This window comes from Hypanus sabinus, unplaced genomic scaffold (genome assembly GCF_030144855.1).
Source record: "Hypanus sabinus isolate sHypSab1 unplaced genomic scaffold, sHypSab1.hap1 scaffold_1722, whole genome shotgun sequence".
NCBI classification, from domain to species: domain Eukaryota; kingdom Metazoa; phylum Chordata; class Chondrichthyes; order Myliobatiformes; family Dasyatidae; genus Hypanus; species Hypanus sabinus.
In genome coordinates this window covers 1-71,119 of record NW_026779807.1, presented here as the reverse complement: position 1 = coordinate 71,119, position 71,119 = coordinate 1, and the positions used below count along the sequence as shown (strand labels likewise).

Genomic DNA, 71,119 nt, shown 5'->3' with positions numbered 1-71,119 from the left:
GAGACCCCACATGAGAAAGGGGGACGGGGACGAAAGACCCCACAGGAGGAAGGGGGGCGGAGAGGGGAGATCCCACAGGAGGAAGGGGGACGGAGAGGAGAGACCCCACAGGAGGAAGGGGGACGGGGAGGAGAGATCCCACAGGAGGAACGGGGACCGGGAGAGAGGATACCACAGGAGGAATTGGGACGGGGAGCAGAGATCCCACAGCAGGAAGGGGATGGGGAGGAGAGACCCCACAGGAGGAAGGGGGACGGGGAGGAGAGAACCACAGGAGGAAGTCGGACGGGGAGGAGAGAACCCACAGGAGGAAAGGGGACGCGGACGAGAGACTCCACAGGAGGAAGGGGGACGGGGAGAAGAGATCCCACAGGAGGAAGGGGGACGGGGTGGAGATCCCACTGGAGGAAGGGGGACGGGGAGGGAGATCCCACAGGAGGAAGGGGGACGGGCAGGGGAGGTCCCACAGGATGAAGGGGGATAGGCAGGGGAGATCCCACAGGGGAAGGGGGACGGGGAGGGAAGATCCCACAGGAGGAAGGGGGACGTGGAGGGGAGATCCCACAGGAGGAAGGGGAACGGGGAGGGGAGATCCCACAGGAGGAAGGGGGACGAAGACGAGAGATCCCACCGGAGGAAGGGGGACGGGCAGGAGAGATCCCACAGGTGGAAGGTGGACGGGGCCGAGAGATCCCACAGGGGGAGGGGGACGGGGAGGGAAGATCCCACAGGAGGAAGGGGGACGGGGAGGGGAGATCCCACAGGTGGAAGGGGGACGGGGAGGGAGATCCCACAGGAGGAAGGGGGACGGAGAGGAGAGATCCCACAGGAGGAAGGGGGACGGGGAGGAGAGAACCCACAGGAGGAAGTCGGACGGGGAGGAGAGAACCCACAGGAGGAAGGGGGACGGGGACGAGAGACTCCACAGGAGGAAGGGGGACGGGGAGAAGAGATCCCACAGGAGGAAGGGGGACGGGGAGGGAGATCCCACAGGAGGAAGGGGGACGGGCAGGGGAGATCCCACAGGAGGAAGGGGGACGGGCAGGGGAGATCCCACAGGAGGAAGGGGGACGGGGAGGGAAGATCCCACAGGAGGAAGGGGGACGTGGAGGGGAGATCCCACAGGAGGAAGGGGAACGGGGAGGGGAGATCCCACAGGAGGAAGGGGGACGAAGACGAGAGATCCCACCGGAGGAAGGGGGACGGGCAGGAGAGATCCCACAGGTGGAAGGTGGACGGGGCCGAGAGATCCCACAGGGGGAGGGGGACGGGGAGGGGAGATCCCACAGGAGGAAGGGGGACGGGGAGGGAAGATCCCACAGGTGGAAGGGGGACGGGGAGGAGAGAACCCACAGGAGGAAGGGGGACGGAGAGGAGAGATCCCACAGGAGGAATGGGGACCGGGAGGAGAGATCCCACAGGAGGAATTGGGACGGGGAGCAGAGATCCCACAGCAGGAAGGGTGACGGGGAGGAGAGAACCCACAGGAGGAAGTCGGACGGGGAGGAGAGAACCCACAGGATGAAGGGGGACGGGGAGGAGAGATCTTACAGGAGGAAGGGGTATGGGGAGGAGAGACCCCACAGGTGGAAAGGGGACGGGGTGGAGATCCCACAGGAGGAAGGGGGACGGGGAGTGAGTTCCCACAGGAGGAAGGGGGACGGGCAGGGGAGATCCCCACAGGAGGAAGGGGGACGGGCAGGGAGATCCCACAGGATGAAGGAGGACGGGGAGGAGAGATCCCACAGCAGGAAGGGGACTGGGAGCAGAGATCCCACAGCAGGAAGGGGGACGGGGAGGAGAGACCCAACAGGAGGAAGGGGGACGGGGTGGAGATCCCACAGGAGAAAGGGGTACGAGGAGGGAGATCCCACAGGAGGAAGGGGGACGGGAGGGAAGATCCCACAGGAGGAAGGGGGACGGGCAGGGGAGATCCCACAGGAGGAAAGGGGACGGGGAGGGGAGATCCCACAGGAGGAAGGGGGACGGGGAGGGGAGATCCCACAGGAGGAAGGGGGACGTGGAGGGGAAATCCCACAGGAGGAAGGGGGACGGGGAGGGGAGATCCCACAGGAGGAAGGGGGACGAAGAGCAGAGATCCCACAGCAGGAAGGGGAACGGGAGGAGAGACCCCACAGGAGGAAGGGGGACGGGGAAGAGAGACCCCACAGGAGGAAGGGGGACGGGGTGGAGATCCCCCTGGAGGAAGGGGGATGGGGAGGGAGATCCCACAGGAGGAAGGGGGACGGGCAGGGGAGATCCACAGGAGGAAGGGGGACGGGCAGGGGAGATCCCACAGGATGAAGGCGGACGGGGAGGAGAGATCCCACAGGAGGAAGGGGGACGGGCAGGGGAGATCCCACAGGATGAAGGAGGACTGGGAGGAGAGATCCCACAGCAGGAAGGGGGACTGGGAGCAGAGATCCCACTGCTGGAAGGGGGACAGGGAGGAGAGACCCCACAGGAGGAAGGGGACGGGTTGGAGATCCCACAGGAGAAAGGGGGACGGGGAGGGAGATCCCACAGGAGGAAGGGGGACTGGCAGGGAAGATCCCACAGGGGGAAGGGGGACGGGCAGGGAGATCCCACAGGAGGAAAGGGGACGGGGAGGGGAGACCCCACAGCTGGAAGGGGGACGGAGAGGAGAGATCCCACAGGAGGAACGGGGACCGGGAGGAGAGATCCCACAGGAGGAATTGGGACGGGGAGCAGAGATCCCACAGCAGGAAGGGGGACGGTGAGGAGAGAACCCACAGGAGGAAGTCGGACCGGGAGGAGAGAACCCACAGGATGAAGGGGGACGGGGAGGAGAGATCCTACAGGAGGAAGGGGGATGGGGAGGAGAGACCCCACAGGAGGAAGGGGGACGGGGAAGAGAGACCCCACAGGAGGAAGGGGGACGGGGTGGAGATCCCTCTGGAGGGAGGGGGACGGGGAGGGAGATCCCACAGGGAGGAAGGGGGACGGGCAGGGGAGATCCCACAGGAGGAAGGGGGACGGGCAGGGAAGATCCCACAGGGGGAAGGGGGACGGGCAGGGGAGATCCCACAGGAGGAAAGGGGACGGGGAGGGAAGATCCCACAGCTGGAAGGGGGACGGGGAGGAGAGATCCCACAGCAGGAACGGGGACCGGGAGGAGAGATACCACAGGAGGAATTGGGACGAAGAGCAGAGATCCCACAGCAGGAAGGGGGACGGGGAGGAGAGTCCCCACAGGAGGAAGGGGGACGTGGAGGAGAGAACCCACAGGAGGAAGTCGGACGGGGAGGAGAGAACCCACAGGAGGAAGGGGGACGGGGAGAAGAGATCCCACAGGAGGAAGGGGTACGGGTGGAGATCCCACTGGAGGAAGGGGGACGGGGAGGGAGATGCCACAGGAGGAAGGGGGACGGGCAGGGGAGATCCCACAGGAGGAAGGGGGACGGGCAGGGAGATCCCACGTGAGGAAGGGGGACGGGGAGGGAAGATTCCACAGGAGGAAGGGAACGGGGAGGGAGATCCCACAGGAGGAAGGGGGACGAAGACGAGAGATCCCACCGGAGGAAGGGGGACGGGCATGAGAGATCCCACAGGTGGAAGGTGGACGGGGCCGAGAGATCCCACAAGGGGAGGGGGACGGGGAGGGGAGATCCCACAGGAGGAAGGGGGACGGGGAGGGGAGATCCCACAGGTGGAAGGGGGACGGGGAGGAGAGACCCCACAGGAGGAAGGGGGACGGAGAGGAGAGATCCCACAGGAGGAACGGGGACCGGGAGGAGAGATCCCACAGGAGGAATTGGGACGGGGAGCAGAGATCCCACAGCAGGAAGGGGGACGGGGAGGAGAGAACCCACAAGAGGAAGGGGGACGGGGAGGAGAGATCCCACAGGAGAAAGGGGGACGGGGAGGGAGATCCCACAGGAGGAAGGGGGACGGGCAGGAAGATCCCACAGGGAGAAGGGGGACGGGCAGGGGAGATCCCACAGGAGGAAAGGGGACGGGGAGGGAAGTTCCCACAGCTGGAAGGGGATGGGAGGAGAGATCCCACAGGAGGAACGGGGACCGGGAGGAGAGATCCCACAGGAGGAATTGGGACGAAGAGCAGAGATCCCACAGGAGGAATTGGGACGAAGAGCAGAGATCCCACAGCAGGAAGGGTTACGGGGAGGAGAGTCCCCACAGGAGGAAGGGGGACGGGGAGGAGAGAACCCACAGGAGGAAGGGGGACGGGCAGGGGAGATCCCACAGGAGGAAGGGGGGACGGGCAGGGGAGATCCCACAGGATGAAGGAGGACGGGGAGGAGAGATCCCACAGCAGGAAGGGGGACTGGGAGCAGAGATCCCACAGCAGGAAGGGGGACGGGGAGGAGAGACCCAACAGGAGGAAGGGGGACGGGGTGGAGATCCCACAGGAGAAAGGGGTACGAGGAGGGAGATCCACAGGAGGAAGGGGACGGGGAGGGAAGATCCCACAGGAGGAAGGGGGACGGGCAGGGGAGATCCCACAGGAGGAAAGGGGACGGGGAGGGGAGATCCCACAGGAGGAAGGGGGACGGGGAGGGGAGATCCCACAGGAGGAAGGGGGACGTGGAGGGGAAATCCCACAGGAGGAAGGGGACGGGGAGGGGAGATCCCACAGGAGGAAGGGGGACGAAGAGCAGAGATCCCACAGCAGGAAGGGGAACGGGAGGAGAGACCCCACAGGAGGAAGGGGGACGGGGAAGAGAGACCCCACAGGAGGAAGGGGGACGGGGTGGAGATCCCCTGGAGGAAGGGGGATGGGGAGGGAGATCCCACAGGAGGAAGGGGGACGGGCAGGGGAGATCCCACAGGAGGAAGGGGGACGGGCAGGGGAGATCCCACAGGATGAAGGCGGACGGGGAGGAGAGATCCCACAGGAGGAAGGGGGACGGGCAGGGGAGATCCCACAGGATGAAGGAGGACTGGGAGGAGAGATCCCACAGCAGGAAGGGGGACTGGGAGCAGAGATCCCACTGCTGGAAGGGGGACAGGGAGGAGAGACCCCACAGGAGGAAGGGGGACGGGTTGGAGATCCCACAGGAGAAAGGGGGACGGGGAGGGAGATCCCACAGGAGGAAGGGGGACTGGCAGGGAAGATCCCACAGGGGAAGGGGGACGGGCAGGGGAGATCCCACAGGAGGAAAGGGACGGGGAGGGGAGACCCCACAGCTGGAAGGGGGACGGAGAGGAGAGATCCCACAGGAGGAACGGGGACCGGGAGGAGAGATCCCACAGGAGGAATTGGGACGGGGAGCAGAGATCCCACAGCAGGAAGGGGGACGGTGAGGAGAGAACCCACAGGAGGAAGTCGGACCGGGAGGAGAGAACCCACAGGATGAAGGGGGACGGGGAGGAGAGATCCTACAGGAGGAAGGGGGATGGGGAGGAGAGACCCCACAGGAGGAAGGGGGACGGGGAAGAGAGACCCCACAGGAGGAAGGGGGACGGGGTGGAGATCCTCTGGAGGGAGGGGGACGGGGAGGGAGATCCCACAGGAGGAAGGGGGACGGGCAGGGGAGATCCCACAGGAGGAAGGGGGACGGGCAGGGAAGATCCCACAGGGGGAAGGGGGACGGGCAGGGGAGATCCCACAGGAGGAAAGGGGACGGGGAGGGAAGATCCCACAGCTGGAAGGGGGACGGGGAGGAGAGATCCCACAGCAGGAACGGGGACCGGGAGGAGAGATACCACAGGAGGAATTGGGACGAAGAGCAGAGATCCCACAGCAGGAAGGGGGACGGGGAGGAGAGTCCCCACAGGAGGAAGGGGGACGTGGAGGAGAGAACCCACAGGAGGAAGTCGGACGGGGAGGAGAGAACCCACAGGAGGAAGGGGGACGGGGAGAAGAGATCCACAGGAGGAAGGGGTACGGGGTGGAGATCCCACTGGAGGAAGGGGGACGGGGAGGGAGATGCCACAGGAGGAAGGGGGACGGGCAGGGGAGATCCCACAGGAGGAAGGGGGACGGGCAGGGGAGATCCCACGTGAGGAAGGGGGACGGGGAGGGAAGATTCCACAGGAGGAAGGGGAACGGGGAGGGGAGATCCCACAGGAGGAAGGGGGACGAAGACGAGAGATCCCACCGGAGGAAGGGGGACGGGCATGAGAGATCCCACAGGTGGAAGGTGGACGGGGCCGAGAGATCCCACAAGGGGAGGGGGACGGGGAGGGGAGATCCCACAGGAGGAAGGGGGACGGGGAGGGGAGATCCCACAGGTGGAAGGGGGACGGGGAGGAGAGACCCCACAGGAGGAAGGGGGACGGAGAGGAGAGATCCCACAGGAGGAACGGGGACCGGGAGGAGAGATCCCACAGGAGGAATTGGGACGGGGAGCAGAGATCCCACAGCAGGAAGGGGGACGGGGAGGAGAGAACCCACAAGAGGAAGGGGGACGGGGAGGAGAGATCCCACAGGAGAAAGGGGGACGGGGAGGGAGATCCCACAGGAGGAAGGGGGACGGGCAGGGAAGATCCCACAGGGAGAAGGGGGACGGGCAGGGGAGATCCCACAGGAGGAAAGGGGACGGGGAGGGAAGTTCCCACAGCTGGAAGGGGGATGGGGAGGAGAGATCCCACAGGAGGAACGGGGACCGGGAGGAGAGATCCCACAGGAGGAATTGGGACGAAGAGCAGAGATCCCACAGGAGGAATTGGGACGAAGAGCAGAGATCCCACAGCAGGAAGGGTTACGGGGAGGAGAGTCCCCACAGGAGGAAGGGGGACGGGAGGAGAGAACCCACAGGAGGAAGTCGGACGGGGAGGAGAGAACCCACAGGAGGAAGGGGGACGGGGACGAGAGACTCCACAGGAGGAAGGGGGACGGGGAGAAGAGATCCCACAGGAGGAAGGGGGACGGGGTGGAGATCCCACTGGAGGAAGGGGGACGGGGAGGGAGATCCCACAGGAGGAAGGGGGACGGGCAGGGTAGATCCCACAGGAGGAAGGGGGACGGGCAGGGGTGATCCCACAGGAGGAAGGGGGACGGGGAGGGAAGATCCCACAGGAGGAATGGGAACGGGGAGGGTAGATCCCACAGGAGGAAGGGGGACGAAGACGAGAGATCCCACCGGAGGAAGGGGGACGGGCAGGGTAGATCCCAGAGGAGGAAGGGGGACGGGCAGGGGTGATCCCACAGGAGGAAGGGGGACGGGGAGGGAAGATCCCACAGGAGGAAGGGAAACGGGGAGGGAGATCCCACAGGAGGAAGGGGGACGAAGACGAGAGATCCCACCGGAGGAAGGGGGACGGGCAGGAGAGATCCCACAGGTGGAAGGTGGACGGGGCCGAGAGATCCCACAAGGGGAGGGGGACGGGGAGGGGAGATCCCACAGGAGGAAGGGGGACGGGGAGGGGAGATCCCACAGGTGGAAGGGGGACGGGGAGGAGAGACCCCACAGGAGGAAGGGGGACGGAGAGGAGAGATCCCACAGGAGGAACGGGGACCGGGAGGAGAGATCCCACAGAGGAATTTGGACGGGGAGCAGAGATCCCACAGCAGGAAGGGGGACGGGGAGGAGAGAACCCACAGGAGGAAGTCGGACGGGGACGAGAGAACCCACAGGATGAAGGGGGACGGGGTGGAGAGATCCTACAGGAGGAAGGGGGATGGGGAGGAGAGACCCCACAGGAGGAAGGGGGACGGGGTGGAGATCCCACTGGAGGAAGGGGGACGGGGAGGGAGATCCCACAGGAGGAAGGGGGACGGGCAGGGTAGATCCCACAGGAGGAAGGGGGACGGGCAGGGGTGATCCCACAGGAGGAACGGGGACCGGGAGGGAAGTTCCCACAGCTGGAAGGGGGGATGGGGAGGAGAGATCCCACAGGAGGAACGGGGACCGGGAGGAGAGATCCCACAGGAGGAATTGGACGAAGAGCAGAGATCCCACAGGAGGAATTGGGACGAAGAGCAGAGATCCCACAGCAGGAAGGGGGACGGGGAGGAGAGTCCCCACAGGAGGAAGGGGGACGGGGAGGAGAGAACCCACAGGAGGAAGTCGGACGGGGAGGAGAGAACCCACAGGAGGAAGGGGGACGGGGACGAGAGACTCCACAGGAGGAAGGGGGACGGGGAGAAGAGATCCCACAGGAGGAAGGGGGACGGGGTGGAGATCCCACTGGAGGAAGGGGGACGGGGAGGGAGATCCCACAGGAGGAAGGGGGACGGGCAGGGTAGATCCCACAGGAGGAAGGGGGACGGGCAGGGGTGATCCCACAGGAGGAAGGGGGACGGGGAGGGAAGATCCCACAGTAGGAAGGGGAACGGGGAGGGTAGATCCCACAGGAGGAAGGGGGACGAAGACGAGAGATCCCACCGGAGGAAGGGTGACGGGCAGGGTAGATCCCACAGGAGGAAGGGGGACGGGCAGGGGTGATCCCACAGGAGGAAGGGGGACGGGGAGGGAAGATCCCACAGGAGGAAGGGGAACGGGGAGGGGAGATCCCACAGGAGGAAGGGGGACGAAGACGAGAGATCCCACCGGAGGAAGGGGGACGGGCAGGAGAGATCCCACAGGTGGAAGGTGGACGGGGCCGAGAGATCCCACAGGGGGAGGGGGACGGGGAGGGGAGATCCCACAGGAGGAAGGGGGACGGGGAGGGGAGATCCCACAGGTGGAAGGGGGACGGGGAGGAGAGACCCCACAGGAGGAAGGGGGACGGAGAGGAGAGATCCCACAGGAGGAACGGGGACCGGGAGGAGAGATCCCACAGGAGGAATTGGGACGGGGAGCAGAGATCCCACAGCAGGAAGGGGGACGGGGAGGAGAGAACCCACAGGAGGAAGTCGGACGGGGACGAGAGAACCCACAGGATGAAGGGGGACGGGGTGGAGAGATCCTACAGGAGGAAGGGGGATGGGGAGGAGAGACCCCACAGGAGGAAGGGGGACGGGGTGGAGATCCCACTGGAGGAAGGGGGACGGGGAGGGAGATCCCACAGGAGGAAGGGGGACGGGCAGGGTAGATCCCACAGGAGGAAGGGGGACGGGCAGGGGTGATCCCACAGGAGGAAGGGGGACGGGGAGGGAAGATCCCACAGGAGGAAGGGGAACGGGGAGGGTAGATCCCACAGGAGGAAGGGGGACGAAGACGAGAGATCCCACCGGAGGAAGGGGGACGGGCAGGGTAGATCCCACAGGAGGAAGGGGGATGGGCAGGGGTGATCCCACAGGAGGAAGGGGGACGGGGAGGGAAGATCCCACAGGAGGAAGGGGAACGGGGAGGGGAGATCCCACAGGAGGAAGGGGGACAAAGACGAGAGATCCCACCGGAGGAAGGGGGACGGGCAGGAGAGATCCCACAGGTGGAAGGTGGACGGGGCCAAGAGATCCCACAGGGGGAGGGGGACGGGGAGGGGAGATCCCACAGGAGGAAGGGGGACGGGGCCAAGAGATCCCACAGGGGGAGGGGGACGGGGAGGGGAGATCCCACAGGAGGAAGGGGGACGGGGAGGGGAGATCCCACAGGTGGAAGGGGGACGGGGAGGAGAGACCCCACAAGAGGAAGGGGGACGGAGAGGAGAGATCCCACAGGAGGAACGGGGACCGGGAGGAGAGATCCCACAGGAGGAATTGGGACGGGGAGCAGAGATCCCACAGCAGGAAGGGGGACGGGGAGGAGAGTCCCCACAGGAGGAAGGGGGACGGGGAGGAGAGAACCCACAGGAGGAAGGGGGACGGGGAGGAGAGATCCTACAGGAGGAAAGGGGACTGGGAGGAGAGACCCCACAGGAGGAAGGGGAACGGGAGGAGAGACCCCACAGGAGGAAGGGGGACGGAGAGGAGAGATCCCACAGGAGGAACGGGGACCGGGAGGAGAGATCCCACAGGAGGAATTGGGACGGGGAGCAGAGATCCCACAGCAGGAAGGGGGACGGGGAGGAGAGAACCCACAGGAGGAAGTCGGACGGGGACGAGAGAACCCACAGGATGAAGGGGGACGGGGTGGAGAGATCCTACAGGAGGAAGGGGGATGGGGAGGAGAGACCCCACAGGAGGAAGGGGGACGGGGTGGAGATCCCACTGGAGGAAGGGGGACGGGGAGGGAGATCCCACAGGAGGAAGGGGGACGGGCAGGGTAGATCCCACAGGAGGAAGGGGGACGGGCAGGGGTGATCCCACAGGAGGAAGGGGGACGGGGAGGGAAGATCCCACAGGAGGAAGGGGAACGGGGAGGGTAGATCCCACAGGAGGAAGGGGGACGAAGACGAGAGATCCCACCGGAGGAAGGGGGACGGGCAGGGTAGATCCCACAGGAGGAAGGGGGATGGGCAGGGGTGATCCCACAGGAGGAAGGGGGACGGGGAGGGAAGATCACACAGGAGGAAGGGGAACGGGGAGGGGAGATCCCACAGGAGGAAGGGGGACAAAGACGAGAGATCCCACCGGAGGAAGGGGGACGGGCAGGAGAGATCCCACAGGTGGAAGGTGGACGGGGCCAAGAGATCCCACAGGGGGAGGGGGACGGGGAGGGGAGATCCCACAGGAGGAAGGGGGACGGGGCCAAGAGATCCCACAGGGGGAGGGGGACGGGGAGGGGAGATCCCACAGGAGGAAGGGGGACGGGGAGGGGAGATCCCACAGGTGGAAGGGGGACGGGGAGGAGAGACCCCACAAGAGGAAGGGGGACGGAGAGGAGAGATCCCACAGGAGGAACGGGGACCGGGAGGAGAGATCCCACAGGAGGAATTGGGACGGGGAGCAGAGATCCCACAGCAGGAAGGGGGACGGGGAGGAGAGTCCCCACAGGAGGAAGGGGGACGGGGAGGAGAGAACCCACAGGAGGAAGGGGGACGGGGAGGAGAGATCCTACAGGAGGAAAGGGGACTGGGAGGAGAGACCCCACAGGAGGAAGGGGAACGGGAGGAGAGACCCCACAGGAGGAAGGGGGACGGCGAAGAGAGACCCCACAGGAGGAAGGGGGATGGGGAGAAGAGATCCCACAGGAGGAAGGGGGACGGGGTGGAGATCCCACTGGAGGAAGGGGGACGGGGAGGGAGATCCCACAGGAGGAAGGGGGACGGGCAGGGGAGATCCCACGAGGAAGGGGGACGGGCAGGGGAGATCAGACAGGAGGAAGGGGGACGGGGAGGGAGATCCCACAGGAGGAAGGGGGACGGGCAGGGGAGAGCCCACAGGAGGAAGGGGGACGGGCAGGGGAGATCCCACGGGAGGAAGGGGGACGGGGAGGGAAGATCCCACAGGAGGAAGGGGAACGGGGAGGGGAGATCCCACAGGAGGAAGGGGGACGAAGACGAGAGATCCCACCGGAGGAAGGGGGACGGGCAGGAGAGATCCCACAGGTGGAAGGTGGACGGGGCCGAGAGATCCCACAAGGGGAGGGGGACGGGGAGGGGAGATCCCACAGGAGGAAGGGGGACGGGGAGGGGAGATCCCACAGGTGGAAGGGGGACGGAGAGGAGAGATCCCACAGGAGGAACGGGGACCGGGAGGAGAGATCCCACAGGAGGAATTGGGACGGGGAGCAGAGATCCCACAGCAGGAAGGGGGACGGGGAGGAGAGAACCCACAGGAGGAAGTCGGACGGGGAGGAGAGAACCCACAGGATGAAGGGGGACGGGGAGGAGAGATCCCACAGGAGAAAGGGGGACGGGGAGGGAGATCCCACAGGAGGAAGGGGGACGGGCAGGGAAGATCCCACAGGGGGAAGGGGGACGGGCAGGGGAGATCCCACAGGAGGAAAGGGGACGGGGAGGGAAGATCCCACAGCTGGAAGGGGGATGGGGAGGAGAGATCCCACAGGAGGAACGGGGACCGGGAGGAGAGATACCACAGGAGGAATTGGGACGAAGAGCAGAGATCCCACAGCAGGAAGGGGGACGGGGAGGAGAGTCCCCACAGGAGGAAGGGGTCGGGGAGGAGAGAACCCACAGGAGGAAGTCGGACGGGGAGGAGAGAACCCACAGGAGGATGGGGGACGGGGACGAGAGACTCCACAGGAGGAAGGGGGACGGGGAGAAGAGATCCCACAGGAGGAAGGGGGACGGGGTGGAGATCCCACTGGAGGAAGGGGGACGGGGAGGGAGATCCCACAGGAGGAAGGGGGACTGGCAGGGGAGATCCCACAGGAGGAAGGGGGACGGGCAGGGGTGATCCCACAGGAGGAAGGGGGACGGGGAGGGAAGATCCCATAGGAGGAAGGGGAACGGGGAGGGGAGATCCCACAGGAGGAAGGGGGACGAAGACGAGAGATCCCACCGGAGGAAGGGGGACGGGCAGGAGAGATCCCACAGGTGGAAGGTGGACGGGGCCGAGAGATCCCACAGGGGGAGGGGGACGGGGAGGGGAGATCCCACAGGAGGAAGGGGGACGGGGAGGGGAGATCCCACAGGTGGAAGGGGGACGGGGAGGAGAGACCCCACAGGAGGAAGGGGGACGGAGAGGAGAGATCCCACAGGAGGAACGGGGACCGGGAGGAGAGATCCCACAGGAGGAATTGGGACGGGGAGCAGAGATCCCACAGCAGGAAGGGGGACGGGGAGGAGAGAACCCACAGGAGGAAGTTGGACGGGGAGGAGAGAACCCACAGGATGAAGGGGGACGGGGAGGAGAGATCCTACAGGAGGAAGGGGGATGGGGAGGAGAGACCCCACAGGTGGAAAGGGGACGGGGTGGAGATCCCACAGGAGGAAGGGGGACGGGGAGTGAGTTCCCACAGGAGGAAGGGGGACGGGCAGGGGAGGTCCCACAGGAGGAAGGGGGACGGGCAGGGGAGATCTCACAGGATGAAGGAGGACGGGGAGGAGAGATCCCACAGCAGGAAGGGGGACTGGGAGCAGAGATCCCACAGCAGGAAGGGGGACGGGGAGGAGAGACCCCACAGGAGGAAGGGGGACGGGGTGTAGATCCCACAGGAGAAAGGGGGACGGGGAGGGAGATCCCACAGGAGGAACGGGGACCGGGAGGAGAGATACCACAGGAGGAATTGGGACGAAGAGCAGAGATCCCACAGCAGGAAGGGGGATGGGGAGGAGAGTCCCCACAGGAGGAAGGGGGACGGGGAGGAGAGAACCCACAGGAGGAAGGGGGACGGGGAGGAGAGATCCTACAGGAGGAAGGGGGACTGGGAGGAGAGACCCCACAGGAGGAAGGGGAACGGGAGGAGAGACCCCACAGGAGGAAGGGGGACGGGGAAGAGAGACCCCACAGGAGGAAGGGGGATGGGGAGAAGAGATCCCACAGGAGGAAGGGGGACGGGGTGGAGATGCCACTGGAGGAAGGGGGACGGGGAGGGAGATCCCACAGGAGGAAGGGGGACGGGCAGGGGAGATCCCACAGGAGGAAGGGGGACGGGCAGGGGAGATCCCACAGGATGAAGGCGGACGGGGAGGAGAGATCCCACAGGAGGAAGGGGGACGGGCAGGGGAGATCCCACAGGATGAAGGAGGACGGGGAGGAGAGATCCCACAGCAGGAAGGGGGACTCGGAGCAGAGATCCCACTGCTGGAAGGGGGACGGGGAGGAGAGACCCCACAGGAGGAAGGGGGACGGGTTGGAGATCCCACAGGAGAAAGGGGGACGGGGTGGGAGATCCCACAGGAGGAAGGGGGACGGGCAGGCAAGATCCCACAGGGGTAACGGGGACGGGCAGGGGAGATCCCACAGGGGACGGGGAGGGAAGATCCCACAGCTGGAAGGGGGACGGGGAGGAGAGATCCCACAGGAGGAACGGGGACCGGGAGGAGAGATACCACAGGAGGAATTGGGACGAAGAGCAGAGATCCCACAGCAGGAAGGGGGACGGGGAGGAGAGTCCCCACAGGAGGAAGGGGGACGGGGAGGAGAGACTCCACAGGAGGAAGGGGGACGGGGAGAAGAGATCCCACAGGAGGAAGGGACGGGGTGGAGATCCCACTGGAGGAAGGGGGACGGGGAGGGAGATCCCACAGGAGGAAGGGGGACGGGCAGGGGAGATCCCACAGGAGGAAGGGGGACGGGCAGGGGAGATCCCACAGGAGGAAGGGGGACGGGGAGGGAAGATCCCACAGGAGGAAGGGGAACGGGGAGGGGAGATCCCACAGGAGGAAGGGGGACGAAGACGAGAGATCCCACCGGATGAAGGGGGACGGGCAGGAGAGATCCCACAGGTGGAAGGTGGACGGGGCCGAGAGATCCCACAGGGGGAGGGGGACGGGGAGGGGAGATCCCACAGGTGGAAGGGGGAAGGGGAGGAGAGACCCCACAGGAGGAAGGGGGACGGAGAGGAGAGATCCCACAGGAGGAACGGGGAACGGGAGGAGAGATCCCACAGGAGGAATTGGGACGGGGAGCAGAGATCCCACAGCAGGAAGGGGGACGGGGAGCAGAGAACCCACAGGAGGAAGTCGGACGGGGAGGAGAGAACCCACAGGATGAAGGGGGACGGGGAGGAGATATCCCACAGGAGAAAGGGGGACGGGGAGGGAGATCCCACAGGAGGAAGGGGGACGGGCAGGGAAGATCCCACAGGGGGAAGGGGGACGGGCAGGGGAGATCCCACAGGAGGAAAGGGGACGGGGAGGGAAGATCCCACAGCTGGAAGGGGGATGGGGAGGAGAGATCCCACAGGACGAACGGGGACCGGGAGGAGAGATACCACAGGAGGAATTGGGACGAAGAGCAGAGATCCCACAGCAGGAAGGGGGACGGGGAGGAGAGTCCCCACAGGAGGAAGGGGGACGGGGAGGAGAGAACCCACAGGAGGAAGTCGGACGGGGAGGAGAGAACCCACAGGAGGAAGGGGGACGGGGACGAGAGACTCCACAGGAGGAAGGGGGACGGGGAGAAGAGATCCCACAGGAGGAAGGGGGACGGGGTGGAGATCCCACTGGACGAAGGGGGACGGGGAGGGAGATCCCACAGGAGGAAGGGGGACGGGCAGGGGAGATTCCACAGGAGGAAGGGGGACGGGCAGGGGTGATCCCACAGGAGGAAGGGGGACGGGGAGGGAAGATCCCACAGGAGGAAGGGGAACGGGGAGGGGAGATCCCACAGGAGGAAGAGGGACGAAGACGAGAGATCCCACCGGAGGAAGGGGGACGGGCAGGAGAGATCACACAGGTGGAAGGTGGACGGGGCCGAGAGATCCCACAGGGGGAGGGGGACGGGGAGGGGAGATCCCACAGGAGGAAGGGGGACGGGGAGGGGAGATCCCACAGGTGGAAGGGGGACGGGGAGGAGAGACCCCACAGGAGGAAGGGGGACGGAGAGGAGAGATCCCACAGGAGGAACGGGGACCGGGAGGAGAGATCCCACAGGAAGAATTGGGACGGGGAGCAGAGATCCCACAGCAGGAAGGGGGACGGGGAGGAGAGAACCCACAGGAGGAAGTCGGACGGGGAGGAGAGAACCCACAGGATGAAGGGGGATGGGGAGGAGAGACCCCACAGGTGGAAAGGGGACGGGGTGGAGATCCCACAGGAGGAAGGGGGACGGGGAGTGAGTTCCCACAGGAGGAAGGGGGACGGGGACGAGAGACCCCACAGGATGAATGGGGACGGGGACGAGAGACCCCACATGAGGAAGGGGGACGGGGCCGAAAGACCCCACAGGAGAAAGGGGGACGGGGACGAAAGACCCCACAGGAGGAAGGGGGACGGAAAGGGGAGATCCCACAGGAGGAAGGGGGACGGGGAGGAGAGATCCCACAGGAGGAAGGGGGACGGGGAGGGGAGATCCCACAGGAGGAAGGGGGACGGGGAGGGGAGATCCCACAGGAGGAAGGGGGACGGAGAGGAGAAATCCCACAGGTGGAAGGGGGACGGGGCGAGAGATCCCACAGTGAGAAGGGGGACGGGGCCGAGCGATCCCACGGGGGAGGGGGGAAGGGGAGGGGAGATCCCACAGGAGGAAGGGGGACGGGGAGGGGAGATCCCACAGGAGGAAGGGGGACGGGGAGGGGAGACCCCACAGGATGAATGGGGACGGGGACGACAGACCCCACAGGAGGAAGGGGGACGGGGACGAAAGACCCCACAGGAGGAAGGGGGACGGGGACGAAAGACCCCACAGGAGGAAGGGGGACGGAGAGGGGAGATCCCACAGGAGGAAGGGGGACGGGGAGGAGAGACCCCACAGGAGGAAGGGGGACGGAGAGGAGAGACCCCACAGGAGGAAGGGGGACAGAGAGGGGAGATCCCACAGGAGGAAGGGGGACGGGGAGGAGAGACCCCACAGCTGGAAGGGGGATGGAGAGAAGAGATCCCACAGGAGGAACGGGGACCGGGAGGAGAGATACCACAGGAGGAATTGGGACGAAGACCATAGATCCCACAGCAGGAAGGGGGACGGGGAGGAGAGTCTCCACAGGAGGAAGGGGGACGGGGAGGAGAGAACCCACAGGAGGAAGGGGGACGGGGAGGAGAGATCCTACAGGAGGAAGGGGGACTGGGAGGAGAGACCCCACAGGAGGAAGGGGAACGGGAGGAGAGACCCCATAGGAGGAAGGGGGACGGGGAAGAGAGACCCCACAGGAGGAAGGGGGATGGGGAGAAGAGATCCCACAGGAGGAAGGGGGACGGGGTGGAGATCCCACTGGAGGAAGGGGGACGGGGAGGGAGATCCCACAGGAGGAAGGGGGACGGGCAGGGGAGATCCCACAGGAGGAAGGGGGACGGGCAGGGGAGATCCCACAGGGTGAAGGCGGACGGGGAGGAGAGATCCCACAGGAGGAAGGGGGACGGGCAGGGGAGATCCCACAGGATGAAGGAGGACGGGGAGGAGAGATCCCACAGCAGGAAGGGGGACTGGGAGCAGAGATCCCACAGCAGGAAGGGGGACGGGGAGGAGAGACCCCACAGGAGGAAGGGGGACGGGGTGGAGATCCCACAGGAGAACGAGGGACGGGGAGGGAGATCCCACAGGAGGAAGGGGGACGGGCCGGTAAGATCCCACAGGAGGAAAGGGGACGGGGAGGGAAGATCCCACAGGAGGAAGGGGGATGTGGAGGGGAGATCCCACAGGAGGAAGGGGGACGGGGAGGGGAGATCCCACAGGAGGAAGGGGGACGGAGAGGAGAGATCCCACAGGAGGAAGGGGGACATGCAGGAGAGATCCCACAGGTGGAAGGGGGACGGGGCCGAGAGATCCCACAGGGGGAGGGCGGAGGGGGAGGGGAGATCCCACAGGAGGAAGGGGGACGGGGAGGGGAGATCCCACAGGAGGAAGGGGGACGGGGACGAGAGACCCCACAGGGGGAGGGGGGAGGGGGAGGGGAGATCCCACAGGAGGAAGGGGGACGGGGAGGGGAGATCCCACAGGAGGAAGGGGGACGGGGACGAGAGACCCCACAGGATGAATGGGGACGGGGACGAGAGACCCCACATGAGGAAGGGGGACGGGGACGAAAGACCCCACAGGAGAAAGGGGGACGGGGACGAAAGACCCCACAGGAGGAAGGGGGACGGAGAGGGGAGATCCCACAGGAGGAAGGGGGACGGGGAGGAGAGACCCCACAGCTGGAAGAGGGATGGAGAGGAGAGACCCCACAGAAGGGGGACGGAGAGGGGAGATCCCACAGGAGGAAGGGGGACGGGCAGGGGAGATCCCACAGGAGGAAGGGGGACGGGCAGGGGAGATCCCACAGGATGAAGGCGGACGGGGAGGAGAGATCCCACAGGAGGAAGGGGGACGGGCAGGGGAGATCCCACAGGATGAAGGAGGACGGGGAGGAGAGATCCCACAGCAGGAAGGGGGACTGGGAGCAGAGATCCCACAGCAGGAAGGGGGACGGGGAGGAGAGACCCCACAGGAGGAAGGGGGACGGGGTGGAGATCCCACAGGAGAAAGAGGGACGGGGAGGGAGATCCCACAGGAGGAAGGGGGACGGGCCGGTAAGATCCCACAGGAGGAAAGGGGACGGGGAAGGAAGATCCCACAGGAGGAAGGGGGACGTGGAGGGGAGATCCCACAGGAGGAAGGGGGACGGGGAGGGGAGATCCCACAGGAGGAAGGGGGACGGAGAGGAGAGATCCCACAGGAGGAAGGGGGACATGCAGGAGAGATCCCACAGGTGGAAGGGGGACGGGGCCGAGAGATCCCACAGGGGGAGGGGGGAGGGGGAGGGGAGATCCCACAGGAGGAAGGGGGACGGGGAGGGGAGATCCCACAGGAGGAAGTGGGACGGGGACGAGAGACCCCACAGGGGGAGGGGGGAGGGGGAGGGGAGATCCCACAGGAGGAAGGGGGACGGGGAGGGGAGATCCCACAGGAGGAAGGGGGACGGGGACGAGAGACCCCACAGGATGAATGGGGACGGGGACGAGAGACCCCACATGAGGAAGGGGGACGGGGACGAAAGACCCCACAGGAGAAAGGGGGACGGGGACGAAAGACCCCACAGGAGGAAGGGGGACGGAGAGGGGAGATCCCACAGGAGGAAGGGGGACGGGGAGGAGAGACCCCTCAGCTGGAAGGGGGATGGAGAGGAGAGACCCCACAGAAGGGGGACGGAGAGGGGAGATCCCACAGGAGGAAGGGGGACGGGGAGGAGAGACCCCACAGCTGGAAGCGGGATGGGGAGGAGAGATCCCACAGGAGGAACGGGGACCGGGAGGAGAGATACCACAGGAGGAATTGGGACGAAGAGCAGAGATCCCACAGCAGGAAGGGGGACGGGGAGGAGAGTCCCCACAGGAGGAAGGGGGACGGGGAGGAGAGTACCCACAGGAGGAAGTCGGACGGGGTGGAGAGAACCCACAGGAGGAAGGGGGACGGGGAGGAGAGATCCTACAGGAGGAAGGGGGACTGGGAGGAGAGACCCCACAGGAGGAAGGGGAACGGGAGGAGAGACCCCACAGGAGGAAGGGGGATGGTGACGAGAGACCCCACAGGAGGAAGGGGGACGGTGACGAGAGACTCCACAGGAGGAAGGGGGACGGGGAGAAGAGATCCCACAGGAGGAAGGGGGACGGGGTGGAGATCCCACAGGAGGAAGGGGGACGGGCAGGGGAGATCCCACAGGAGGAGGGGGGACGGGCAGGGGAGATCCCACAGGAGGAAGGGGGACGGGCAGTGGAGATCCCACAGGAGGAAGGGGGACGGGGAGTGAAGATCCCACAGGAGGAAGGGGGACGTGGAGGGGAGATCCCACAGGAGGAAGGGTAACGAAGACGAGAGATCCCACCGGAGGAAGCGGGACGGGCAGGAGAGATCCCACAGGAGGAAGGGGGACGGTGACGAGAGACCCCACAGGAGGAAGGGGGACGGGGAGGAGAGATCCCACAGGAGGAAGGGTGACGGGGTGGAGATCCCACTGGAGGAAGGGGGACGGGGAGGGAGATCCCACAGGAGGAGGGGGGACGGGCAGGGGAGATCCCACAGGAGGAAGGGGGACGGGCAGTGGAGATCCCACAGGAGGAAGGGGGACGGGGAGTGAAGATCCCACAGGAGGAAGGGGGACGGGGAGTGAAGATCCCACAGGAGGAAGGGGGACGTGGAGGGGAGATCCCACAGGAGGAAGGGTAACGAAGACGAGAGATCCCGCCGGAGGAAGCGGGACGGGGAGGAGAGATCCCACAGGTGGAAGGTGGACGGGGCCGAGAGATCCCACAGGGGGAGGGGGACGGGGAGGGGAGATCCCACAGGAGGAAGGGGGACGGGGAGGAGAAACCCCACAGGGGGAGGGGGACGGAGATGAGAGATCCCACAGCAGGAAGGGGGACGGGGAGGAGAGAACCCACTGGAGGAAGTCGGACGGGGAGGAGAGAACCCACAGGAGGAAGGGGGACGGGGAGGAGAGATCCTACAGGAGGAAGGGGGACGGGGAGGGGAGACCCCACAGGTGGAAAGGGGACGGGGTGGAGATCCCACAGGAGGAAGGGGGACGGGGAGGGAGTTCCCGCAGGAGGAAGGGGGACGGGCAGGGGAGATCCCACAGGAGGAAGGGGGACGGGCAGGGGAGATCCCACAGGATGAAGGAGGACGGGGAGGAGAGATCCCACAGCAGGAAGGGGGACTGGGAGCAGAGATCCCACAGCAGGAACGGGGCCGGGGAGGAGAGACCCCACAGGAGGAAGGGGGACGGGGTGGAGATCCCACAGGAGAAAGGGGGACGGGGAGGGAGATCGCACAGGAGGAAGGGGGACGTGCAGGGAAGATCCCACAGGAGGAAGGGGGACGGGCAGGGGAGATCCCACAGGAGGAAAGGGGACGGGGAGGGAAGATCCCACAGGAGGAAGGGGGACGTGGAGGTGAGATCCCACAGAAGGGGGACGGGGAGGGGAGATCTCACAGCAGGAAGGGGGAAGGGCAGGAGAGATCCCACAGGTGGGGGACGGGGCCGAGTGATCCCACAGTGAGAAGGGGGACGGGGCCGAGCGATCCCACAGGGGGAGGGGGGAGGGGGAGGGTAGATCCCACAGGAGGAAGGGGGACGGGGACGAGAGACCCCACAGGATGAATGGGGACGGGGAGGAGAGATCCTACAGGAGGAAGGGGGATGGGGAGGAGAGACCCCACAGGTGGAAAGGGGACGGGGAGGAGAGACTCCACAGGAGGAAGGTGGACGGGGAAGAGAGACCCCACAGGAGGACAGTGGACGGGGAGGAGAGACCCCACAGGAGGAAGCGGGACGGGGAGGAGAGATCCCACAGGAGGAAGGGGGACGGGGTGGAGATCCCACAGGAGGAAGGGGGACGGGGAGGGGAGATCCCACAGGAGGAAGGGGAACGGGAGGAGAGACCCCACAGGATGAATGGGGACGGGGACGAGAGACCCCACAGGAGGAAGGGGGACGGGGACGAGAGACCCCACAGGAGGAAGGGGGACGGGGACGAAAGACCCCACAGGAGGAAGGGGTACGGAGAGGGGAGATCCCACAGGAGGAAGGGGGACGGGGAGGAGAGACACCACAGCTGGAAGGGGGACGGAGAGGAGAGACCCCACAGGAGGAAGGGGGACGGAGAGGGGAGATCCCACAGGAGGAAGGGGGATGGGGAGGAGAGACCCCACAGGAGGAAGGGGGACGGGGAGGAGAGAACCCACAGGAGGAAGGTGGACGGGGAGGAGAGACCCCACAGGAGGAAGGGGGACAGGGACGAGAGACCTCACAGGTGGAAGGTGGACTGGGACGAGAGATCGTACAGGAGGAAGGGGGACGGGGACGAGAGATCGTACAGGAGGAAGGGGGACGGGGACGAGAGACCCCACAGGAGGAAGGGGGAATGGGAGGAGAGATCCCACAGGATGAGGGGTGACGGGGAGGAGAGATCCACAGGTGGAAGGGGACGGGGAGGAGAGTCCCCACAGGAGGAAGGTGGACGGGGAGGAGAGATCGAACAAGAGGAAGAGGGACGGGGAGGAGAGATCGTACAAAAGGAAGGGGGACGGGGAGGAGAGATCCCACAGGAGGAATTGGGTCGGGGAGGAGAGATCCCACAGGAGAAAGGGGGATGTGGAAGAAACATCCCACAGGAGGAAGGGGGATGTGGAAGAAAGATCCCACAGGAGAAAGGGGGATGTGGAAGAAACATCCCACAGGAGGAAGGGGGATGTGGAAGAAAGATCCCACAGGAGGAAGGGGGATGTGGAAGAAAGATCCCACAGGAGGAAGGGGGATGGGGAAGAGAGATCCCACAGGTGGAAGGGGGACTGGGAGGAGAGATCCCACAGGAGGAAGGGGGATGTGGAAGAAAGATCCCACAGGAGGAAGGGGGATGTGGAAAAGAGATCCCACAGGTAGAAGAGGAATGGGTAGCAATCTCCGAGGAGGAGGATGTGAAATGTGGAATCCATAGACAGGGTGCAGAGGAGATTTACAAGGATGTTGCCTGGATTGGGGAGCATGCCTTATGGGAACAGGTTGAGTGAACGGCCTGTTCTCTTGGTGTGACGGAGGATGAGAGGTGATTTGATAGAGGTGTACAAGATAATGAGAGGCATTGATCGTGTGGTTCGTCAGAGTCTTCTCCCCAGGGTTGAAATGGCTAGCACGAGAGGGCATAGTTTTAAGAATGGGCTGCTGGAGGCGAAAACTTTAAACTCCAGGATGGCTACATGGAGCTTAGAAATATAGAGGGCTATGGGTAAAATCGAGGTAATTCTAAGGTAGAAACATGTTCAGCACAGCTTTGTGGGCCGAAGGGCCTGTATTGTCCTGTATGTTTTCTATGTTTCTGCTGATCACATTAATGTTCAGTGTCAGACTCCCAGTGACTGTAAACACAATCTCCCACAGTCTGGTACTTACCACAGTTTCTGTATTTTACACTCCGGGTTCCTCAGAGCCGCAGACACCAGTTTCACTCCTGAATCTCCCAGGTCATTCTGCCCAAGTCTAAACGCAAACAGACAGATTGATAAACAAAGTGATTCAAACCGTGGGTCTGGGGGAATTTCTCTCACTCGGATATTTCAGGAAACATTAACCTGTCCAGTAAATCACTGATCGGAGTTCCCATCACTGTCAATGTCCCTCACTGCCCAGCTCCAGTGTATTTACCGAATGTCGGTAATTTCGTCTGTCCCTCTAAACCCTCTAAACCCCACATATTCTGTCCCATTCCCCGATGGAGAGAAAAGTGTTTCTGACTGAAATGCATAAATGTCAATGGGACACAGCGAAATAGACCCACCTAAGCTAAAGCGATGCGGAAGAGAGATCCCACAGGAGGTAGGGGGTTGGGGAAGAGATCCCAGAGGAGGAAGGGGGATGGGGAAGAGAGATCCCACAGGAGGAAGGGGGACGGGGGGAAGAGATCCCACAGGAGGAAGGGGGACGGGGGGAAGAGATCCCACAGGAGGAAGGGGGATGGGGAGGAGAGATCCCACAGGAGGAAGGGGGATTGGGAAGAGAGATCCCACAGGAGGAAGTGGGATAGGGAAGAGAGATCCCACAGGAGGAAGTGAGATGGGGAAGAGAGATCCCACAGGAGGAAGGGAGATGGGGAAGAGAGATCCCACAGGAGGAAGGGGGATGGGGAAGAGAGATCCCACAGGAGGAAGTGAGATGGGGAAGAGAGATCCCACAGGAGGAAGGGTAATGGGGAAGAGATCCCACAGGAGGAAGGGGGATAGGGAAGAGAGATCCCACAGGAGGAAGTGAGATGGGGAAGAGAGATCCCACAGGAGGAAGGGAGATGGGGAAGAGAGATCCCACAGGAGGAAGGGTAATGGGGAAGAGATCCCACAGGAGGAAGGGGGATGGGAGAGAGGGATACCACCAGAGGAAGTGGGATGGGGATGAGAGATCCCACAGGATGAAAGTGGATGGGGGAGAGAAATCCCACAGAAGGAAGGGGAATGGAGAAGAGAGATCCCATAGGATGATGGGGCATGGGGAAGAGAGATGAGACAGGAGGAAGTGGGTGGGGAAGTGAGATCAAACAGGAGGTTGGGGGATGAGTCGGGGAGGTCCCATAGGAGGAAAGGGGATGCTGAGGAGAGATCCAACAGTTGGAAGGATGGGGGAGTGGGAACAGAGAGCCCAGAGGATGAAAGGGGGATGGGAAAGCGAGATCTCACAGGAGGATTGCTACCCATGCCACGTGCTAGTGAGGCTAGAAACAGGAAGATAATGCAGCTAAATACGTGGCTGAGGGGATGGTGCATGAGGGAGGGGTTCATGTTTCTGGACAATTGGGCTTTCTTCCAGGGGAGGTGGGACCAGTTCGAATTGGACAGTTTGCACCTGAACTGGAGGGGACTAACATCCTTGCCAGTAGGTTAGCAAGTTCTGCTCCGGGGGTTTTAAACTAGATTGCAGGGGGAGGGAGCAGAGCGTTAGAGAAGATAGTGAGGTGGAGGAGGATAAGGGTCATGCGAGGACTGCTTGTATAGACAGATATCAATCGTTTGTACGTGATAGAAATGTTCTCAGTTGCATCTATTTCAATGCAAGGAGTATTGCAGGTAAGGCAGATGAGTTTAGATCGTGGATTGGCACGATGATATCGACATTATTGCTATTAGTAAGACTTGGTTTGCAGGAGGGTCAGGACTGGCAGCTTCATGTTCCGGGTTTCCATTGTTTCAGATGTGATAGAGGGGAGGGATGAAAGGGGGCGGAGTGGCATTACCAGTCAGGGGAATATCACAGCTGTGCGTAGACGGGACAGCCCGGAGGGTTCATCTACAGAGGCCATATGGGTGGAGCTGAGGAACGGGGAAGATGTGACCACACTAATAGGGTTGTATTATAGACCGCCCAGTAGTCAGAGAGAATTCGAGGAGCAAATCTGTAGAGAGGTAGCAGACCGATGTAAGAAACAGAAAGTCGTAATTGTAGGGGATTTTAACTTTCCACATATTGACGGGGACTCCCATTCTGAGAAAGGGTTAGATGGCGTGGAGTTTGTCAAATGTGTTCAGGAAAGTTTTCTAAATCAATATATTGAGGTATCAACGAGAGAGGGTGCAGTACCTGATCTCCTATTAAGTAACCAGACAGGTCAGGTGACAGAAGTATGTGTAGGTGAACATTTTGGGTCCAGTGACCATAATGTCATTAGTTTCAAGATAATTATGGATAAGGATAGGACTGGTCCGCCAGTTCTGAATTGGAGAAGGGCCAATTTTGTGGAAATGAGAGAGGATCTGGGAAGAGTGGATTGGGATAAGTTGTTTTCTGGCAAGGATGTGTTCAGTAAGTGGAACGCCTTCAAGGGTGAAATTTTGAGAGTGCAGAGTTTGCATGTTCCTGCCAGGATTAAAGGCAAAGTTAACAGGCAGAGGGAACCTTGGTTTTCAAGGGATATTGGCGATCTGCTTAAGTAGGTGTTTAGCAGCTATAGGAAACAAGGGACAAATGAGGTACTTGAAGAGTATAGAAAATGTAAGCAAATACTAAAGAAGGAAATCAGGAAGGCAAAAAGAAGACATGAGGTTGCTTTGGCAGATAATGAGAAGGTAAACCCGAAGGGTTTCTACAAGTATATTAAGAGTAAAAGGATAGTAAAGGACAAAATTGGTCCCCTAGAAGATCAGAGTGGTCGTCTCTGTGTGGAGCCTCACGAGATGGGGGAGATCTTAAACAGTTTTTTTGCGTCAGTGTTTACTCAGGAAACTGGCATAGCGGATATGGAATTAAGGGAAACAACCAGTAGTGTCATGGAACATATAGAGATTAAAGAGGAGAAGCTGCTTGCTGCCTTACAGTGAATAAAGGTAGATTAATCCCCCGGAACTGCCATGATATTCCCTCGGACCTTGAGAGAGACTGGTGTAGAAATTGCAGGGGCCCTGGCAGAAATATTTAAAATGTCCTCAGCCAGGGGTGCGGTGCCGGAGGACTGGAGGGTAGCTCATGTTGTTCCGTTGTTTGAAAAAGGCTCCAAAAGTACACCAGGTCATTACAGGCCAGTGAACCTGACATCCATAACAGGTAATTTATCAGAAGGTGTTCTGAGAGTTCAGATATGCAAGGATTTGGACAGCCAAGGGCTGATAAAAGATAGTCAACATGGCTTTCATGTTAGATCATGTTTAATGAATCTTGTAGTGTTTGTCGAGGTTGTTACCAAGAATACATATGAAGGAAAGGCTGTGGATGTTGTCTACATGGACTTTAGTAAGGCCTTTGACAAGGTCCCACATAAAAGGTTAGTTCAGAAGGTTCAGACACGAGGTATCCATGGAGAGATTGTAAACTGGATTCAAATTGGCTGTGTGGGAGAAGACAGAGAATGGTAGTGGATGATTGCTTCTCAGACTGGAGGCCTGTGACTAGTGGTGTGTCTCAGGGATCTGTGCTGGGACCATTGTTGTTTGTTGTCGAAATCAATGATCTGGATGATAATGTGATAAATTGGATCAGCAGGTTTGCTGATGACACTAAGATAGAGGCGTTGTGGACAGCGAGGAAGGCTTTCAAAGCTTGCAGAGGAATCTGGACCAACTGGAAAAATGGGCCAGAAAATGGCAGATGGAATTTATAACATATGACATATAACCAGATAACGATTACAGCAGGGAAGCAGGCCATCTCGGCCTTTCTGGTCTGTGCCGAATGCTTATTCTCACCTAGTCCCACCTACCTGCACTCAGCCCATAACCCCCCATTTCATTCCTTTTCTGTCCATATACCTATCCAATTTTTTTTAAATGACAAAATCAAACCCGCCTTTACCACTTCTACTGGAAGCTCGTTCCACACAGCTACCACTCTCTGAGTAAAGAAGTTCTCCTTTGAGTTACCCCTAAACTTTTGCCCTTTCACTCTCAACTCATTCCCTCTTCTTCGAATCTCCCCTATTCTCAATGGAAAAAGACTATCCATGTCAACTCTATCTATCCCCCTCATAATTGTAAATACCTCTATCAAGTCCCCCCTCAACCTTCTATGCTCCAAAGAATAAAGACCTAACTTGTTCATTAGGTGCTGAAACCCAGGTAACATTCTAGTAAATTTACTCTGTACTCTCTCTATTTTGTTGACATCTTTCCTATAATTCAGTGACCAGAACAGTACACAATACTCCAAATTTGGGCTCACCAATGCCTTGTACAATTTTAACATTACATCCCAACTCCTATACTCAATGCTCTGATTTATAAAGGCCAGTATACCAAAAGCTTTCTTCACCACCCTGTCCACATGAGATTCCACCTTCAGGGAACTCTGCACCATTATCCCTTGATCACTCTGTTCTGCTGCATTCCTCAGTGCCCTACCATTTACCATATATGTCATTTTTGGATTACTCCTACCAAAATGTATCACCTCACACATATCAGCATTAAACTCCATCTGCCATCTTTCAGCCCACTCTTCTAACTGGCCTAAATCTCTGAACAACAAGCTTTGAAAACCTTCATTATCCACAATGTCACCTATCTTAGTATTATCTGCATACTTATTAATCCAATTTACCACCCTATCATCCAGATCATTAATGTATATGACAAACAAGATTGGACCCAGTACAGATCCCTGAGGCAGACCACTATTCACCACTTTAATGCAGACAAGTGTGAGGTGTTGCATTTTGGAAGGACAAATCAAGGTACGACATACACAGTAAATGGTAGGGCACTGAGGAGTGTGGAGGAACAAAGGGACCTGGGAGTTCAGATACATAATTCCCAGAAAGTGGCGTCACAGGTAGACAGGGTTGTAAAGAAGGCTTTTGGCATCCTGGCATTCATAAATCAAAGTTGAGTATAGGAGTTGGGATGTTATGGTGAGGTTGTACAGGACATTGGTAAGGCCAAATATGGAGTATTGTGTGCAGTTCTGGTCACTGAACTATAGGAAGCATATCAGTAAGGTTGAACAAGTGCAGAGAAGATTTACTAGGATGTTGCCCGGTCTTCAGGAGTTGAGTTACAAGGAAAGATTGAACAGGTTAGGACTTTATTCCTTGGAGCATAGAAGAATGCGGGGAGATTTCAAAGAGGTTTACAAAACTCTGAGGGGTATAGTCAGGGTAAATGCAAATAGTCTCTTTCACATAGATTAGGAGAGATAAATTACAGGAGGACTTGGTTCGGTGTGAAAGGGGAAAGGTTTAGGGGGAAATTCTTCACAGAGAGTAGTGAGAGTGTGGAACAAGCTGCCATCTGATGTAGAAAATGCGGAATCACTCTTAAGTGTTAAAAATAAATTGGATAGATGTATGGATGGGAGAGGACTGCAAGGTTATGGACGGGGTATAGGTCAATGGGACAAGCGGAATAGAGATTCGGCACAAAGCAGAAGGGCCGAATGGCTTGTTTTCTGTGCGCTGGTGTTTTATGATTTTATGATTCTATGAAGGAGTGTGGGGAGGAGAGTTCACTCAGGCAGAAGGACGAATGGGAAGAGAGCTCCCACAGGAGGAAGGAAGATGGGGAAGGGATATCCCACAGGAGGAAAGGGGATGGGGAAGAGAGATCCCACAGGAGGAAAGGGGATGGGGAAGAGAGCTCCCACAGGAGGAAGGGAGATGGGGAAGGGATATCCCACAGGAGGAAAGGGGATGGGGAAGAGAGATCCCACAGGAGGAAAGGGGATGGGGAAGAGAGATCCCACAGGAGGAAAGGGGATGGGGAAGAGAGATCCCACAGGAGGAAAGGGGATGGGGAAGAGAGACCTCACAGGAGGAAGGGTGATGGGGAAGAGAGCTCCCACAGGAGGAAGGGAGATGGGGAAGGGATATCCCACAGGAGGAAAGGGGATGGGGAAGAGAGATCCCACAGGAGGAAGGGGGATGGGGAAGAGAGACCTCACAGCAGGAAGGGGGATGGGGAGCAGAGATCACACAGGAGGGAGATGGGGAAGTGATATCCCACAGGGGGATGTGGGAACGGGTAGAGAGAACTCGCAGGGGGAAGGGGGATGGGGAAGAGACATCCCATAGGAGGAAAGGGGAAGGGGAAAAGTGATCCCACCGGAGGAAGGGGGATGGGAAGGGATACCACTGGAGGAGAGGGGATGGGGAGGGGATCCCACAGGAAGAAGGGGATGGGGAAGGGATATCCCAAGGGAGGAAGGGGAGTGGAGAGAGAGGCATTAAACAGGATGAAGGGGGAAGGGCTTGAGAGATCGGCCAGGAGGAAGGAGGATGTGGAAGAGAGATCCCACAGGGGGAATGGGGACGGGGAGGAGAGATCCCACTGGAGGAATGGGGACGGGGAAGAGATCCCACAGGAGGAAGGGGGACGGGGAGGAGAGATCCCACAGGAGGAAGGGGGATGGGAAAGAGAGATCCCACAATAGGAAATGGGATGGGGATGAGAGATCACACTGGAATAAAAGGGTGGAGAGTATAAATCCCACAGGAGGAATGGGGATGTGGAAGAGATATCCTACAGCAGGATGAGGGATGTGGAAGAGAGATCCCACAGGAGGAAGGGGGATGGGGATGAGGGATCCACAGGAGGAAGGTGGATTCTGAGGGGAGATCCAACAGTTGGAAGGATGGGGGAGTGGGAACAGAGAGCCCAGAGGATGAAAGGGGGATGGGAAAGCGAGATCTCACAGGAGGATTGCTACCCATGCCACGTGCTAGTGAGGCTAGAAATAGGAAGGTAATGCAGCTAAATACGTGGCTGAGGGGATGGTGCATGAGGGAGGGGTTCATGTTTCTGGACAATTGGGCTTTCTTCCAGGGGAGGTGGGACCAGTTCGAATTGGACAGTTTGCACCTGAACTGGAGGGGACTAACATCCTTGCCGGTAGGTTAGCAAGTTCTGCTCCGGGGGTTTTAAACTAGATTGCAGGGGGAGGGAGCAGAGAGTTAGAGAAGATAGTGAGGTGGAGGAGGATAAGGGTCATGCGAGGACTTCTTGTATAGACAGATAACAATGGTTTGTACGTGATAGAAATGTTCTCAGTTGCATCTATTTCAATGCAAGGAGTATTGTGTGGAAGGCAGATGAGTTTAGGTTGTGGATTGGCTCATGATGATATCGACATTATTGCTGTTAGTAAGACTTGCTTTGCAGGAGGGTCAGGACTGGCAGCTTCATGCTCCAGGTTTCCATTGTTTCAGACGTGATAGGGGGGAGGGATGAAAGGATGAGAAGTGACATTACCTGTCAGGGGAATATCACAGCTGTGCGTAGACGGGACAGCCCAGTGAGCCTGACGTCAGTAATAGGTATATTATCAGAAGTTGTTCTGAGAGATCGGATATACAAGGATTCGGACAGCCAAGGGCTGATTAAAGATAGTCAGCATGGCTTTGTGTGTGGTAGATCATTTTTAATGAATCCTGTAGTGTTTTTCGAGGAGGTTACCAAGAATGCATGTGAAGGAAAGGCTGTGGATGATGTCTACATTGACTTTTGTAAGGCCTTTGACAAGGTCCCACATAAGAGGTTAGTTCAGAAGGTTCAGACACGAGGTATCCATTGAGAGGTTGTAAACTGGATTCGAATTGGCTGTGTGGGAGAAGACAGAGAGTGGTAGTGGATGATTGCTTCTCAGACTGGAGGCCTGTGACTATTGGTGTGTCTCAGGGATCTGGGCTGGGACCATCGTTGTTTGTTGTCTGTATCAATGATCTAGGTGATAATGTGATAAATTGTATCAACAGGTTTGCGGATGACACTAAGATAGAGGCGTTGTGGACAGCGAGGAAGGCTTTCAAAGCTTCCAGAGGGATCTGGACCAACTGGAAGAATTGGCCAGAAAATGGCAGATGGAATTTAATGCAGACAAGTGTGAGGTGTTCCATTTTGGAAGGACAAATCAAGGTACGACATACACGATAAACAGTAGGGCACTGAAGAGTGCGGAGGAACAGAGGGATCCGGGGGTTCAGATACATAATTCCCTGAAAGTGGCTTCACAGGTGGACAGTGTTGTAAAAAAGGCTTTTGCCACCCTGGCATTCATAAATAAAAGTAATGAGTATAGAAGTTGGAATATTATGGTGAGGTTGTCTAAGACATTGGTGAGGCCAAATATGGAGTATTGTGTGCAGTTCTGGTCACTGAACTATAGGAAGGATATCAGTAAGGTTGAACAAGTGCAGAGAAGATGTTGCTGGGTCTTCAGGAGTTGAGTTACAAGGAAAGATTGAACAGGTTAGGACTTTATTCCTTGGAGCATAGAAGAATGCGGGGAGATTTCAAAGAGGTTTACAAAACTCTGAGGGGTATAGTCAGGGTAAATGCAAATAGTCTCTTTCACATAGATTAGGAGAGATAAATTACAAGAGGACTTGGTTCAGAGTGAAAGGGGAAAGGTTTAGGGGGAGAAATAGGAGGAACTTCTTCACTCAGAGGGTGGTGAGAGTGTGGAACGAGCTGCCATCTGATGTGCAAAATGTGGACTCACTCTTAAGCTTTAAGAACAAATTGTATTGATCCATGGATGGGAGAGGACTGGAGGGTTATGGACTGGGTGCAGGTCAATGGGACTAGCGGAATAAGGTTTTGGTACAGGCTAGAAGGACCGAATGGCTTGTTTTCTGTGCTGTAGTGTTCTATGATTTTATGATTCTATGGGGAGGAGAGTTCCCACAGGCGAAAGGGGAATGGGGATGGGGAAGAGAGATCCCACAGGAGGAAGAGGATGGGGAAGAGAGATCCCACAGGAGGAAGAGGATGGGGAAGCGAGATCCCACAGGAGGAAGAGGATGGGGAAGAGCGATCTCACAGGAAGGGGGTGAGTGTGTGGAAAAGACATCCCACAGGAGGATGAGGAAAGAGTAATAGAGAGCCCACAGGAGGAATGGGGATGGGTGTGAGATTGGGATGAGGGGTCCCACAGGAGGATTCCAAGGGTAAACGATAATCCTACAAGACGAGAGGACGCAGAAATTTTTTGTATGTGTGTGTTGGGTCTGAACAGAGTCCCAGAGGAAATGCTGCCTCGCTCTTTGCGTATCTGGAAGTGAGCTAAGTCACACACGGGGAAGGGCAGGTGAGGACAATCTCACAATGGTATTTCTCTCCCTCTCACTGGGACAGTCTGCTGACGGTCTCTTGTCCCTCACCCGGAAGGGGGTGTGAATCTCTGACCCACCTGCTGCAGTCAGTGTCGGTCTGGGTGTCAGTCACAGTGAGAAGGAACATTGTTAATGGACGTGTCACAGGCAGCGAGAAACACGGCCATTCATGTGATTTACTACCATTAAACCAATGGCCGTTGTTCACTGATCTGATGAAGTCTCCAACATCCCTTCACAAGGAACCGAACCCTCCCGTCCTTGGGGAATTACTGACTGATCCCCTGGGCATTTGTCACAACTCTTCACTATCTAGTTTACTACAGATTTACCAGAATTCCTTTACATTGAAACAACACAATGGAACAGTTTCACAGTTCAGAGTGAGAGATAATTCAAGTTACCTCAACTCCTGGCACTTGTGCAGCCCGGGTCCCAGCCGCTGGATTCCTTCACACTGAATGTGGCAGTTCTCCAGGTCGAGGTTTTTTACTGTGTCGCAGAGTCCGATGACATGAGACAGGACCGCGCAGTCAATCGGGGTCACAGTCATTCCACTGAATGAAAGTGTTTCCACAGATCCCAGTGCGGCCTGAGCCAGTCCACGATTCTGAGACTCAAACAGGTAGTGCAATGTGTTCAGGAAGCTCCTTTTACCAGCTTCACTCCATGTGTTTCCACTCTGGCGTTTAAACTCCTCCTTCACCCAGTCAATCACCCGGCAGGTTGTTTCATTGGGAAATGGACCCAGAAACTCCTCCAGGCCCCGAGCTGTCACTGGGTTGGAGAGACCAGCAACAAAACGGAGAAATACCTCAAATCGCCCATCTGTCGTGCTGTGGACTTCTGAAAGGAATTTCAGGATATCCCCGGAATGTGGATTCAGGAATTGTGCGACTGCAGCTACAAACTCTTGGATGGTGAGGTGCGGGAATGAGTACACCACGCTCCGGGCAGAATCCTCTCTCTCCAAAAGCTCCATCAGGAACCCGGACAGGAACTGGGAAGGCTGCAGATCGTACTTGATCAAATCTCCATCCGTAAACACAATCTTCCTCTCGGACACTCCTCTGAAGGCCAACTGACCAACCCTGAGTAACACATCACGGGGGTTCTCAATCTCACGGCCGTGGTTTTTCAGGACGTTGTAAATATAGTAGGAGTACAGTTGGGTGATGGTCTTGGGAACTCGCTGCGGGTCCCTGACTCTTTGTGTGAAGAAGGGGCCCAGTGCCAGAGCGAGGATCCAGCAGTAGGAGGGGTTGTAGCTCATGGTGTACAGGATCTCATTCTCCTTCACGTGTTTGAAAACAGCTGCCGCCACCGTCTGATCTTCAAAATGTCTGAGGAAATATTCCTTCCGCTCCTCACCTGAAAATCCCAGGATTTCAGCTTCGGTACCGATCTCAGCCTTTTCCAATAAATGTAACGCAGTGGGACGGGTGGTCACCAGCACTGAACACCCTGGGAGCAGCTTGTGCTGGATTAAACTGTACACAATGTCAGACACCTTGCACTTGAATTCAGGATCTGTGCATGTGCACCGAGTTTCCGTGTCTCTCCGACTGTCAGAAAAATTAATTTGGTCATTGAATTCATCCAAACCATCAAATATAAACAGCGATCCCTCTGGGTTCTTCCAGACCTCTCTCAGGATATTCCCAAAGTAAGGATACTGATCCAGAATCAGTTCCTTCAGGTTTATTCTACAGTTAATGGTGTTTAAATCACGGAATTTGAAACTGAAGACAAACTGGAACTGTTGGTATATTTTCCCCGTGGCCCAGTCGTAAACAATCTTTTGTACCATTGTTGTTTTCCCAATCCCTGGGACTCCGGCCACTGCTGCTGAACTCCCAGATTTGGAGTTAGTTTGGGAAAAGCTGCTCTGGAACAACTGATCCATCTGGAGTTTCTCCAGCTCTCCGCAGAGATGTTTTTCTCTCCACTCCTCGTGGTCTCTGCCTCTTGCCAGCAGCTCATGCTCCACCAGTCTCCGATCTCGAACAGTAGAAATGACCGTGAGCTCAGCGTATTGATCAACCAGCTGGAAAACCTTCACCTTCTCCCTCATCAGGATCGTGTTCACTCTCAGTGTTTCAGTTTGTGCCCGCAGAGTCTCCTTGTGTTTCTGTTGAACATCTTCCATGGGGACAGACAGTGGACAAACTGTTAGATGCCTCAGCTCAGAACTCAGTATTTAAGCACACAAGAGTTAGCTCAGAGCTGTTGCATTGATGGATTCATCAATGGTTGTTCGTACAGTAAAGTAAATTTGATTAACAGACCTCTGACTGGACAGAGAGGCCTGTTCCAGATAAACACCAGGTCATCACATTTCCACATTAACTGTGCTGTGAAGGTGAGTATTTCCCTGGCAGTTTACTGACCCCCAACTGTCCCGTACTGGACAACATCTCACTACTGCCACAGATATCATTGCTCCTAAGGAAGTATCTTTTAATCCCTTGTGTTGATGTGGCGTATGGAGATAGAGAAGAAGGTGGTGGGCATTCTGTCAAAGGAACAGGTCGGGGAATCACAGCTCACCCTCCCCTCCCACCAACACTGAATCAAAATACAAAGCAGCAGATTTGCTGATCAGAACATGAACTGTGGGTGGGTGGGTGGGGTGCGTGGGATCTCAAACTGTGTTCGAAACCTGTCAGGTGTGTGGGGTCTCACAGTGTCAGTATCCTGTCAGGGGCATATGGGGTCCCACAGTGTATCAGGACACTGTCAAGGGTGTGTGGAGTCTCACAGTCTGTCAGGACCCTGTCAGGGGTGTGTGGGGTCTCACAGTGTGTCAGGACCCTGTCAGGTGTGTGGAGTCTCACAGTCTGTCAGGACCCTGTCAGGGGTGTGTGGGGTCTCACAGTGTGTCAGGACCCTCTCAGGTGTGTGGGGTCCCACAGTGTATCAGGACACTGCCAAGGGCGGGTGGGGCCGTAAAGGCTGTCAGCGCCCTATCCGGCATGTGTGGTGTTTCACAGTGTGTCAGCACCCTGTCAGAAATATGCGGAGTCTCGTAGTGTGTCAACCTGTTTAGGGTTGTGAGGGGTCTCAGCATGTGTCAGTATCCGGTTAGGAGTGTGTGGTCTCACATCCTGTCAGGACAGTACCAGCGGTGTGTGGGGTCTCAGTGTTTCAGGACCCTGTCAGGCATGTGTGGTGTCTCACAGTGTGTCAGGATCCTGCCAGGAGTGTGGGGTCTCAGGGTTTGTCAATTGATAATAGACAATAGGTGCAGGTTCAGGCAATTCAGCCTTTTGAGCCAGCACCGCCATTCAATGTGATCGTGGCTGATCATCCACAATCAGTACCCCGTTCCTGCCTTCTCCCCATATCCCTTGACTGTGCAATCTTTAAGAGCTCTATCTAACTCTTTCTTGAAAGCATCCAGAGAATTGGTCTCCACTGCCTTCTGAAGCAGAGCATTCCATAGATCCACAACTCTCTGGGTGAAAAGTTTTTCCTGAATTCCGTTCTAAATGACCTACCCCTTATTGTTAGCTGTGACCTCTTGTTCTGGACTCCCGCAACATCAGGACCATCTTTCCTGCCTCTAGTGTGTACAATCGCTTAAAAATCTTATATATTTCAATCAGATCCCCTCGCATCCTTCTAAATTCCAGAGTATCAGGACCCTATCTGGCATGTGTGGCATCACATGGTGTATCACGAACCTGTCAGGGGAGTGTCGCGTCTGACAGTGTGTCAGGACCCTGTCAGGGGTGTGTGGGGTCTCACAGTGTGTCAGGACCCTGTCAGGGTTGTGTGGAGTCTCACAGTGTGTCAGGATCCTGTCAGGGGTGTGTGGGGTCTCACAGTATGTCAGGACACTGTCAGGGGTGTGTGGGGTCTCACAGTGTGTCAGGTCCCTGTCACGGATGTGTGGGTTCTCACAGTGTGTCAGGATCCTGTCAGGGGTGTGTGGGGTCTCACAGTTTGTCAGGACCCTGTCAGGGGTGTGTGGAGTCTCACAGTGTGTCAGGACCCTGTCAGGGGTGTGTGGAGTCTCACAGTGTGTCAGGACCCTGTCAGGGGTGTGTGGAGTCTCACAGTGTGTCAGGACCCTGTCAGGGGTGTGTGGGGTCTCACAGTGTGTCAGGACCCTGTCGGGTTGTGTGGTGTCCCACAGTATCTCATAACCCTGTCAGGGGTGTGTGGAGTCTCACAGTGTGTCAGGACCCTGTCAGGGGTGTGTGGAGTCTCACAGTGTGTCAGGACCCTGTCAGGGGTGTGTGGGGTCTCACAGTGTGTCAGGACCCTGTCGGGTTGTGTGGTGTCCCACAGTATCTCATAACCCTGTCAGGGGTGTGTGGAGTCTCACAGTGTGTCAGGACCCTGTCGGGTTGTGTGGTGTCCCACAGTATCTCATAACCCTGTCAGGGGAGTGTGGAGTCTCACAGTGTGTCAGGACCCTGTCAGGGGTGTGTGGGATCTCACAGTGTGTCAGGACCCTGTCAGGGGTGTGTGGTGTCTCACAGTCGGTCGGGTCCCTGTCAGGAATGTGTGGGGTCTCACAGTGTGTCAGGACCCTGTCAGGGGTGTGTGGGGTCTCACAGTCGGTCGGGTCCCTGTCAGGAATGTGTGTGGTCTCATGGTGTGTCAGGACACTGCCAGGCGTGTCTGGGGTCTCACAGTGTGTCAGGACCCTGTCAGGGGTGTGTGGGGTCTCACAGTGTGTCAGGACCCTGTCGGGTTGTGTGGTGTCCCACAGTATCTCATAACCCTGTCAGGGGTGTGTGGAGTCTCACAGTGTGTCAGGACCCTGTCGGGTTGTGTGGTGTCCCACAGTATCTCATAACCCTGTCAGGGGAGTGTGGAGTCTCACAGTGTGTCAGGACCCTGTCAGGGGTGTGTGGGATCTCACAGTGTGTCAGGACCCTGTCAGGGGTGTGTGGTGTCTCACAGTCGGTCGGGTCCCTGTCAGGAATGTGTGGGGTCTCACAGTGTGTCAGGACCCTGTCAGGGGTGTGTGGGGTCTCACAGTCGGTCGGGTCCCTGTCAGGAATGTGTGTGGTCTCATGGTGTGTCAGGACACTGCCAGGCGTGTCTGGGGTCTCACAGTGTGTCAGGACCCTGTCAGGGGTGTGTGGGGTCTCACAGTGTGTCAGGACCCTGTCAGGGGTGTGTGGTGTCTCACAGTGTGACAGGACCCTGTCAGGAGTGTGTGGTGTGACTATTCAAAGTGTTGGGCTGTGATAGGGAGCGTAGGAAAACACTGATCCTGGATATATTCACTTTCGAGAATGTGACAGTGGCAGAAATGATATTCTTCAATAATCAGGGAGTGTATCAGTTTCATATTCAGAAATGGGTTTGGGAATTTCTCTGTCTTGTCTGTTCCCTCTGCAAACAGGATGAAGGACAATGATGATCAAGCTTGTCGCGATTTACTAAACCCGTGTTCAGGGACACTGAGGGGTTTCATTGACCGGGTCTGGACTGGAGCAATATTTACAGAGGTCCCTGAAACGTGAGAAGTTTGTAAACTTCCTGATTCGTCTATCTCTGCTCCCATATTTAAATTATCATCTTTGGGATTTGTTATTGTAAATGAGAGAGACTGAACCAGGGTTCTGGCCAAGATTCCTTGTATTTCTGGTAAGAGCTGCTCTGTGGTTGAACAGACCAGTTGGGATGTTCCCTGCTTTTCTAATTAAAGTGATGCTATTATTACTATTCTGTGACTGGAACTTCAGTGGACGCCCAGCTCTGAGAAAAGATAATCTGCGGGAACTGGGGGAGTTTAGAAAATGGTTCAGGATGAGTCTGTTCAGGAGGGGGCAGTGCCTGGCAAGGGAAGGTTTTGACTTATTGGTGTGAAGAAATATAAGATTATTTTTCCATTCTCCAGATCGCCCCTTCTCCACTCAGACTCCGGTGGGGATCTGTAGTTGCAGGCCCCAGAGCGGTGTGACCACTTTCCTCAAACTCGCCAGCTCTCTGCCTCTTTCCTCAAAATGTCCTTTGAAAACTCTCCCTCTAGCAAACACGTTTCCCTGTGTCTCACTGTGTTCTCTGTCACAGTGTCAACATTTACCTGGTCAGATCCTGTTGGCTCAACAACTGAACCGCCCGACGCAAATTACAACCGTTGGTGGAAACAGAGGTCAAGTTTCAACTTAATGAAATTTGCTTCAGCCTCATCTGGGTCGTTGCGTACCGTTCCGATCACCCCACTACCGGAGGGATGTTGAGGCTTTAGAGAGGGAGCAGAAGAGATTTACCGGGATCCTGCCTGGTTTAGAGGGCTAATGCTATCATGAGAGGCTGGATGAAATTAGCTTGTTTGCTCTGGTTCATCGGAGGCTGGGAGGAGCTCTGACACAGGTTCACAAGATTACGAGAGGCTTGGATAGAGTGGACAGAGAGAATCCGTTTCCCGCGGTTGAAATGTCCATTACCAGAGGGAATATATTGAAGGTGAGAGGGTGTAGAATGAAGGGGGATGTGAAGGACAGCTTATTTTTTAAATTAGACAATCGTGGCTGCCTGGAACACACTGCCTGGTAAGGTGGTCGAGGCAAATTATTAGAAGCTTTTAAAGGACTTTTGGACAGTCACATGGGTGTAAGGAAGATGGAAGCATGTGGACACAGTGAAGGAAGGAGAGATTAGTCTTCAGGTTTGTTTGATTTATTTCTTGGCTGTTTCGGCACAATATTATTTGCCTAATGGCCTGTTCCTGCGTTATACTCTTCAATGTTCAATGCACGTTCACTTACCTTTCAGCTCACTGAGAAACTTTAGTAAAAGTTGAGCGGAAATTGGTCGATGGGAAGGATCACAACCTGTTTAAATATCAACAAATTGAGGGAAATCATTTTTGTAACATTTTAAAGTGTGCTGTATTCAATACAAATTTAAATTAATCTCTGATATTATCTCACCATATATCTGTATTTCCTTCAGTATTTTGTCCAACTTTGGGACACCAATCCGCATTTTCACAAAGGTTTCCCACATCACCCTCCGGGCGCGGGAGCCTTTCTCCATCACCAGGCTCAGGAGGAGTTTAGAACTGTCCGCCCGCTCTCCCTTATCAGCGAGATCAGAGATTTTCTGTGAAGAGTAACGGTGAACATATTGGGGACTGACAGATTCACACAGAGAATGAGAAGTAAATGATGCGCTCTGTAATGGGATCACACTGAGCAGTCACCCGGACGGGTGCTGATCCTGTCTGGACATGGACTGTACATTCTGAGTGCAGAGCACACGGAGGGAAATTCACCGTGAACCTGGTCCACCAGTCAATGAGATCCTGGCTGGTCTGTACCCGCTTCATTGACGTGGCTCCAAATCCATAAATATTTCCTCACCGGATTTGACCGTGTAAAACAAAATCAGAAAATACCGATCACAGATGAAGAAAGAAGTCAGGAGGGTTTTTGTATCAGCGTGAACAGTCCCTGGGAAGTTGCAGAAAAGATGATGTGATTCATCTCCTCATTCCGCCAGTGTCCAACATGACAGCGGATTACCAGCTGACACCTGATGCCTTTCCTTTGCCTTTTCCAGTGGAGGTTTGTTCGGTGATTACACATTACAACATGGCAGTATTCCCCGATTCACACTGTTTGCAATTACAGATTGTAACAGAATGATCTCCACCCAGAACAGAACACACTCGAGCTCCTGTGGCATCCAGTCGTAATGCCCCGGTTCTCACTGAATCCTGCCGTCACATGGTACAGTCTCCCCGAAATAAAGATTCCTGCAGTATTTCCATTTAAGCTCGTTAATTGTAACATCATAGAACTGTTGCCTACTCCCCTCGCTCTGAACATTGAGCCACCAGCAGGGGTATTTACAAACTTTTTCAATCATCGCTTGAGATTCACATTTTTAAGAATTTCTTTATTTCTGATTTGTTTTATGCTTTATGATCCGATGAGTGAGAGTTATGACACCCATCAGTCAGTCCTGTGAATTGTGAAAATTCAAACCCATTCTCCCTCCCACTCACCCGATGTTCCTCTCCGCTGAACTGATTCTCGGCCGTTAACGCCAGGCTCACTCCATGCACCCCTCCTTCCATCGCCTGCTCCAGCCTGTCCCGGTAGAAGTCCATCAACCGCAGCAGCTGGGAATCGTCCCAGCTTGCCAGGAGCTCGGTGATCACTCTCAGATCTGTGAAGGAAAATGGGGAAAATTAAAGACATTATCGAACACCTAATGGACCACAAATTTATCTCTGGAGCCTAAAGACGGGGATTCTATGCAGCACATCGCCAAACAGAATCAGAAATAGACACACAGAAGTGTTACAATTTGGAAGGACAGATCAGAGAAGGAATTTCACAGCGAAAGACAGGGCAGTGAGTAGTGAACTGAGGAACATGGATATGACCCCATGGATTTTAAGTGATTGAAAGTGGTGTCACGTGGAGTTAGGGGTGTAAATAAATATTTGATACATTGGATGTTATAAATCCAAACGTGAGTAGAGACATACACAAGCTGCTGTAAGAATTCAACAGTTCACGCAGCAACCATGGAAATGTGTATACAGTCGATGTTACGGGCCGAGATCCTTCGCAAAACGTCGACTCTTTACTCTTTCCCATAGCTGATGTCTGGTCGCTGAGTTCCTCAAGCATTTTGTGTGTGGTGTTTAGAATTCCCGATTCTACAGATTTTCTCATCTCACAGTGTGTCAGGACCCTGTCAGGTGTGTGGGGGGTTACACAGTGTGTCAGGGCACTGTCAGGGGTGTGTGGGGTCTCACAGTGTGTCAGGACCCTGTCAGGGGTGTGCGGGGTCTCACAATGTGTCAGGACCCTGTCAGGGGTGTGTGGGGTCTCACAGGGTGTCAGGACCCTGTCAGGTGAGTGTGGGGTCTCAAAGTGAGTCAGGACCCTGTCAGGGGTGTGCGGGGTCTCACAGTGTGTCAGGACCCTGTCAGGGGTGTGTGGAGTCTCACAGTGTGTCAGGACACTGTCAGGTGTGTGCGGGGTCTCACAGTGTGTCTGGACCCTGTCAGGGGTGTGTGGGGTCTCACAGGGTGTCAGGACCCTGTGAGGTGAGTGTGGGGTCTCCATTCAATGTACTCGGTTGTGATAGGGAGCGTAGGAAAACATTGATTGTGGACATATTTACTTTAGAGATTGTGATAGTGGTAGAAATGATGTTCTTCAATAATCGGGGAGTGTTTCTGCTTCATATTCAGAAAAGGGTGTGAGAATTTCACTGCTGTGTCTGTTCCCTTGGCAAACAACATGAGGAATAGTGATGAACAAGTTTGTAGTGATTTACCAAATCCATGTTGCTGGGAAAGTGTGGGGTTTCATTGAGCAGATGTGGACTGGAACAGCATTGACAGAAGTGACAGAGGCATGAGTAGTCTGTAAATTTCCTGATTGGATTACCAAGGGCAAATCATGCTTGACTAATCTGTTGGAGTTTTTTGAGGGTGTAACAAGGATGTTAGACGAGGGTAAGCCAGTGGATGTTGTGTACCTAGATTTTCAGAAGGCATTCGATAAGGTGCCACGTAGGAGATTGGTGAGTAAAATCAGAGCTCATGGCATTGGGGGCAGGGTTTCAACATGGATAGAAAACTGGTTGGCAGATAGAAAGCAAAGGGTAGCAGTGAATGGGTGTTTCTCGGACTGGCTGGAGGTGACTAGTGGGGTACACAGGGCTCTGTATTGGGACCACAGGTCTTTACGATTTATGTCAACGATTTAGATGAGGGCATTGAAAACTATATCAGCAAGTTTGCTGACGATACTAAACTGGGTGGCAGTGTGACATGCGAAGAGGACGTTAGGAGAATACAGGGAGACTTGGATAGGCTGGGTGAGTGGGCAGATACTTGGCAGATGTCATTCAATGTGAATAAATGTGAAGTTATCCACTTTGGAAGCAGGAACAAAAGGGCAGAGTATTGTGTGAACGGTGTAGAGTTAGGTAAGGGAGAAATGCAAAGAGACCTAGGAGTCCTAGTTCATCAGCCAATGAAGGTGAATGAGCAAGTGCAACAGGCAGTGAAGAGGGCAAATGGAATATTGGCCTTTATTACAAGGGGAATTGAGTACAAGAGCAAGTATGTCCTTTTGCTTTTGTACAGGGCCCTGGTGAGACCACACCTGGAATATTGTGTACAGTTTTGGTCTCCAGGTTTAAGGAAGGACATCCTGGCAATTGAGGAAGTGCAGCCTAGATTCACTAGGTTGATTCCTGGGATGGCAGGGCTGTCTTGCGCAGAGAGATTGGAGAGATTGGGCTTGTACACACTGGAATTGAGGAGATTGAGAGGGGATCTGATTGAAACGTTAAAGATAATTAAAGGATTTGATAGGATTGAGGCAGGAAATATGTTCCAGATGTTGGGAGAGTCCAGTACCAGAGGGCATGGATTGAGAATAACAGGTCAGTTATTTAAAACAGAGTTGAGGAAGAGCTTCTTCTCCCAGCGAGTTGTGGAGGTGTGGAATGCACTGCCTCGGAAGACGGTGGAGACCAATTCTCTGGATGCTTTCAAGAAGCAGCTAGATAGATACCTGATGGATAGGGGAATCAAGGGATATGGGGACAAGGCAGGGACTGGGTAATGATCACAGAATGGCGGTGCAGACTCGAGGGGCCGAATGGTCTACTTCTGCACCTGTTGTCTATTGTCTATTGTCTATTATCTCTGGTCCCGAGTTTAAATTATCATCTTTGGGATTTGTTCCTGTAAATCAGAGACCCTAAACCAAGGTTCTGGCCGAGATTCCTTATATTTCTGTTGAGAGCTTCGAATAATCAGATAAGACATGGTCTGATGCAATATTAATAAGTTTTGTGATTGTTTGTCTTTCCTACGCTCTCTCCTCTGTAAATATGCAGTTGAGTAATCCAACTCAGTCTGTGATGATGATGACTTACAATCTCGAGCCCTTGCACTGGCCCGGGCTCCATTTTCACGGACATGATGGGCTTATGGATGTGGTGAGCTTCCCATCCAGACGGTCACAATCTAACTAATTGCAATATTATCTATAGATATTTCCAGTCCTCTGCACCTTCCTTGCCGCGATCCTAGAACCCTCGGTTTCCCTGTCCTAATTCCCATGTCTCACCAATCCACAGTGTCCATCACACAACACCGGCAGACAGGAATTTCAGCTTCTGTGGACTGAGCTGAGGAATATGTCCCCCAGTCTCACCCTCTCTAACACTGCAGCAGTGTTTGCACTAGGGAGTGCAGATGTGAACACAGTGGGTTCATCTGCTGCTCTGTGGTTGAACAGACCAGTTGGGATGTTCCCTGCTTTTCTAATTAAAGTGATGCTATTATTACTATTCTGTGACTGGAACTTCAGTGGACGCCCAAATCTAAGAAAAGATAATCTGCGGGAACTGGGGGAGTTTAGAAAATGCTTCAGGATGAGTCTGTTCAGGAGGGGGCAGTGCCTGGCAAGAGAAGATTTTGACTTATTGGTGTGAAGAAATATATTTTTTTTCACCCCATCTCCAGATCACCCCTTCTCCACTCAGACTCTGGTGGGGATCTGTAGTTGCAGGCCCCAGAGCGGTGTGACCACCTTCCTCAAACTCGCCAGCTCTCTGCCTCTTTCCTCAAAATGTCCTTTGAAAACTCTCCCTCTAGCAAACACGTTTCCCTGTATCTCACTGTGTTCTCTGTCACAGTGCCAACATTTACCTGGTCAGATCCTGTTGGCTCAACAACTGAACCGCCCGACGCAAATTACAACCGTTGGTGGAAACAGAGGTCAAGTTTCAACTTAATGAAATTTGCTTCAGCCTCATCTGGGCCATTGCGTACCGTTCCAATTGCCCCACCACCGGAGGGATGTTGAGGCTTTAGAGAGGGGGCAGAAGAGGTTTACCAGGATGCTGCCGGTTCAGAGGGCATGTGCTATCATGAGAGGCTGGATAAAATTGGAATGTTTTCTCTGGATCATCAGACATTGAGGGAGCTCTGAGAACTATCCGAAATTATGAGACTTAGATAGAGTGGGCAGAGAGAATCAGTCTCCTGGGTTTGAAATATCTGTTACTAGAGGGCGTGCAGTGAAGGTGAGCGGGGGTTGTATTAAGGGGGATGTGAGGGGTACTTTTTTTTTAAAATCAGAGAGTCGTGGATGCCTGGAACACACTGCCTGGTAAGGTGGTAGAGACAAATTGTTAGAGACTTCTAAGAGACGTTTGGACAGGCACATTGATGTAAGGAAGATGGAGGCAGATGGACATGATGATGGAAGGAGAGATTAGAGTTTGGCTGTGTTTGATTTATTTCTTGGCTGTTTTGGCACAATATCATTTGCCTAATGGCCTGTTCCTGTGTTATACTCTTCAATGTTCAATGCACGTTCACTTACCTTTCAGCTCACTGAGAACCTTTAGTAAAAGTTGAGCGGGAATTGGTCGATGGGAAGGATCACAACCTGTTTAAATATCAACAAATTGAGGAAATAATTTTTGTCAAATTGTAACATGTACCAAATTCAATCTGAATTTGAATTAATCTCTGATACTATCTCACCATATTCCTGTATTTCCTTCAGTATTTTGTCCAACTCTGGGACACCAATCCGCATTTTCACAAAGGTTTCCCACATCACCCTCTGGGCGCGGGAGCCTTTCTCCATCACCAGGCTCAGGAGGAGTTTAGAACTGTCCGCCCGCTCTCCCTTATCAGCGAGATCAGTGATTTTCTGTGAAGAGTAACAGTGAACATATTGGGGACTGACAGATTCACACAGAGAATGAGAAGTAAATGATGTGCTCAGTAACGGGATCACACTGAGCAGTCACCCGGACGGGTGCTGATCCTGTCTGGACATGGACTGTACATTCCGAGTGCAGAGCACACGGAGGGACATTCACCGTGAACCTGGTCCACCAGTCAATGAGGTCCTGGCTGGTCTGTCACCGCTTCATTGACGTGGCTCCAAATCCAGAAATAATTCCTCACCGGATTTGACCGTGTAAAACAGAAATCAGAAAATAACGATCACAGACGAAGAAAGAAAACAGGAGGGCTTTAATAACAGAGCGAGTTGCAGAGAAGTTTCAGAAAATATGATGTGATTCATCTCCTCAGTCCGCCAGTATCCAACATGACAGCGGATTACCGGCTGACACCTGATGCCTTTCCTTTGCCTTTTCCAGTGGAGGTTTATTCAGTGATTACACATTACAACATGGCCGTATTCCCCGATCCACACCGTTTGCAGTTACAGATTGTAACACTATCATCTCCACCCAGAACAGAACATATTCAAGCTCTTGTGACACCCACAGATGATGTCCCAGTTCTCACTGTCATCCTGCCATCACGCTGCACGTTCTTCCCAAACCAAAACTTCCCGTAATATTTCAATTTAATACTGTAAGCCCACACAACTCAACTCACTCTGAACATTGAGCAGCCACCCACCAGTCCGCGGGGTCTTTTCACCCCTTTCTATCACTGGTTCAGATTCACATGTCTGGGATTGTATGTACAGTATTTATTTCCCAGTTGTTCCTTTATCTAATATAATATCTGATGAGTCAGAGTTCCGGCACCCATCAGTCCTGTGATTTGCAAAAATTCAAACTCATTCTCTCTCCCACTCACCCGATGTTCCTGTACACTGAACTGATTCTTGGCCATTAACGCCAGGCTCACTCCGGACACCCCTCCTTCCATCGCCTGCTCCAGCCTGACCCGGTAGATATCCGTCAACTGCAGCAGCTGGGAATCGTTACAACTTGCCAGGAGCTTGGTGATCACTGAGCCCGGACCTGTGAAGAAAAATAATTAGGAGCATTAAAGAAATTTCAACACCATACTGGGTGGTAACTTTCTCTCTGGAACCTGAAGATCACAACAAAACACAGTCCGGGGGAGGCGGGACACGTGATGACGTAGTATCAAGACGCGGGAAACCAGCTCTCCCGTAAAGAATCAGTAAGTTAATGTTTACGTGAAGAAAAGTTAGTAAATACGTTCTAAAAGTTGCATAAACTACTTCGGATTGTTTCAAACTGTGTCTCACAAACAGAAGATGAAGAAAACTACTACCGTGAAGACAACGCAAGTTGGAACCGAATCAAGGGCCGCTGCTGCCAGAGAACCGCGGGCTCAGGTACATTTCACCTGCGGTGATACAGAACAGGAAACTGCGGCAACATCGACCATTTCAAAGAAAAAGACCAACAAGAACTGCGCAAACGCGAAGGAAGGAGCATGCGCAAACGCGAACAACCGGAACTACAAATCCCAGTACCGATTGAAACCGGAAGTGAAAGTGAATCTGTGGCAGATTCAGATTCTCTGGATAAATCAGACGAAGATGGAGGTAAAAGTTTTTCTGGAAATATAGAAAAAACTTTGATGCAAATAATGCGTAAATTAGAAAATATTGAACGCATTTAAAGAAATCAAAAAAAAAGATAAATATGGAGATTATGTTTGATAAAATGATAAAAAGACAGGAAAAAATGGAAACGAGAATTATAGACTTGGAAGCCACAACGGAAGACATGGTTGAAAGAATGAATGAAATGGAAGATAATATCTCTGCCTGGACATTAGAAAGTAAACAATTGTTGGAAAAAGTGGATAAGCTAGAAAATTTTAGCAGACGAAACAATATTAAGATTGTTAGACTTAAAGAAGATATAGAAGAAGATCCAATATTTTTTTTTGAAAAATGGATTCCTGAAAACTTGGAAATTGAAGAAGAAACTCTAATTGAAATTGAAAGGGCTCATGGAGCCTTAAGATCAAGACATCAAACTGATCAAAATCCACAATCAATTTTGATAAAATGCTTAAGATACCAAGATAAAGAAAAGATCCTGAAGGTGGCTGCCCAATGTGCCAGAAAGAGTAAAGGGACATTGGTGATAGAAGGGAAAGCAGTTCTTTTCTATCCTGATATAAGTTATAACCTTTTGAAGAGAAAGAAGGAATTTAACCCAGTGAAAAAAGCTTTTTGGGAAAAGGGTTATAAATTCATAATGCGTCACCCAGCAACACTGAAAATTTTTTTGGAGGATGGAAAAAGATTTTTTACTGATTATTGAGAAGCGGATGAATTTGCACGAGAACTCCTCGTTATTCGCTAACTACACATAGAGATTTCCAAGCGTAATGGATTAAAGATGGAGACAGAGACAGTGAATGGAATTGATGGACATTTAAGGATGATACAGGGGGCGAAAGGCAAAATTTGAGAAATATTAATTGTGAGTAGTATTTTTTTCTTTTTTTCTTCTCATATATATACTTTTTTTTTGTCATGGGGGAGCTGGAGGAGTTTTGGATGGATTGCTACGGGATTCACGTGTGTAATCATGGTGATTGTCATGACCCGTACAACAGATAGGGGTAATGTTGTGTTCTTTTTTACCCACAACATTTGTAGGGGGGTATTTTGTTTTTTTCTTTATAATCTATTTTTCTTCTATCTTTTTTTGCCTGGATGATCGGTGGGGACACACATAGCAACATGGAGAATGTTTAAAAAGATTCCCCAAGGTACCACGAAAGTTGAAAGATTAGGTATTATTATAGATTGGAGTAACCCAATTAAAAATAATGACTAAGTTACTAAATTTTCAAAGTTTTAATGTTAATGGGCTTAATGGACCGGTGAAAAGAAAAAGAATCTTAACACACATTAAAAAATGAAAATAGATATACTTTTTTTTTACAAGAAACACACTTAATAGAGAAAGAACATCAGAAATTAAAAAGAGATTGGGTTGAAAATGTTATTGCAGCTTCATTTAACTCATAGGGGAGAAGAGTTGCAATTTTGGTTAATAAAAATACAAAATGTATTAATTGATCCAGCGGGGAGATATTTAATTATCCATTGTCAATTTTTTTCAGAACTATGGACTCTTATCAATATTTATGCACCACATGAAAATGATGTAAAATTTATACGACGTCTGTTTGAATTTGATTAACACACATGACAAAATATTAATAGGTGGAGATTTTAACTTTTGTCTAGATCCAGTTTTAGATAGATCAACAAAGGTTGTCACAAAATCAAAAGTAGCAAAATTAACTTTATCATTGATGAAAGATTGATATATGGAGAAGAATTAACACAAAAGTAAGAGATTCATTTTATTCAAATAGACATCCTATTAACGAATATTCAAGACAGTGAAAAATATGGAATATAAAGCAAGAATATTGTCAGATCATTGATAATGACAATGATAATGATAGATAAAGAGGAATCAATTTATAGATAGAGATTTAATTCTATATTACTAAAACATCAAGATTTTTGTGATTTTATGAAAAATCAGATTCAGTTTTTTTTAGATACAAATTCACATTCAGTTGATGATAAATTTATATTGTGGGAAGCAATGAAGGCATATTTGAGAGGTCAGATAATAAGATACTAATAAAATTAAGAAGGAATATATGATAGAAATAGATCAATTGGAAAAAGAGATTACAAAATTAGAAAAAGAATCTCAAAGATATATGACAGAAGAAAAACGAAGACAACTTGTTAATAAGAAGTTACAATATAATACGTTTCAGATATATCGAACAGAAAAAGCAATTATGAGAAGTAAACAGAGATATTATGAACTAGGTGAAAGATCACATAAGGTTCTTGCTTGGCAGTTAAAAACAGACCAGACTTCTAAAACAATAAATGCAATTCGAACAAGAGTAAATAAAATTACTTATAAACCTTTGGAAATTAATGAAACTTTCAATAACTCTTCCAAAATTGAATTTGTAAGAACAGAAGAGATTAGATATGCCTTTTACATTAAAAGAGGTCGAAGAAGCTCTATGATCATTTCAAAGTAATAAATCCCCAGGAGAAGATGGTTTTCCACCTGAATTTTATAAAAAGTTTAAAGATTTATTAATTCCTCCTTTTATGGAGTTAATACACCAAGCGGAAAGAATGCGTAAACGTTCAGAATCTTTTTCGACAGCTACTTTAATTGTATTGCCAAAAAAAGATAGAGATCTTTTAAAGCCAACATCATAGAGACCTATTTCTTTGTTAAACACTGACTATAAAATAATAGCAAAAATCTTATCTAACAGATTATCTAAATACTTATCAAAATTAATACACATGGATCAAACAGGATTTATTAAAAATAGACAATCAGCAGATAACGTAACTCAGTTATTTAGCATAATTCATTTGGCTCAAAAGAGGGAGGAAATGAGTGTGGCAGTTGCTTTAGATGCAGAAAAAGCATTTGTTAGATTTGAATGGGATTTTTTATTTAAGGTATTAGAAAGATATGGATTAGGAGTATCCTTTATAAAATGGATTAAAACCTTAAATAATAATCCCAAAGCTGAGGTAGTGACAAATGGTCAAATTTCAAGACCATTTCAGTTAACAAGGTCAACTAGGCAAGGTTGTCCATTATCACCTGCTGTATTTGTGTTGGGGATAGAACCATTAGCTGAATTAATTAGAATGGACCCAGAAGGGTTTCAGAGGTAGCCAGGAGGAATACAAGATTAACTTATTTGCTGATGATGTTCTGTTTTATTTAACAAACCCATTGTACTCGTTGCATCAATTATCCTCTAGATTAGAAGAGTATGGGAAAATATCAGGCTACAAACTAAATTGTGATAAAAGTGAAATTTTACCTCTTACTAAAGGAGATTATAGTCAATGTCGATTAATAACTCAATTTAGTTGGCCGATAAATGGTATAAAATATTTAGGTATAAGAGTTGATAATGATATAAAGAACTTATATAAATTAAATTATTTACCATTATTGAAAAAAAATCAAGAAGATCTTGATAAATGGATGATATTACCAATAACATTAGTAGGTACAGTAAATACCATAAAAATGAACCTATTCACTAGATTACAATACTCATTCCAATCACTACCAATACAACTACCCCAGAAGTTTTTTCAAGAGTTAAATAAATATGTGAGGAAGTTCCTTTGGAAAGGTACGATGTCAAGAATATCAAGAATTGACGTGGAAATTTGATCTAGGAGGGTTACAACTTCCAAATTTTTAGGATTATTATAAAGCAAATCAACTTAGATTTATTGCATCTTTTTGAGAAAGATAGACTGGCATGGATTAGGATAGAACTAGATAAAATAGGAGAAAATACACCAGAAGATTTTATATATAAATGGGAATCTAAATGGATACGGGAAAAGAAAGAATCTCCTGTATTAAAACTTTTGATTGATTTCTGGAATAAGATAAATGTTGATGATGAGATAAAGAAATCTTTATTAGCAAAGAGATCTTTAATTCAAAATAGACTTATTCCTTTTACAATGGTAATCAACTTTTATATAATTGGTTTCAGAAAGGGATTAGATATATAGGAGATTGCTTTGAAGGAGGTATATTAACGTCATTTGATCAATTAAAGAATAAAGAATAAAATATCAATCAACACTTTTTTGCTAGTTCCAATTAAGGGCTTATTTAAGAGAAAAATTGGGTGAAACAATGTTATTGCCAAAATCTAATGAAATAGAAACTTAATTCAAAAAGGAAAAACTAAAAAAAATATTTCTTATATGTATAGTTTGATTCAAAAACAGGCAATTAAACAAGGAATCCATAAGTCAAGACAAAAATGGGAAATTGACTTGAATATTAAAAATGAAGAAACAAATTGGTCAAGACTATGTCTTGATAGTGTGACAAATACAATAAATGTCTGGTTAAGATTAGTGCAATATAATTTTTACATCAATTATATATTACACCACAAAAAATAAATAAATTAAAACCAAATTTATCTGATCATTGTTTCCGATGTAACCAAGAAATTGGTACTTTTTTACATTCTACTTAGTCTTGTTCTAAAATTCAACCTTTTTGGACAAATTTAAGAGAACAAATTATTGGAACACAACTTCCACATAACCCGATATTATTTTTATTCGGCGATATTGAAGGGATAAAACCGAAACCCAAATTGAATAAATATCAGAAAGAATTTATAAAAATTGCACTGGCAGTAGCCAAAAAGGCTATTGTAGTTACTTGGAAATCAGATTCATACTTAAGTATAGATCGTTGGAAGAATGAAATTTCCAGCTGTATTCCACTTGAAAAAAATTACTTATAATTTAAGAGATAAATATGAAACATTTTTAAAAATTTGGCGCACTTGTTTACAAAAGACAGGATTGAATATATAGGTGCTCCGAAGATAAAATAATTGGTTATTTGGGGAAAGAAATAAATATATATACTAAAGTTATTATGAATTCCATGGAGCATGTGGGGATCTTCCGATATACAGGCATTCTTTCTTTCTTTTTTCCTCTTTTTCTTTTTATTTTCTTCTATAGGAATGTTAGGGGAGGGGGGAAGGGTAGATATTTTTTTTTTCTTTCTGTAATCATTTGAAAACTCAATAAAAATTTAAAAAAAAAACAAAACAGTCCGAAATATATATGTGGGAGAACGGGTTTGGGCCGGAGGGTAGGGGTTGACGGGGGTGTAGGAGGTGGTATAGTTCCATCTGTTGAAGTCTGCTCTTTCATGACCCCAGGAATATACCTCCCTGTTTTGAAAGGACTCTGCTTATTGCTGAGAATATAGTAACCCATCACCATCACTCTCCTGGTACTGCCCATCACCACTGCTTTGCTCTGGGTTACTGTCTGCCTGCCTGGTCAAACCCTTCCTCAGCAAATCTCTGGCAAATCTCACAAAATACTGGAGGTACTCAGCAGATCAGGCAACATCTCTGGAGGAGAATAACAATCAACGTTTCAGGCCAAGGCCTTTCATCGGACTGGAAATGAGGGGACAGAAATTCTAGATATTGTTACATTACTTTCTGTTCCCCGTGGTCCTGATCTGAAATGTTGACTGTTTATTCCTGTCCATGGATGCTGCCTGACCTGCTGAATTCTGCCAATATTTTGTGTGTCTTTTTGTTGCCCAAAACTTTCAGCATCTGCAGAATGTCTTGTCTTCTGGAGTAACTCGCTATTTTACTGTGCATCACAATATGTTAGAGGAGCAGGAGCAGGAGCAGACGGTAACTGTACTCCTTCCACGTGTGACTGTGTTTTCCCCAAAGATGTCAACTCTCTCACTCTCATCTCTCTGGTCAGTTTTCACAAATATTTGGAGAATTGCCATTATTGAATTAAACCCAGACGGAGAATCCGCAGAGTATTTATAAATTAAAATGATTTTGTGGACAGGAGTTTTCAGTTTTTGCTGCTCTGTAACAAAAAAAAAATAACAGGAGGGTCAAACATTATTGGGGTTTAAAACAGAACACTGTTTTGTTTTTAAACTGAGGTGAACACTTTCAAACATCTTGGGCCTGTCCACTGAACAAGTGTCATGGCCGGATCCACCTGCACCCATCCACCCACAGTCACACAATGTCCATTTCCGATCTCTCCATGGATTGTACACTGGACCAGGATTCTCCAGAGTATCTACTCGCTATATTGCAGGCATTTCCCTTTTAGGAACCAATCTTGTGTCCTGGACCGGGAGTGATGAGTCTCCGGAATGGCAAGCCAGGTTGAGCAGACAACGCCCATTGCCTTGGTCCTCCTACCACTGGTGGCGCTGTGGTGAGTAATGGACAAGTGTTACAGCAGTGTGGGCTGAAACATTTCTGCTGCCGATGAGACGTCTATTCCTCTCGTCACTGGATTATACAGATTTCTCAGTCACAACTGATTCCCACCGTCTCCTTTCAGGTTAACATCGTCTGGCATTGACACCAATGGCAATATATGATTTGTGTCTATACAGAAACACTCTGACAACCTGAACAATGCAATCTCACACATAGCACCATGACATCTTATCCTGAACCACTATAATTTTTCCGGCAGGACTTTAAAACTATTAATAGCACCAAAACTTGGTTAAGATTTCTTTGAGCATATCACCTGGCTATTATCAGATAGTTAGTTATATGACACCTTGTTAAACACAATGTTGACACGCCATATATCCAAAACAGTCAGTTTGGAAAAAAATGTCAATATAATTAAAACAGAATGATGGAATTATTCAACAAGACGAGAGTATGTTAATATTTCATGTGGAGGACCCTGTATCAGAGCTGAGCCTGTGTGCAGGAGCCATGTATCTGTTCTCTATCAGCATTGTATTCTGCGTTGTGTATTTATGATGCTTTTTTTATGGTAACAAGTCGGATCAGTGGGAGTGTGATAAATGCAAAGGGAATCAGTTACATAGTTTGCTTTTTCCATGCAGTATACAGCTGGGGACTGACCGATGTCATATATTTTGTTATTATTAACTCAAATACGATGAATTTATGTTTGGGTACAGATCAGTTTCATCACTTCAAGATTGTATGTTTACTGATTGCTAATAAAGGATGGAATACATATCACCGACTTTTGTAACAATCATTATTGGAGTTGAGGGAGCATCATGCAAGTACAATAAATCCACGGGGGGTCGCCAGCAATGGCAAATTAGCTTGGTTAAATTTCACCGCTACGTTCTCAAAAAATGTTTCTCAACCTGCCGATCATTGAAATATTCTGAGATACTGAGTATTTTGCTTCAGTTTTCACCAGTGAAAAGGACCTTGGCAATTGTGGGGATGACGTACCGCAGACTGAAACACATGAGTGTATGGACTTCAAGAAAGAGCAAGTGCTGGATCTTTTGCGACGTATTCAGTTAGATAAGTCACCGGGACTGAACGAGATATACTCCATGCTACTGTAGGAATCGAGGGAGGAGATTGCTAAGTCTCTGATGATAATCGTTGCATCAGCAATTAGGTGGGGAGAAGTACCGGAGGATTGGAAGGTTGCAAATGATGCTCTATTGTTCAAGAAATGGCGTAGAGATAATTCAGGAAATTACAGACCAGTTAGTCTTACTTCAGTTGTGGACAAGTTCTGGAGAAGATCCTGAGAGGCAGGGTTTATGAACATTTGGAGAGACATGGTCTGATTAGGGATAGTCAGCATGGCTTTGCAAGGGGCAAGGGCAGGTCACGCTTATGAACCTGATTGAATTCTTTGAGGATGTAACAAAACACATTGATGAAGGTAGAGCAGTGGAAGTACTGTATATGGATTGCAGTAAGAGGTTAGCTAAGGTTCCCCAGGGAAAGCTCATTCTGAAAATAATGAGGTACGGGATCCAAGGAGACATTGCTTTGTGAATCCGGAATTGGCTTGCCCACAGAAGGTGAAGGTAGGTTGTAGATGGTTCGTATTCTCCATGGATGATTGTGACTAACAGCGCTCCACTGGGATCTGTTCTAAGAACTTGATCAGACTCTGCTTGGGAGTACTGTGTTTAATTCTGGTCACCTCACTACAGGAAACAATATGGATGCTATCGAGACAGTGCAAAGGAGATTGACAAGGATGTTGCCTGGATTGGGGAGCAGGCCTGATGAGAATAAGTTGAGGAAACTTGGCCTTTTCTCCTTGAAGCCATGGAGGATGACAGGTGACCTGACAGAGGTGTTTAAGATGAGAGGTTTTGCTTGTGTCGATAGCCAGAGACTTTTTCCTCCAGGGTTGAAATGGCTAACAAGAGGGAGCATAATATTAAGCTGCTTGGAAGTAGGTACCAGGGGGATGTCAGGGGTAAGTTTTTCACACTGAGAGGGATGGGTGTGTGGAATGCACTGGCAGTGACGGTGGTAGTGGTGGATCAGATTCGGTCTTATAAAAGACTCTTAGACAGGTACACGATGCTTATAAAAATAAAGGTCTATGCTGTAAGGAAATTGTAGTCAATCTCTAGAGTAGGTTACACGATTGACACAGTATTGCGGGATGAATGGCCTGTAACGTGCTTTAGATTTCTATGTTATATCTTCTTTACATTTTACCAACCGAGCTGCCAAGATGATCATCACTAATCAAATCTCACTGAGATTTCTCAGGTCCTGTTGAATTTATTGCCAAGTGCACAAGTACGGGAAGGTACAGGTACAGAGAGACACTGACTTGTGGCAGCATCACAGGCAAGTACATTCAGATAACACACAGAACAGCAATTATACAATTCTGTATATGACAACAATATGACTAACAATATGAGCATACAGTCGCCCACTGTTTGCCCACCGAAGAGGTGAATATCTCTGCTCGCCACCACTGTGGGCTCAGACTTTTCCATAGACGAGCCCCTCATTTCTTTTTCCCACTGTCAATGGGCTCCGTCCCGCATCCTGCTCCTTGAGCCCCCACCGGGGCAAACAACCTCTCAGACTCCATCCTACTCAACCCCTAACACCATATTTATCCTCTCAGTTAATTCACCCTCCCTCCTCTTCCTGCTGGGTTCCCTCCCTCCCCAGGGAGATGGCAGCAATCCAGTGGGCCGAGTGGTCTCCTCATACCTCTCAACGATACATCAGACACTGACCGAAGCTTCTTAAAAAACCCCAGCTTCCCTCGGAGGGATATTGAAATAATTCAAAAATGGGGCATTTACTTTGGGATTTGTTCCGCTTTGACAAATTTGTTCGTGGCGGGAGTATGAGATGTCCTCAGCGAGGGTAATGCCTTCTTGGATGGTCCATCTCTGTTATTGGGTGTAACTAGTGACTGACATCGCATTGCACCAATGGGAAGAGTGTAACTCCTCTGTAGACTGTGGGGTGGTGTGGGTGATTCAGGGAATTGTTACCTTAGTCGGTAAAGCTCAACCGTCTGTTGAAGGCTGCTCTTTCTAGTCCCCGGGAATATACCTCTCTGCTTGCAAAAGACTCTGCCAATTCCTGGGAATATAGTAACCATCAACAACACTCTCCTGGTACTGCCCATCACTACAGCTTTGCTCTGCGCTACTGTCTGCCTGCCTGGTAATCCCCTTCTGATGCAAATCTCTGGAATATCTCACAAGATGCTGGAGGTACTCAGCAGGTCAGGCAGCGTCTCTGGAGGAGAATAAACAATCAACGTTTCAGGCCAAGGCCCTTCATCGGGCTGGAAATGAGGCAACATAAATTCTAGATATTGTTACATTACTTTCTGTTCTCCGTGGTCCTGATCCAAAATATCATACGTTTATTCTTCTCCATGGATGCTGCCTGACCTGCTGAGTTCAGCCAATATTTTGTATCTTTGTGTTGCCCAAAACTGTCATCTTTCGGAGAATGTCTTGTCTTCTGGAGTAACTCGCCATTTTAGTGTGCATCACAATCTGTCCGAGGAGCAGGAGCAGACGGTAAATGTACTCCTTCCACGTGTGATTGTGTTTCCCCAGAGATGTTAACGCTCTCTCTCATCTCTCTGCTCAGTTTTCACGAATATTTTGTGAATTGCCAATGTTGAATTAAACCCAGACATAAAATCAGCAGTGTGTTTATAAATTTAAAATAATTCGCCAACATACCCGTGTCCTTTCCCAATGCTGACGTCACTGGAGCTCCTCCACTGCTCGAACCTTGACCCATTTTGGTGAGAGGTGTGATCAGTTTTTACTGTTCTATAACAAAACAAAACAACAGGAGGGACAGACATTAATTAAAGGAGAATACTGTTTTGTTTCTAAACGGAGACAAACACTTCCAAACATCTTGGGCCGATCCACTGAAGCTTTGTCATGGCCGGATCCACCTGCACCCATCCACCCACAGTCACACAATGTCCATTTCCGATCTCTCCATGCATTGTACACTGGGCCAGGATTCTCCAGGGTATCTACTCTCTGCATTGCAGGCAATTCCCTTTTAGGAACCAATCTTGTGTCCTGGACCGGGAGTGATGAGTCTCCGGAATGGCAAGCCAGGTTGAGCAGACAGCTCCCACTGCTTTGGTCCTCCTGCCACTGGTGGCGCTGTGGTGAGTAATGGACAAGTGTTCCAGCAGTGTGGGCTGAAACATTTCTGCTGACGATGAGACGTCTATTCCTCTCGTCACTGGATTATACAGATTTCTCAGTCACAACTGATTCTCACCCTTTCTTTCATTTTGATATCCCCTTGCATGGACATCTATGGCAATATATGATTTGAGTCTATATAGAATCACTCTGACATCCTGAAGAATGCAATGTCACACATAACATTGTGACATCTTGTCCAGAAACACTACATTTTCTCCGGAAGTATTTTAAGATCATTATTATCTCCTAAACTCTGGTCAACATGTTATTGAGTATTTAAAGACAAATACACTGCAGATGCTGTGGTCAAATCAACACGTATGAACAGGCTGGATGTACTCAGCAGGTCAGGCAGCATCCGTTGAAATGAGCAGTCAACGTTTCGGCCCGAGACCCTTCGTCAGGACTGAGGAAGGAGGGGGCAGGGGTCCTATAATGAAGCTGGGGGTGAGTTTGAAGGTGCAAGTGAAAAAACAATCAGAGGAAAGATCAAGGGCCTGGGGAGGGGATAGGCAGGATGTGAAGAAGGAATGTAAATGGTGTGGGTACCCTTTACTACTGCTATAGGTAGTAGAAGGAGGCAGAATCATGAGAGAGGTGAATCCGATGTTCATACCAAGGGGCTGAGGTGTTGCTCCTCCAACCCGAGTTTGGCCTCATCATGGCAGTAGAGGAGGCCATGTATGGACATATCCGAATGGGAATGTGAAGCAGAGTTGAAGTGGGTGGCAACCGGGAGATCCTGTCTGTTGTGGCGGAACGAGCTGAGGTGCTTGACGAAGCGGTCCCCCAATCTGCGTCGGGTCTCGCTGATGTAGAGGAGGCCGCAATAGATTACCCCAACAGACACACATGTGAAGTGTTGCCTCACCTGAAAGGACTGCTTGGGGCCCAGAATGGTGGTAAGAGAGGAGGTGTAGGGACAGGTGTAGCACTTACGCTTGCAGGGATTAGTACCCGGTGAGAGATCTGTGGGGAGGGACGTATGGACAAGGCAGTCACGGAGGGAATGATCCCTGGGAAAAGCAGAGAAGGGTAGAGAGGGAAAAATGTCCTTAGTGGTGGGGTGATTCCCTCACAAGCATGTCCTCCATTTCCCGCACTTCGGCCCTCACCCCATCTTCTCGTCGCCACAACAGGGACCGTGTTCCCCTTGTCCTCACCTACCACCCCGTCAGCCTCCGGATCCAGCATATTATCCTCCGCGACTTCCGCCACCTTCAACAGGATCCCATACACCTCATATACCTCTCTCATGATCCTGCCTTTTACTACCCATAGTGCTTTCCCCTTACATTCCTTCTTCACCTTTCCTGCCTATCCCCTCCCTGCTTCCCCTCCCCCACCCCTTGATCTTTCCTCTGATTGGTTTTTCACCTGGCACCTATCAGCCTTCTCCTTCTCACCCTCCCCCCACCTTCTTTATGGTGCCCCTGTCCCTGTCCTGACGAGGGCTCTCGGCCCGAAACGTTGACTGTTCCTTTCAACGGACGCTACCCGACCCGCTGAGTTCATCCGGCCTGTTTGTACGTGTACTTGAGTATTTACCCGGCTATTAGCAGCTTGTAACATCGCACCTTTGTTAAACACAATGTAGACACGCCATACATACAAAACAGCAAGTTGACAAAACATCTTTAACATAATAAAACAAAAATGATGGAATTATTTCAGGTGGAGGACCCTGTATCAGAGCTGAGTTCTGTGTAGGAGTCAGGTATTGTTCTCTATCTGCACTGTAGTCTGTGTTGCATATTAATGATTTTTTTTTGTTACTCAATCTGTTCCACAAAACTCCGTGCCCTCCCATTCACTATACCAGCCCCACCCTGGACTGACTGTCCAAATGCTCCAACCCTCTCTTGTTCGAGTTGAAAACCATTCGCCATTTCTCAGACCATCTCCATAACTAACCAAGATAATAGACAATAGACAATAGACAATAGGTTCAGAAGTAGACCATTCGGCCCCTCGAGTCTGCACCGCCATTCTGAGATCATGGCTGATCAGTCACTATCAATACCCAGTCCCTGCCTTGTCCCCATATCCCTATCCATCAGATATCTATCTAGCTCCTTCTTGAAAGCATCCAGAGAATTGGCCTCCACCGTCTTCCGAGGCAGTGCATTCCACACCTCCACAACTCTCTGGGAGAAGAAGCTCTAACTCAACTCTGTTTTAAATAACTGACCTCTTATTCTCAATCTTTGAAATTTATTGTAACCTGTTGCAATATCAACTAGACTCCCGAATTTAGTATCAAACTTGATATCGTGCCATATATATATATTCATATACAAATCAATGGCACGAATAACACATTAACGAGGTCTCGACACTGACACGCACGCCACACTTGTCACAGGCCTCCATTCGCTAAATTCATCTTCAATCATCTCCCTCTGCTTCTTGTCATCGAGCCCGGTGAGAATCCACCTCGCCAGCTCCCCGTGACTCCCACGTGACCGAACCTTCCCGATCAGCTGACATGTGGGATCTTGTTACAGACTTTACCAAAGTTCAGATGCAACATCACTGACCAACTTCACCCAATTCCCTAGTTAACTCTTAAATAACCTCCAAAATACTTGCCAGATATGATCTCCTATTGGGCAGTGTAGATGCTGACTTCCCCATAACCAACGTCCAACCGCCCGGGATTTCAGCTTCACTACAGACTCAGAAAATTCCGATCCCAGCTGCAGAATTACCAACCTGGACTGAAGACCGTATACTGCCAGTTCCATATCCTCAGAGTCACCAGCCCAATATCATCACCCATACAAAGATGCTTTGGTGCCGGTGATTTACCGTGGTGTTCCTGCCATTTCCGATTGACAAAGTACGATGAAATTGGAACCTAATGACCCTCTGCCGGGGCTGGTGCTCAGGCTGGTTCCCCGGTCTGTATAGAGGATGCGGATACACTTCAGCCGGAACCCAGCAGATAAACCGAGCACATTTGATCTCTGTGTCATCGCTGTGTGGGATCTTGTAGCAGGAACAAAATGTAAAGTTATAAAGTAGAAAATGATGGGAACTCAGTACATCAGACTACATCTCTGAAAGGAGAAATGGTGGAAGACCCAGTTCCAGAACTGAGACGGTCCAAGATGCTGCCGATCTGCTGAGCGTTTCCAGTATTTTCTGCGCTTCACTTTAAATTTCCTGCAACTGGGGTATTTTCTCCCTCTTCATTTTAATGCACAGATAGTAAACTGATTGCCTCCCTAAACTGTAAATAACATCACACCCCAACTAATATGTTAGTTCTGAATTCATTCCTACCCTGGTGTAGTACATCCCACACAGCCAATGCTCACAGCATCCCTTCCTCCCACTATCATTCTGTTACATTTGCTCCCGAGGCCACTGACTCTACGCTGAGAGGCGGTGACCACAGCGCGATGAAAAATGTGCAACTCTTCTTGCAGCTATAGTGGGCCGTTACAATTCCCACCTGAAAAGGAATTGTGCAGGCTATTTGAAATCAGTTCTATGTTTATAAACACTTTTTTCTATTCACATTCTTCCGGAGCGTCACTGGACAGGAACACTGAAACACCAAGTGAAAAACAGCAGGAGGAGGCCATTCAGCCCCTCAAACCATCAACAAGATGGCGGCTGCTCTCCCATCTCAGCCACATGTTTCTGTCCGATCCACATTGCCTCGATCCCTTCCGTCTCCACACATCTGCCGGCCTTTGTGTTCGTTTTATGTGAAGACGATCACTAAGGTGTGGCTCCTCCACCCTCAGGGCGGTTTCATCTTGACACAAGAGGAGGCCGTTGATCGAAACGTCGGAATGGGAATCAGAATTAAAATGTCCGGCCACTGCAAAGTCCCCCTTGTGGCAGATGATACACAGATGCTCGACGAAACGGTCTCCCAATTGATGGTGGGTCTCACCAATGTAAAGGACGCCGCATCGGGAGCACGGGACACAATAAATGTCCCCAGCAATAGATTCGAGATGAAGTGTTGCCTCGCCCGGAAGGACTGCTTTGTGTCTCTGAATGGAGGTGAGGGAGGAGGGGTACGGCAGTTGTAGCACTTAGGCTTATGCAGGGATAAGTATCTGGAAGAAGATTAGTGAGGGGAGATGAATGAACAAGGGAATTGTGGAGTGAGTGATCCCTGTTGAACCCTGTTTGTGACATCCTAAACAGATTTGCATGAATGCAATCCCTACATTCATTAGTTATCCATTTACTGCAACAGAAACGTTATATATTCCATACAGTGAATGCTCAAGGCATCCGGGCACCCACACCGGTTCCTGAGGTCACTGAGGGGCGGTGACCAGAGAGCGATAAATATGTTCAACACTCCATAGCTTTGGTGGGCTGTCACCCTGGTGATGGAGGAACTGGCTCAGCAGAACTAACTGAAAATAGGAAATAAGGAATTCAACTTCACATGCTCTTTTTCATGAATTTATGAACATTTGGAGAGGCAAGGATTTATTACGAATAGACAGCTTGGCTTTGACAAAGGCAGGTTGTGCCTTACCGGCCTGATTGAATTTTCTGAGGATGTGACTAAACACATTTACAGAGGTAGAGCAGTAGATGTAGTGTATACGGATTTCAGCAAGGCACTTGATGAGGAACCCATGCAAGGCTTATTGAAAAATTAAGGAGGCATGGGATCCAAGCGGACATTGCTTTGTGGATTCAGAAATGTCTTGCTCACAGAACGCAAAATTGTTTGTAGATGGACGTCGCTGACTAGGGCTGTTCCTCAGGGATACGTTCTGGCACTACTTCTCTTCGTAAGTTTTATAAAGGACCTGGATGAGGAAGTGGAGGGATAGTTTAGTACATTTACTGATGACACAAAGGTTAGGGGTATTATGGATCGTTTGGAGGGCTGTCGAGGTTATAGCGGGACCCCGATTGGAAGCGAAACTGGGCTGAGAAGTGGAAGATGGGAGTTCGACCCAGATAAGTGTGAGGTGGTTCACTTTAGAAGGTAAATATGATGGCAGAATATAGTATGAATGGTAAGACTCTTAGCAGTGAGGAGAATCAGAGGGATCTTGGGGTCTGAGTCCATAGGACACTCAAAAATGCTGCGCAGCCTGACTGTGTGGTTCAGAAGGCATACGGTGCATTGGCCTTCATCAACCTTGTGATTGAGTTCAAGTGCCAAGAGGTAATCTTACTGTTATATAGGACTCTGGTCAGACCCCACGGAGTTCTGTGCTTGGAGTGCAGTTCTGGTCGCCTCACTACGGGAAGGATGTGGAAGCCATAGAAAGGGTGCAGAGGATATTTACAAGGATTTCTCTGGATTGTGGAGCATGCCTTATGGGAATAGGGTGAGTGAACTCGGCCTTTTCTTCTTGGAGACCTAATAGAATGATGACTGGCATAGATCGTGTGGATAGTCAGAGGCTTTTTCTCAGGGCTGAAATGGTTTACATGAGAGGGCACAGTTTTAAGATGCTTGGGAGAAGGTACAGAGGCAATGTCAGGGGTAAGTTTTTAACTCAGAGTGGTGAGTGCGTGGAATGGGCTGCCGGTGACGGTGGTGGAGGCGGATACAACAGGGCCTTTTAAGAGACTTTTGGATACGTACATGGAGATAAAAAGAAGAGGGCTGATGGGTAACCCTAGGAAATTTCTAAAGTAGGTTCATGTTTGGGAGAGCACTGTTGGGCGAAGGGCCAGTGTATTATGCTGTGGGTTCTCTATGTTTCTCTGCTTCTGTGTTCTCAGTTCATCCCATACAGTCAATGCTCACAGTATCCTTTCCTCCCACTATCATACTGTTGCATTTGCTCCTGAGGCCACTGTCTGTGCACTGAGAGGCGGTGACCACAGAGCGATAAAAAAATGTGCCACTCTTCTTGCAGCTCTAGTGGGCCGTTACCCTGGAAACAGAGGAAGTGGCTCACCAAAAATAATCGAAAAGGGAAATAACAAACTCAGCATCGTGAGTTTAATTATGATAAAGTTTAACACTGCAGCCATTTTGAATCGAAGAATCTAAAATTGTAAAGTCGGCTTTTAACGTGCTGTTTACAATAATACTCTGATAGTTCTGGCTAACAAAACATGACAATAGTTAGCGATAAATAATATATTAACCTCTGCCGTGAATATACCCAGTGACAGCCCCATTCACCATCTGTTGCAACAAACTCCACAGATCGATTACTCTTTGGCTGAAGAAGTTTCTCTCAGTTTTGAAGGGAAGCTTGTTTATTCCGAGGCTGTCCTCTCAGACCCCAGACTCTCCGTCTGATGGAAACATCCTCCACCTGTCCACTGTCTCCAGGCTGTTCAGCATTCTGTGGGTTTAAATAAGACTCCGTCCCCCTCTATACTTCTGAACTCAATAGAGTACAGGCCAAGAGTCATCAAATGCTTGCCATACGAGCGGTGATTGATACGTTCGTGACCCAAGGTAGATGGAGTCAATTTTTGAAAACCCAGCACATTTATTTTTCAACATAGTCCCCTCCTACATTTACACGCTTAGTCCAGCGGTCGTGGAGCAAACGCATCCCTTCTTTGCAGAATTCGACATCTTGGACCTCCAGAGTTGGCCGACAGTAAGAGTGATTGATAGGTTCATGGCCAAAGGTAGGAGACGAGTTATTCAGCTCTCGTTACATGCACGTTCAGATCAACTCTTTGATCTAACTCATCTCCCACCTCAGGCCACAGACTTGTCAATCACTCCCCCCCCGCCCGTACAGAAACCCTCTCGTTCCTGCGATTACTCTTGTGAACCACGAGAGCCACAGTTGTACTGAACACATCTGCTTCATTTCCAACGATTGACAGACAGGAGGCAATGAGGGGCGAACACCAAACTCACGGGTCTATTTCTACTGTTGCAAACACGGTACAGCCCATTTACTCACAGCCTCTCACTGTGAGGGACGGGGTGCTAACTCATCCTCTCCTCGGTATGGCAGTCATTTCTTCCAAAGAAACTCCCGAAACAAACATCTGAGCCCAGAACAGAAATACTGGCTCAACACCTCATAAACCCGGGCAGCTTGAACCCCGGGGCCATTGTACTTGGATCTAAAACTGTGATATCTCAGGACCTAACCTCACAGGGTCACACAGCTGAATCTGCCACTCACCGACCCCCGAATCCTCACACATCGTCCCCGCATCTCACACTGCGTGGTGTAATCAGAAATTTCCCCATAGCCAATGCCCAGCACCCCGAGGCTTTTGATACACTCTGAAAGGAGGAACATCCAGCCCCCATCTGTGGAAGTACTGACCTGGGCCAAATCCCAGATACTGATAGGTCTAAATGCCCAGTGTTTCCCAGGTAACAGCTCAATCCGCAACTCGCCCAGGAGTCCTTGTCGCCAGTAATGTGCTGCAGTGTCCCGGCCATTCAGAGTTCAAACAACAACAATCCGACATCAACCTGTGGCAGAACGGGAACCTGATGAACCTCTGACTGGGCCAAATCCCAGATACTGATAGGTCTAAATGACGAGTGTTTCCCAGGTAACAGCTCAATCCGCATCTCGCCCAGGAGTCCTTGTCGCCAGTAATGTGCTGCAGTGTCTCGGCCATTCAGAGTTCAAACAGCAACACTCCGACATCAACCTGTGGCAGAACGGGAACCTGACTGGGTCAGAGATACTGACAGCTATATAGGCCCAGTGTTTCCCAGGTAACAGCTCACTCAGCAACTCGCCCAGGAGTCCTTGTCGCCAGTAATGTGCTGCAGTGTCCCGGTCATTCAGAGTTCAAACAGCAACACTCCGACATCAACCTGTGTCAGGACGGGAACCTGATGATCCTCTGACTGAGCCAGAGATCGGGCTAGAAAACCTGGGCGCGGGGTAACAGCAGGCTCGGTACATCAGATTGGATCAGTGGAAAGAGAAACTGTGGAAGACCCAGTATCTGAACCGGGACTGTCCAAGACGCTGCCCGATCTGCTGAATGTTTCCACCATTTTCTCTTTTTACTTTAAATGATGCACAACTATTAACTGATTACACGATATTTGTGACGGTCAGAACAAATTAGCACAAATGTAATACCAATGTTCATTAGTTTTCTCTTCAATCCAATACAGGGATAATTCAGTCAATGCTCACAACATCCATCCCACCCCATTATCAATCTGTATTCTCTGCTTTCAACCCTCCTTCCGACAAAGATTGATACAGCAGACATTTTAACTTTGAAGATGAAATCGCAATGGCTGTCTTTAACTTACTACGTGCTGTATTTAATAAACCCTCTGGTAGTTCCAGGTACAAACACCGATTTCAGTATCAACTCTGTGAGGCAAAAATAAGACAACGGTAGAAGAGAGATTGTTGATATATAATCGTTGATGGGATACAGGCTGGACAGATGTTAACCGAGATGGTGTATATATCTTTGATATGGTGGAATACAGGCTGGAAAATGGTTGACCAAGATAGGTACACTTACATCCTTCATATACATGAGTAAAAATCTTTAAGTTTCCGTCTAAATATGCATGTGCAATTTATAGTAATTTATAATAAATAGTATGTTCAACAATAGAACATAAAATACGATTTTGTCAGCATGAATTAATCATTCTCATAGCCTGCTGGAAGAAGCTGTCCCGGATCCTGTTGGTGTCCTGTCTTTTATGTTGCGGAAACACGAGGAAATTTGCAGATGCTGGAAATTCAAACAGCACAACCAAAATGCAGGAACACAGCAGGCCAGGCAACATCTATAAGGAAAAGCATTGTCGACGTTCTGGGCCGAGACCCTTCGTCAGGACTAAGTGAAAGGAAAGATAGTAGAAGATTTAAAAGTAGTGAGGGGAGGGGGAACAGCGAAATGATAGGAGAAGACCGGAGGGGTTGGGATGAAACTAAGATCTGGAAAGGTGAATGTTGAAAGTGATACCGAGCTGGAGAATGGAAAGGATCATGGTTTTGGGAGGCCGAGGGAGAAAGAAAGGAGCAGGGGGAACACCAGAGGGAGATGGAGAACAGGCAAACAACTGAATATGTCAGGGATGGGGTAAGAAGGGGAGGGGGGGGGCATTAACGGAAGTTAGAGAAGTCAATGCTCATGCCATCAGGTTGGAGGCTACCCAGCCGGTATATAAGGTGTTGTTCCTCCAAACTGAGTTTGGATTCATTTTGACAGTAGAGGGGCCCATGGATAGACATATCAGACTGGGAATGGGACGTGGAATTAAAATGTGTGGACACTGGGAGGTCCTGCTTTTTCTGGCGGACTGAGCGTAGGTGTTCAGCGAAACAGTCGACCAGTCTGCGGCGGTTCTCACCAATATCTAAAAGGCCACACCGGGAGCACCGGACGCAATATACCACACCAGCCGACTCACAGGTGAAGTGTCGCCTCACCTGGAAGGACTGTCTGGGGCCCTGAATGGTGGTGAGGGAGGGTGTAAGGGCAGGTGTAGCACTTGTTCCGCTTACAAGGATAAGTGCCAGGAGGGAGATCGGTGGGAAGAGATGGTGGGGACGAGTGGACAAGGGAGTCGCATAGGGAGCGATCCCTGCGGAAAGCAGAAAGAGGGGTCTAGGGAAACAGGTGCTTGGTAGTGGGATCCTGCTGGAGGTGGCGGAAGTTACGGAAAATTATGTTGGACCTGGAGGCTGGTGGGGTCGTAGGTGAGGAGAAGGGGATTCCTATCCCGAGTGGAGTGGCGGGTGGATGGGGTGGGGGCAGATGTGCGGGAAATGGGAGAGATGCGTTTGAGAGCAGAGTTGATGGTGGAAGAAGGGAATCCCCTTTGCTTATAAACGGAAGACGTCTCCTTCGTCCTGGAATGAAAAGCCTCATCCTGAGAGCAGATGCGGCGGAAACAGAGGAATTGCGAGAAGGGGATAGCATTTTTGCAAGAGACAAGGTGGGAAGAAGAATAGTCCAGGTAGCTCTGAGAGTCTGTAGGCTTATAGTAGATATCAGTAGATAAGCCGTCTCCAGAGATGGAGACAGAAAGATCAAGAAAGGGGAGGGAGGTGTCGGAAATGGACCAGGTAAATTTGAGGGCAGGGTGAAAGTTGGAGACAATGTTAATGAAGTCAACGAGCTCAGCATGCGTGCAGGAGGCAGAGCCAATGTAGTCGTCGATGTAGCGAAGGAAAAGAGGGGGACGGATAACCGTATAGACTTGGAACATGGACTGTTCCACAAAGCCAACAAAAAGGCTGGCATAACTGGGACCCATACGGGTGCCCTGGCTACACCCTTGGTTTGGATGAAGTGGGAGGAGCCAAAGGATAAATGATTGAGAGTTAGGACTAATTCCGCTGGGCAGAGGAGAGTGGTGGTAGAGGGGAATTGGTTAGGTCTGGAATCCAAAAAGAAGCGAAGAGCTTCGAGACTGTCCGGGTGAGGGATGGAGGTATATAGGGACTGGACGCCCATGGTGGAAATAAGGCAGTGGGGGCGAGGGAACTTAAAATCATTGAAAAAATACAAAGCATGAGAAGTGTCACGACCATAGGTGGGAAGGGATTGAACAAGGGGGGATAGGACAGTGTCAAGGTATGCAGAAATGAGTTCGGTGGGGTAGGAGCAAGCTAAGACACTGAGTCTACCTGGACAGACAGGTTTGTGGATCTTGGGTAGGAGGTAGAAACGGGAAGTGCGGGGCGTATAACGTTGGTGGCAGTAGATGGGAGATCCCAAGAGCTGATAAGGTTGGTAATGGTGTGGAAGACTGCGGCCTGGTGCTCCTTAGTGGGGTCATGATCGAGGGGTAAATAACAGGATGTATCAGCGAGTTGCCGCTGTGCCTCGGCCAGGTACAGGTCAGTACGCCAGACTACAACAGCGCGCCCCTTGTCAGCGGGTTTTATAGTGAGGTTGGGATTGGTGAGGAGGGAGTGGAGAGCAGTTTGTTCGGAATGAGTGAGGTTGAAATTGGAACAAGGTGTGAAGTGGTGAAGTCGAGTCTGTTGACGTTCCGTCGCCAGTTAGCAATAAAGAGATCCAGATCAGGCAGAAGACCAGAGTGGGGTGTCTATGAAGAGGAGGGGGGTTGAAGACGGGAGAAAGGGTCATCGGTGGGGATGGGAGAGACCTTGCCAAAATGTGAGCTCGGAGACAGAGCCGGCGGAAGAAGAGTTCAGCGTCATGGCGTAGGCGGAACTCGCTGAGGTGTGGGCGAAGGGGGACAAAGGCGAGGCCCTTACTGAGGACGGCTCGTTCTGCCTCAAAGAGTGGAATGTCAGAGGGGATGGCAAAGACCCGGCACGGATGAGAGCCGGGATCAGAGGAGGGAGGGGGAGGGAGGCTGATTGAGTCATTGGAGAGGGGAGGGTTGGGCTGAGAGAAAGATGGAGGCTCCGAGTTTCCAGCGGTTAACGGTGGGATCTGAGGGGCAGTGGATTGTAGAGTGCTGGTGGTGGAAGGGGAGACGAGAGTCACAATCGAAGCTTGTGTGGAGTCGTTGGAGGCTGCTCCCACCCCCAACGATGACCCCCTTCTCCTGCTTAAATTTCCAGCATTTGCGGATTTCCTCGTATTTCTGTTATCATTACACCTTTCCAAGATCTGTTTCCCTATCTGCTCCTCCATATACCTGTTACTATTGGGCGGACTATAAAAACACCCAGTAAAGTTATTGTCCCCTTGCTGTTCCTAACTTCCATCCGCAGAGACTCTGTAGACACCACCTCCATGGCCTCCACTTTTTCTGCAGCCGTGACACTATCTCTGAGCAACAGTGCCATGTCCCCACCTGTTTTGCCTCCCTCCTTGTCCTTTCTGAAATATCTAAGACCCGGCACTTGAAGTAACCGTTCCTGTGTCTGAGCCAACCAAGTCTCTGTAATGGCCATCACATCATATCTCCAAGTACTGATGCACGCTCTAAGCTCATCCGCTTTGTTCACAACACTCCTTGCAGTTAAATGGACACATCTCAAAGCGTCCGTCTGAGCACCTCACTTCTCTATCAGCTGCCTCTCGCACTATCTACAAGTTTTGTCTATTTGTGAGCCAACCTCCTCTTCCCCAGTCTCTTCAGTTCCGTTCCCACCCCCAGCAATTCTAGTTTACACTCTCCCCATCAGCCTTTGCAAACCTCCCCGCCAGGATATTGGTCCCCCTGGGATTCAAGTGCCGCCCATCCTTTTTCTACAGGTCACACCTGCCCCAAAAGAGGTCCGAATGATCCAGAAATCTGAATCCCTGCCCCCTGCTTCAGGGCCTCATTTATCCTTCACCTCATTCTATTCATATTCTCAATGTCGCGTGGCACAGGCAGTAATACCGAGATTGCTACCTTTTGGGGTCCTTCTTCTCAATATGCTTCCAAACTCCCTATAGTCTTTTCTCAGGACATCTTTCCTTTTCCCACCTATGTCATTGGTGCCAATATGTACCATGACCTCTGGCTGTTCTCCCTCCCACTGCAGGATATCTTGGACGCGATCTGAAACATCCCAGACCCCGGCACCTGGGAGGCAAACTACCATCCGAGTTTCTTTCCTGTGTCCACAGAATTACCTGTTTGACCCCCTGACTATAGAGTCTCCTATCACTACTGCCTGAGTATAGGCGATGTTTCGGGGGTGGAGGGGGGGGGGGGTAGTGAAGCAAGGAGCTGGAGGTCGGTTGGCTAAAGGACTGGAGAAGGGAGAATCTGATAGGATTCTGACAGAAGGCCTTGGATGAAAGGGAAGGAGAAGAGTCACCAGAGGGAAGGGCAGGTTTGAAGATATAGTGAGAGAGCCTTCTAGAACTTCCGATAATTATACCCCTCCACCATTTTCCTTTACCAGCCCGACTCCCATTTCCGTCTCTCACCTTCCCATCGTCTTCCTCTGATGTTCACCCCCCTCCCTTCCCATTCTTCAGTGCAACTGAGAAAAGAGGCATTTCCACGTCCAAAACCGTTTCTTATTGTCAATCTTGTGACATCTGTTCATACGATTTCACAATATCTGGCACGGCCGCAGATTTACAGTTTGACAGAGATCCGTTACTTCAAACTGAAATGAGGAAAGTCAACACCATACACTAACTTACACTAAAACTGAATTTCCACTCAAACTTTGCCTTTGCACTTCGCTACAGATGCATATGATATGGAGAATAGGTTCCCACTACCCAAAACATGTATGTCCCTAATAACGTTTGAATGAAATAACTCCCACTCCTCCACTTGAAGGAGGCTATGGCAGATTATCCGCAGATAACCTGAAAAGCCGCACGTTCGGCAACAGACTGGTGAAAACCCCTGGGTATAGGCTCCACTGAGATTACATACATTTCTTATGGGAAGCAGGACCAGCAAGATACTCTAATCAGGCCAATGCTATATATAATTGCATCATGACCTTTCCCGTCAGTGAAGGGAGGTATTCAGAACGTATTAAACACCACGTTATCAAACTGCTTGTATACATTCACTGGCGTTTGAAATTCCATCACCTTGTCTTCCTCTACATCAACTCTCTCGAGACCCCCGACACTCATTGTGAATATATCAGCCCTACTCATCCATATATGGTAATCAGCCCAAACCTTAATATTGATCTTTGTCTGCCCTTCAATATCCATTTGACAAATTGATCAGTTTCATTATCAGTTTCATTCCAGAACTGATAACCTTCTACTGCGACGTCAATCTAGACACAGTGAAATGCTTTTCTTGCGTGCCATTCGGTGCAGGCAATTCAATACATAGGTATATCAAGGTGCTGCGTCAGGAAAAACTAAAACAATGTTGTGTTGTATTTATAGAGCAAGTGCAGTTCAGATTGCATAATAAATAAATCCGACTATCTACCTCAACGACACAACGAAATTCCCCAATATTCATTGCTGCTGGTTTCACCACACAAGTCGATCCAAACGGAAGCAGCCCATCAACAAATCAATAAGTTCCAAATTTTTTCACGTCGCGGACAAGCCCCCAATTTTGTTACGATTTCGTAACGTACCAGCATCAATAGATTATACACTGAGTCGGGTTTTAATGTTAACACCATTACCTTAGTTAGTATCTACTTATAATATAGCAACTTAAACAAGATAAACAAAAGTTAACAATGTTATTTATGTGTGTGTGTGTGTGTGTGTGTGTGTGTGTGTGTGTGTGTGTGTGTGTGTGTGTGTGTGTGTGTGTGTGTGTGGCTTCAACACTCACCATACAAGCCTGCGACTCTCCTAACACCTGTGACACCACTCCGTGTAGATGTGCTCAACGGTGTGAACGGCATTACCATGAGGGAATTAGCCGCATATACACTGAGTCGGGTTTTAATGTTAAAACCATTATCTTAGTTAATATCCACTTATAATATAGCAACTTAAACAAGATAAACAAAAGTTAACAATGTTATTTATATGTGTGTGTGTGTGTGTGTGTGTGTGTGTGTGTGTGTGTGTGTGTGTGTGTGTGTGTGGCTTCAACACTCACAGTACAAGCCTGCGTCTCTCCTAACACCTGTGACAGTACTCCGTGTAGATGAGCTCAATGGTTTGAACAGCATTACCCTGAGGGAATTATCCGTGTCTCCTATCCTTTTGTGTGATTTTACATTCAAAGTCATTTGGATTTTCATATCCTAATGCTACCAATGAATCCGCTCTTCAGAAAACCTCTGAAGAAGTTTGTTGAAGTTTTAGATGCCGATTCTTCGCAAAATTCTAAGGAAGTAGAAGCGCTATCATGATTTCTTCATAATTGCACTCACATACTGGACCTGGGACAAATCCTCTGAAATGGTAACAGCATGTGATGACCCTCTGCACCTGTGATCCTCCAATGAGGACTGGTTCTGGGATCCATGGGTTCATCTTCCTGAAGTCAATAATCAGCTCCATGGTCTCGCTGACATTGAGTGAGTAGTTGGCACTACTCCGACAGATTTTCAGTCTCCCTCCTCTATGCTGATTTGTGACCACCTTTGATTCATCCAATGGCAGTGATGTTTTCAGCAAAATTAAATGTGACATTGGAGCTGTGCATAGCCTCAAAGTCAGAAGCACAAAAAAAATCAGA

At 51.6% G+C, this 71,119-nt stretch overlaps 1 protein-coding gene across 3 annotated transcripts; it reads right to left on the bottom strand.

Moving 5' to 3' along the window:
• Positions 1-22,019: 22,019 nt before the first annotated feature.
• Positions 22,020-55,764, bottom strand: LOC132387308 (NACHT, LRR and PYD domains-containing protein 3-like). 3 transcript variants are annotated; one of them, XM_059959665.1, is made up of 9 exons: positions 55,654-55,764; positions 44,894-45,060; positions 43,814-43,985; positions 43,650-43,715; positions 39,287-39,450; positions 38,208-38,379; positions 38,043-38,108; positions 31,713-33,450; positions 22,020-22,268 (listed from the first exon to the last, which is right to left on the bottom strand). In XM_059959665.1, exons 1-9 carry the CDS (start codon positions 55,712-55,714, stop codon positions 22,178-22,180), a joined length of 2,697 nt encoding a protein of 898 aa, XP_059815648.1. In that variant the 5' UTR covers positions 55,715-55,764; the 3' UTR covers positions 22,020-22,177. The 3 variants fall into 3 exon arrangements, with proteins under 3 accessions (XP_059815648.1, XP_059815650.1, XP_059815649.1); XM_059959667.1 differs by lacking the exons at positions 38,043-38,108; positions 38,208-38,379; positions 39,287-39,450; XM_059959666.1 differs by lacking the exons at positions 39,287-39,450; positions 43,650-43,715; positions 43,814-43,985.
• Positions 55,765-71,119: the final 15,355 nt, after the last annotated feature.

Coding starts and splice junctions, on each gene's coding strand:
- LOC132387308 (XM_059959665.1), bottom strand. CDS start 55,714: ATGGGTCAAGGTTCGAGCAGTGGAGGAGCTCCAGTGACGTCAGCATTG. Junction 43,986..44,893: donor TCAGTGTACAGGAACATCGG/GTGAGTGGGAGA, acceptor TACTCTTCACAG/AAAATCACTGATCTCGCTGA. Junction 39,451..43,649: donor GGTTCTCAGTGAGCTGAAAG/GTAAGTGAACGT, acceptor TTTCCTTCACAG/ATCTGAGAGTGATCACCGAG.